At 40.6% G+C, this 61,066-nt stretch overlaps 2 protein-coding genes and 3 long non-coding RNA genes across 6 annotated transcripts; all 5 read right to left on the bottom strand.

Annotated features, from left to right (window-relative positions):
• Positions 1-1,964: 1,964 nt before the first annotated feature.
• Positions 1,965-15,450, bottom strand: LOC117483715. The gene is made up of 3 exons (XR_004556005.1): positions 15,404-15,450; positions 14,925-14,968; positions 1,965-2,021 (listed from the first exon to the last, which is right to left on the bottom strand). It is a non-coding gene; the product is annotated as an uncharacterized LOC117483715 (long non-coding RNA).
• A 13,809-nt stretch (positions 15,451-29,259) lies between these two features.
• LOC117483713 (proteasomal ubiquitin receptor ADRM1-like) lies at positions 29,260-35,498 on the bottom strand (the record flags this gene model as incomplete). The annotated part of the gene is made up of 6 exons (XM_034132072.1): positions 29,260-29,560; positions 31,055-31,157; positions 31,390-31,547; positions 33,371-33,603; positions 34,798-34,891; positions 35,399-35,498. Coding segments are annotated over 6 exons (792 nt in total), but the record flags the coding sequence as incomplete, so codon positions are not given.
• Positions 35,499-38,068: 2,570 nt separating this feature from the next.
• LOC117483714 lies at positions 38,069-40,566 on the bottom strand. Of its 2 annotated transcripts, none has more exons than XR_004556003.1 (3): positions 40,524-40,566; positions 39,474-39,517; positions 38,069-38,296 (listed from the first exon to the last, which is right to left on the bottom strand). It is a non-coding gene; the product is annotated as an uncharacterized LOC117483714 (long non-coding RNA). The 2 variants fall into 2 exon arrangements; XR_004556004.1 differs by lacking the exon at positions 40,524-40,566 and adding an exon at positions 39,953-39,990.
• Positions 40,567-42,411: 1,845 nt separating this feature from the next.
• On the bottom strand, positions 42,412-44,984 carry LOC117483726 (protein NLRC3-like; the record flags this gene model as incomplete). Its single annotated transcript, XM_034132074.1, has 2 exons — positions 42,412-42,559; positions 43,279-44,984. Coding segments are annotated over 2 exons (1,854 nt in total), but the record flags the coding sequence as incomplete, so codon positions are not given.
• Positions 44,985-46,192: 1,208 nt separating this feature from the next.
• On the bottom strand, positions 46,193-56,613 carry LOC117483718. The gene is made up of 3 exons (XR_004556008.1): positions 56,553-56,613; positions 46,636-46,698; positions 46,193-46,231 (listed from the first exon to the last, which is right to left on the bottom strand). It is a non-coding gene; the product is annotated as an uncharacterized LOC117483718 (long non-coding RNA).
• Positions 56,614-61,066: the final 4,453 nt, after the last annotated feature.

Here is a 61,066-nt window from a genome sequence, read left to right as displayed (position 1 = left end):
TTGTCTTCTATTGTAAGAGGGATCAGTAAGGTAAGGCTACCGTGACGGTTTGATTCAGAAGGAGTTTAATTGATAAGATCCCTGATGTTGAGGTAACCAGAATGTTTATTTCCACTGTGTACAGCATGTTATAAGGGACCCACAATCTATCTTTATGCAAGGGATAATGTGCAGCGAGGCGTCTCTATGGGGAAAAGAACACCTGCATCTAGATCCCTCTGCAGGTGGTACTTTAAGTATATTTTGATGCTAATACTTTTGTACTTTTACTTGTAACATTTTGAATGCAGGATCTTTTATTGTAACCGAGTATTCCTACACTCTGGTACTTTTACTCAAGTACAAGATCTGAACTTCTCCCACCTCTGGCAATAAATCCTGAGTGGTTACCAAAAAAAAACCCACTGCTGCTTCTTTTTTCGGTTTTCGCAAATTTCTTGACTTTTTCCGACGCGCTTGCATTTAAATCCGTCTCCCCGTCTCCCCGTCGCTCTGTATCTGGCCTGTACCACTACACCTGCTGTCTTTGGAGCGTCTGCCCCCCACCCTTCTTTCACATAATGGTATGATCCTAGTGTGTCCTCGCATATGATTGGCCGCATGGTGGCTCAGCAAAATAAAGTCCCGCCCCTGCCTGCATGGATTCTCAGCAAGAGTTGCAGCGGCTGAAGATTCTGCTCTCCTAACGGCAGCTCGCGATCGGCGTGTTGGAGACCCCTGAATTAAATTATCAAGTCACCTCAAGTCAGAAGGCTCAAGTCCAAGTCAAGTCCTGAGTCATTAGTGTTCAAGTCCAAGTCGAGTCGCAAGTGTTTTGTGATTTTGTCAAGTCGAGTCCAAAGTCATCAAATTGGTAACTCGAGTCTGACTCGAGTCCAAGTCATGTGACTCGAGTCCACACCTCTGCTGTGTGGAGATTTGGGGAAACACTTACAAAACCAACCTACAGCCGTTATGCACATTACAAAAAAGGGCTATAAGAATAATCAATAATGTTGGATATCTTGAACACACTCATTCATTATTCTTGAAGTCACACACACTGAAGTTTACTGATCTGGTTACATTTAAAACGGCACAAATCATGTACAGAGCAAGACATAATCTACTTCCTAGGAAATTACAAACATTGTTCATAGACAGAGAGGGCGGGTATAATTTGAGAGGAAATCTACATTTGAAACAACTCAAGGTCAGAACAACTGTGAGAAGTATGAGTAGAACAATCTGTGGGGTGATTTGATGGAACGGTTTGGAGCAGGAGTTCAAACAAAGCACAAATATAATTCACTTTAAAAGGATGTACAGAAACACTTTCTTGGAAAACTATGAGAATGATTTAAGGTGATCGAAGATGAGAAATTATTGTAAATGTATGTATAAATGTAAATATGTAAATAGGAATAACTTGCAGAAATGATTTAAAGGATAATCATTGATCAGCGGTAAGTAAGGGGTGGGAATTAATAAGCATTTGCTTCCTCCCGCTCCCTTTCGGACACATATGATTTATTATTATTATTAATATGAATATTGATAAATACTGTATTCTAACAATACGGTATTCTGCTTTCACAGTTGTTATTTTTTATTTGTTTTTTTAATCTGTTCGAAATAAAGATGGAAATGAAAAAGAAATGAAATGAAGTCGTTAATTCATGAGAAAAGCACTCAGATAGAAAGTCAGAAACATTTGAAATATTTGTTTAAAATAAATGTAAATAAAATGTCCGAAGAAAGTATTCAGAGTAATTCTTATTACAGTTTTATAATTGTTTTATATATTCCACAAATGATCTGCTTTGACTGCAGCTTGAGAAACTTCTGGATTCAGTCTGAAAGCATCCTTTTTTAACTTTAAACATGATCTTTAATAATGTTGTAGTTTAGTTTAACTCTGAGAGGGTGGACTGGCTGGGACTCCTCACTGGGACTCTGGTTCTGGACCAGCTTGGCAGGGTTCAAGGAGTTCTTGGAGAGAAGGAGCGCTTCCTGCCGCAGGACTCGGGGGATGGGAGTTCCTGAACATGGAGAAACAGCTTCAGTTATTATGCTCCAAATATCTGGAACAAAGTCACAGAAAGAATGTGTCTGCAGCTCAGAGAGTCCTGCTGGGAACCCACACATGTTGAGGAGCCCAAAGTGTGATGAGAGAAAATGTACAGTACGGGTCCCCAGCACATAGAAGCTGCCGATGCTAACCTCCATACAGATGAAGCGTCTTAATTTTGGACAGTTTAAAGTGCGAGGGTCGTGATCGTGTTCGTGCCACGTTCGTGATGGCCGGCCGGCCCCCAGTCTGACTTGATAACCGCAATACCCATGATAAATACATTTAATTATTGTGAAGCCAGCTGCAATGGATCATTGATCCACCAGGGGGTGCAGTGGGGGTTCCACACTGGAGTTCATGTGAAATCAACTTCTTTGTTGTTAAGATCCATACAGTGTATGTCACGGATAGGATCATAGTCTGTGCTAAATAAGACATGTAATCATTTAATAATGTTGTTTAGTCGTGAAAAACGAAAAAACGAAGGAGCCGGCTCTCCTCCCGATTTTTTAATCCTAATTTAATCATCATCATTGATGTTTATGTTCGCCGAATTGACATGAAATCACTGACAAATATGAATATTCTGTATTCAACTTCATTGAAACGATCAGGATGGGTGTTATTTTTCCCCACAAATGACCAAGTCGCTGCAAATGATCCCATGTATTACATGTACATGGCCACATTCTCAACAAAGTTACGTAACGAAACATTCTGTATTCCTTGCTTACTTTTTATTAATGCTTTATAACAGCTGAATAGGTTTCGTTTAGAACAGGCACCTCACTCGCAATCTGCTCCTCCGCAACGCCTACCACCTACCTCCGGCTGAAATTATGAATGTATAGTAATCATAGATACACGGCAGGGTCCGTTACAGTTTGTTTTCATCTGATTTCAAATATTTCAAATGTCTGAAGTTAATAAATACATTCTCAGTGTTCAAGTCAATAATAGTCATATAAGAAAAGTACTGATCTAATAACAGAGATTTTATAAGGACTTTTCAATGTTCGACATCGCTCATGTGAAATACAGTAAACTGGATGTTGTGGTGCCGAGAGGCGGGGTATCAAAAGTACAAGCTAAACTTTATTTAGCATCTGAACACACTTGTAAACAACGTGATGCCCGGGAAGCGAAGACCCGGCGGAAACAGCTGGTCTGGTTCACTAAAATGTCCGTGTACAGTATATCTGGTACTAATGTATAGCGGATCTTTGTTAAGATCCATATGTCACGGATAGGATCATAGTCTGTGCTAAATAAGACATGTAATAATTTACAAAACATCACCATGGTTGTTATGCGCATGTGCGAGATGTCACGTTGTAATAACAATAACTCATCTCTCTCGTGTTTTTTTTGTTTTCTTTGTGTGCTTTCCCAAAAGCCACTGTGTCAAGTGTCCTAGTTGGGTTGCCGTAACGAACAGCAGCCGGCTCTCGATTTTAATCCTAATTTAATCGTTTATGTTCACCGAATTGACATGAAATCACTGACAAATATGAATATACTGTATTCAACTTCATTCAAATGTTATTAACGTGCCTAAACTCAGTAATTCACTCAAAATTACTGATCCCTCCGCGTCGCGTCGCGGAGGGATCTTGATCCCTGGGTGTTATTTTTCCCCATAATGACCAAGTCGCTGCAAATTATCCCCGCTTATTACATGGCCACAAAGTAACGACATGACTCCCAATATTAATTTAAATGCTTTTATGGATTTAGAAAATATTTTATTGATTTAAAAAATAGTTGTATGTATTGATTTGAATTTACATGCATCCGCCTAAGAAAATAGTCCGTTGTTACCGTTTTTTAAACAGTCAGAATGAAACGGCAGCTCTCAGCTGTGTGTTCACACTCCTAATGGCCCATCACAGCTCTCTCCCCCCCTAATCTTTCTTTTCCAACAGTTAAGTTAACTGTAGGTTACTCTGAGTGACAAGCTTACAGTTAGTGAAGTAACACTTTTTTTTTGTGAGTCACGACCTCGCTGTTTCATTCTAACATAACGCTCCAAATATGACTGTTTCCACTCGGACTTCAATACAGCAACACCATTGTTTGGTTTCCATGGTAGCGTGTCTCTTTAGTAGCGTGCACTCCTTTCCTGTAAATTACAGGTCCAGCCAGGCAAAACAGTAATATGAAATATGAACGTTAGTTTTTAACTGAAATGATCAAATAAAGTTAAAATGTCACAGTGTTTACAAACATTGACCATACCGTTCACCAGCCCCCACACCCACTATGTTGAGTATAGCCTATACTCTTTGTTTAAAACGAATTGGCCATCGGAATGTGTGTGTCCCAACCCCCCCCCCCCCTGTGATATCTCTTCTCCAGCAGTCTGTAGTTTGTCCGTAAACTTTAGAATGAAATGTAATACCGGTTAGTTTTTTGTGTTCATACTGACAGAAGAAGAAATAATTAAGTATGAATGAGAATAAGACTTATGTAATGTATTGACCATTTGATCAGTAGCCTATAAATGTATTACTAACTTTATCCACTGTGGTACCGAAGCTTGGATCACCGCCAAAGACATGGCCGAGGGCAGGCTGGCAGCTTTCAATATTTTTCATGTGCGATTCTAACGCTTTCAGAAAGTGAAACATACAGCATCATTTGAGAAAATAAATCAAAATAAGCGTTATAAATGAACCCTGACTACTTGTGTTTAGGACTCACTGTATTTTGCTACTCTCTAGGTCTGTGGGGCCAAATCCAGATATGGGGGGGGGGGGGGGGGGGGTTTTCTGTTAGAAGGTGCGACGGGGGAGGGGGGAGAGCGTTAGACGCTCGTGGAATTGGGGGCCTCTCTGCACGGAGGAGCCGCAGAGAAGTGAATCACAGTGATCTCATAAACATATGACCAATGTGCGAGGGTGATGAAATCAGAGCATCGTCCTATGGGCTTAGCCCTGGACAGGTACAACAGGTATTCACTCAGAGGGGGGTAGTTAACCATTTACATGTCAAAAAGCAACAAACAGTGGGCGGGTGGGGGAAGTATACTGAGAAGTATATAATGAGAACTGCTACCAATGGTGGCCTATTTAGTTTATTAAGAAATACATATTTGTAGCTTTTTTTTAATCTGCAGTAGGAAATGCAGAGAGTAGCGACAGGGCTGGTCCAACCTGATCTGTAAAGTGATCTAACTAAGTGCTATTCATTTTCTTGACGGGGAAGTGCAGTGTAAATGGGGGGCTTATATGCATTTGAAAAGCAATATAAATCACACAGTTCGTATACAATAGGCATTAAAAGCACCGTCGATAACCATTGCCCTTCTCCTATTCAAACCAAAAGAGAAAATGCAGATATTACACTCTGAAAAGAAAGGGTAGACATATCTGTACTCTTAGTGCCAAGTAGCTAAATAAATTCTCCAAATCAAACCAAATCAAACCAAGATATCTTGGGTATTCACTCAGAGGGGGGTCGGTGAACCGGGCAGAGTTTTTCGCCGGTCAACGTGTGTGAAAGTTTAAAGTTTATCATCTAAATTTGCCGAAACAAGTTTAATATTCTGAAAGCCAAGACTTTGTTTATTTGAAATCAGATGAAAACAAACTGTAACGGACCCATTTTATTCATATTCCGAGTCATAAAGACTTTATTTAAAATAAAAATTTATAACTAGTTTAGGTTGTTTGAGAGGTACAGCTACCATTCTTTAATTAGATGTTTGATAAGTGCATGCAGATCACATAAAACACGTACACAGATACATTATTTTTATTAAATTTGACAATCTCAATTTCACTTTCCACTATGTCCACCGTTGTTTTTCACAACCAATGGCAGAACTTTATTGAGGCCTGTAATTAGTCAACTACAGGTCTCTTGAAGTCTTTTTCTTCCAAAAAGCTTGTGACAAGATGTTATTGCTCTTGGGGCATTAAAAACAAGATTTTAACTTTAGTTTTTTATATAATATCTGCATTGTCTCTTGTGAAAAACTAAGTCTTACTTTGGCCATAGTTATTTAATATATAGCGCCATCTCCTGGTTAAACCCTGAAATTGGAGAATAGTGGGAGGGCCTCAGGTCTTCAGGGACTGGTCAGCTTTCTGTCCCCAGAGTCAGAACTAAACATGGTAAAGCAGCATTCAGTTATTATGCTCCAATATCTGGAACAAACTCCCAGAAACCTGCAGGTCCGCTGCAACTCTTACTACTTTTAAATCCAGGCTGAAGACTTTTCTTTTTGCCGCTGCTTTTAATTGAACTATTCACATCTTAAACTGCACTGTAACTTTTAACTTTTATCCATGTATTTTTTCTTTTAATGTTTATTTTATTATCTTTCCTTTTTAATGACTGATTTTAAATGCCATTTTTAAAATGTCTTCCATTTTTGTAAAGCACTTTGAATTACCTTGTGTTGAAAGGTGCTATATAAATAAACTTGCCTTGCCTTGCCTTGCCTTGCCTTGCCTTGCCTAACATTCCTGAATACTGGTCTTTGGCAGGCAACTGGCTGGCAGTCGGCAGGAAGCTGTATGCTGGGGTCCAAAATAAGAGGCTCCATCTGTATGTTGGGAGAGCTTTACAGATCAGGAGAGGAACTAAGTACATTTACTCAAGGACTGTACTTAAGTACAATGTTGAGGTACTTGTACTTTACCTGAGTATTTCCATTTTATGCTACTTAGTAGTTCTACTCCTCTACAGTTCAGAGGTACATGGTGTACTTTTACTCCACTACATATATTTAATACCTGATATGATCAATAATTATAAAACTTATATTATTCTGAAATGGACCAATCTGCACAATAAGCGCGTTCACACCGGAGTACTTTTCACCGTACTTTTCGCATTTAGTTCCGTTAGTACCCCTTATGTCGCGTTCACACCAAAAAGAGTATTTACAGATGGAGCATCTTATTTCAGACTCCAGCATACAGCTTCCTGCCTACTACCAGCCAGTTACCTGCCTAAGACCTGCCAAAGACCAGTATCTGGGAATGTTAAGCCCTCCCACTATTTCCAAGAGGGCGTTGCCACATTTTCAATTTCAGGATTTAACCAGGAGATGGCGCTATATATTAAATAACTATGGCCAAACTAAGATTTAGTTTTTCACAAGAGAAAATGCAGATATTATATAAAAAACTAAAGTTAAAATCTTGTTTTTAATGCCCCAAGAGCAATAAAAACACTTGTTAAAAAAATCCTGACTGAGGCTTTCATAAATTGCATTTAGCTGACGCTTTTATCCAAAGCGACCTTACTATTTAATAAATGATAAATGATTATTCATAACAAATATGAGTGATGTGTGATTATTATTCATGCTATATACTGATATAGGGCTAAGTAAGCAATCAATCCTGCAAATTAACCCTTAGTTTTTCAATATAGTTATTCAGACAATGTGAGTAGAACTACAGAAATTCTGCTCCCACCTAAGGCCAACGTTGCAATATTACAACATTTCCCTAAAAACTTACCAAAACGTAAACATTTTTAAAACTCTTTCATTTCTGCTCCAGAGGCCAGGGGTTCAATTGGGATTTGATATGTGGGGGGGCTCTGTTAGAAGGTGCGACGGGGGAGGGGGGAGAGAGTTATGGCGCGTTTCCACTACACGGCCTCGCTCGGCCTCGCTCGGTATGGCTAGGCCTCGTTAGGACTGGCTCACTTTATGGCGCATTTCCATTACAGTTTAGGAACTGGGGTAGTATCTATAGTAACGCAGTGTAGGCGGAGCCGTGACATCATCTTCAATGAGAACCCCAGAAAAACAACACAGCCGTTAGCTGTTAGCACTCAGAGCTCACAGCTCCTCATATATGTTCAGAAACTAGACAAAAGTTAAACAAGTACAAACCACAGACTGCCTGTGTCATGGTGAATACAGTCGCTGCTTTATTTATGTCTGTATAGGCCGTTGTTGTGAGTGTGGACGGTCGGAGCATATACTGCGTTAGCTTAGCCAATCTCCATTTAGAAAACACGCATTTTAAAAGGTTTTTTCGCCTGCCGTCTGTCTGCAGACTTGACAAAACATTAATTCATGGTTTTTACTAACCGGTATCAGTATGTTGTTACTTCGGCATCATTTTGAAACGTGTATTACAATTAAATCACGGTCAAATATGTCCATCTTGTTGTAGTTGTAGCCCCCTTGCCAGCGATTCTCTCTCTAGTTTAGCATACTCAGCCCGACTCAGCCTCGTTGTCTCTGGCCCTAGACCCACGATTTTATGAGGCCAGAAAAACTGTGAATTAGGACCCGCCGGCCGGTATTAGGCCAAGTGGAAACGCAACCAAAAACGGGCCCGCTGACGTCACAGCCCTCTTAAACCGTGCTCCGCGCTGTAGTGGAAACGCGCCATTAGACGCTCGTGAATTGTCAACGGGGGGGGGTTGACATCAGAACATCGTCCTATGGGCTTAGCCCCGGACAGGTACAACAGGTATTCACTCAGAGGGGGGTAGGTACTAAATGCCATCCATTTACATGTAGGCAAACAAAATCAACATACAGTAGGGGGGTGGGGGATGGTGAACGGTATGGTCAATGTTTGTAAACACAATCCCCAGGATGTGTCCTTATCAAACCAAAATAGAAAATGCAGATATTACACTCAGACATTGGAAAAGTCTATGTTAAAAGCCTCAGTCATGTTCAGCTATGTTACTATTTATAATGTTATTGTTGTTACAACAGAAGAGGTTTTTCTTTATATTGAAGTTAAATGCATCAATCTGGTGCACTTTGAGGTCAAAATTAAGAGATTTATGGATACCGCTGGAAAAAGCTGCATATGCCGAGCCTGTACGTAGCGCTGTAACTTCCTCCACAAAAGCAGCCTTCTGTTTATTCAACGTGGTGGCGGCCGAGGGAACCGGGCAGAGTTTTTCGCCGGTCAACGTGTGTGAAAGTTTAAATCTTCCTTATTGAGCTTTAAAACAAATGAATAACGACTATATATAATAATAAAATAAACACCGGCTGTTGTTATGCCTGCTGTAACGTTAAATTACTCCGTTCTCCGCTTAAGTAATTATGCCGTTACAAGCTTCATAGTTGTATTTATCATCTAAATTTGCCGAAACTAGTTTAATATTCTGAAAGCCAAGACTTTGTTTATTTGAAATCAGATGAAAACAAACTGTAACGGACCCTGCCGTGTTATCTTGATATTTCCGGCACAGACCCTTTCATACCGGCAATGCACGATAGAAACAACAGGAACTGCGACAGCATAGATATGCGAACACAAACCTACAGACTGCTGGAGAAGAGATATCACAGGTTGGGACACACACATTCCGATGGCCAATTAGTTTTAAACAGAAAGTATAGCCTACTCAACATAGGGGGGTGGGGGCTGGTGAACGGTATGGTCAATGTTTGTAAACACTGTGACATTTTGACTTTATTTGTCATATTTGGAGCGTTATTAGAATGAAACAGCCAGGTCGTGACTCACAAAAAAAAGTGTTACTTCACTAACTGTAAGCTTGTCACTCAGAGTAACCTACAGTTAACTTAACTGTTGGAAAATACACACAGCTGAGAGCTGCCGTTTCATTCTGACTGTTAAAAACGGTAACAACGGACTATTTTTCTTAGCGGATGCATGTCAATTTAAATCAATACATACAACTATTTTTTCAATCAATAAAAACATTTTCTAAATCCATAAAAGCATTTCAATTAATATTGGGAGTCATGTCGTTACTTTGTTGAGAATGTGGCCATGTAATAAGCGGGATAATTTGCAGCGACTTGGTCATTATGGGGTAGAATAACACCCAGGGATCAAGATCCCTCCGCTACGCGGATCTTGATCTGCCTGACAAGTTTACTGAGTTACTGAGTTTAGGCACGTTAATAACATTTGAATGAAGTTGAATAGAGTATATTCATATTTGTCAGTGATTTCATGTCAATTCGGCGAACATAAACATAAATGATCGTGATTAAATTAGGATTACAAATCGAGAGCCGGCTGCATTTCCTCTCGTTCGTTTTTTTCGACTAAACAACATTATTTTGTTAAATAACAACATGGTGATGTTTTGTAAATGATTACATGTCTTATTTAGCACAGACTATGATACTATCCGTGACATATGGATCTTAAAGCTCCCATGTCATGCTTTTCCGGTTATTACCCGTCCCCTTATGTGTTATGAAGGTTTTTATGCATGTAAACGGTGTGCAGAGTCAAAACCCTCAAAGTACACCCTGTAGCGAGTAAAACTCTACAAACCTCCCCAAAACGCCTCGTTGGAGATACGTCACTGCCCATTTGATTCTTCCGGGTACCGCCTGATGTCATGCGGTACCCGGAACGAAATGGACCAATCCCGAAGAGCTATGGCCACACCAGCAGCGGCGTGTTCCTCCTCCAGAGGTTCGAAGAACCGGCATTTCACAGACGAAAGCTTCCAAAACATTGCCCAGTTTGAGGCCGGATATGCACAGCTTGTTTGGACCGTTTGGAGCAGGGGAAGATCTGGGTATACAACCTGTAAGTTTGCATTGTTATTTGTGTATTTATCAAACAAGACTGTTTAAATGTGTAAACTGTGTTGGACTGCTAAGCCATTGACACAGTGCTAACTGTGCTAACTAAGTTGCTAGAGTTTCCATATATCAACTCTAATATCAGCAGATGGCCTTGCATACATGTATCTCATAGCAGGAGAATGTCTGCATTCACACACAAAATACCTATTGACAGTATACTCCGGGTGATTTGCCGTGCGGTCAGTCGCGAAACGTAATTACATTATAGCTGGCGTAGCGTGTATGCAACCGATCTAACACACGGAGCTAGAGCTAGTTTTGGTCGGAAAAACATTTTTGTGATGCTACGTTGCTAGCGTTTAAATATATCAACTACAATGTCAGCAGATGGCCTTACATGTTTGTCATGGCAGGAGAATGTCTGCAGTCACACACACGGAATACTCATACAGTATACTCCGGGTGATTTACCGTACATTGTGACAGTACATATACTGCATGTAGCTAAAGAGGCTAGCTGTATGCTAGCGCAAAACAATGTATTCATGCAAGTTACATTGTATGGTAGCAGAATACCCGTATACGATTGCAATTATAAACACGTTATTGCTAGCCTAATATGAACCACTAGCTTTTGTTCATAGTAGTTTTATTACACTGCATTATAGTTGCCTTTCCTCCAAGCTAACGTTCATATCGTGTTAGCTACCAAGGTAAACAAAGCTAGGTTAGCATATTAGCAGGCAAGCTGTTCATTACACAACTACTACTAACGAATCTAAAACAACTAAGTTTCTCTAATATTTTGTGATTTGCATTTGATTTCGTCCAGCCAGATCCTGGCGGACAATCCATGACGGGGACGGGACTTCTACTACTACTGAGGCCTCTTGCTAAAAGGCACCGCACCGGCTGTGCGCAGGCAAGATGCGAGGAGGAATGGATGATATACCGTGTGTATATATGTATATTTATGTTCATTTTGTACATTTCTAAAAATAAAGTTTAATGGAAATACTTAGTAGGCCTATCCTTTCTTCCCTGAATTCATATATAGCAAACCATGATTTGATTTCTCATCAAACAGTAGTAGTTTATAACGGGTAAAAATAACTTACTCTTTGTTATGAGCGGCTCGTAGGCCACAACGGAAAGACAAGGAGACATACACGAGTTTACAAAACCACGGCACATTTATTGTGGTAAATGCAGAGATAGGTGGTTGAGAGGATCGCAGAGTTAGTCTTCCTGCAGCCGCTTTGGAGAGAGACAGGGGCCGTCGTGTGACTCCGGGCAGCTGGGCTTAATAGCACCTCGGCTCCGGAGGTGTCCGTGATCGTGCTGATTAGCCTCTTCAGCTCCACCCCATCGTAAGACAAAGGCCCTGGGGCCGTCACACTCTTCTATAACAACAGTTAAAAATATATATGTATATAAAATATACGGCTGTACCGACGCCATGATAAGACTGATGTTCCGCTGAGAGCAGCCGGGAAAAGCACTGTTAGACATGGGCGCAGCCTCTCTGGTGGTTGACTAATCAGAACAGAGTGGCCGAGCTGACCAATCGGAGCACACTAGGCTCACAGGGAGGGGGGGGCAAGAGCTCCAACGAGTCGTTTAGTGGAGAAAGTGAATACTGCTGAATACACATGCTTGACAGAGATGCTGTATGCGAAACCAATGTGAGTTTGGAAAATTGCACAGTATAAATCTATTTTAGTATACCTCAACAATGTAATTATGATCAGTGGAAATGGCCATGACATGGGCCCTTTAACAAAGATCCGCTATACATTAGTACCAGACATACTGTACATTGTGGTGATTGACATTATTCACCCACGGATCTATGGGTTGGGGTATTGTTCCGCACGGACATTTTAGTGAACCGGACCAGCTGTTTCCGCCGGTCTTCGCTTCCCGGGCATGAAGTTGTTTACATGTGTGTTCAGATGCTAAATAAAAGTTTAGCTTGTACTTTTGATACCCCGCCTCCGACTCCCGTCTCTCGGCACCACAACATCCAGTTTACTGTATCGAAGTTGATTTCACATGAGCTCCAGTGTGGAACCCCACTGCACCCCCTGGTGGATCAATGATCCATTGCAGCTGGCTTCACAATAATTACATTTATTTATCACGGGGGCGGTATCAAGTCAGACTGGGGGCCGGCTCTTCATCACGAACCGATCACGGGCCGATCACGGACCAATCACGGACCAATCACGGACCAATTACGACCCTCGCGTTTCAAACTGTCTGAAATAAGATGCTCCTTCTGTAATTTCGGGAACTTTTACCCCCATTTTTAGTACCTGCTGAGAGATGGTACTTTCCTGGGGTAAAAAAGTGCCCCAGTTCTGATTGGCTGGGCGAATTGCAAACCACGCCCCGTACAACTCTGAAATGTTTTGTAGAGCCGCCATTTTATTATCCTTGCATGAGCATTATTAGCATTAGCATTATTAGCATTAATAATGTGTAACTTGCTGCAGTTAAATACCATCATACTATGTGCAATATATACATCATATACATAGGCATTAATAACTGTGTAATATATACCTGGCTGCTAAATCCTAAGAACTGTTACAGGATTTGTATTTTGGAAAGTATTTTTCTTTTACTTTTATTTTTTTTATATTATATTTTTTATTATATCGTAACTTAGTACTTTGTTTTTCTTAACACAGGTAACATTAAGCTGTCTGTGGCTCTTTCCTGCTGTAACGATGCAAATGTCCCCTCCGTGGGACTAATAAAGGTATTCTGATTCTGATTCTGATTAGCATTTTTTATTTATTTTTTTTAGCCTTTATTTAACCAGGTTAAAAAATCCCATTGAGATCAACGATCTCTTTTTCAAGGGAGACCTGCGGTACATTGGTTACACATAAAAACAACAGAAAACAAAAGGACATCACAACATAAATTACAGGGGTATACATTAGCAACCTATTTACAGTGACAGGTATCCATTAACATTTCATCCAGCCGTGCTTTAAAATGATGCAAGGGAATCAAAATGCTCAGTTTCAATGTTTTTTGCATAGTGTTCCAAGCTAGAGGAGCAGCGCACATAAAAGCTTTAGTACCTAAAACAGTCCTAGCACTTGGCACATGTAATAAGAACACATCCTGGGATCTCAGGCAATAGCTACTTGCCACTCTCTGTGAGATCAAAGAGCAGATATAAGTCGGTAGTTTACCCAGCATGGCTTTATATATGAATATGTACCAATGACTGAGCCTCCGACCAGTAAGTGAAGACAGACCTGCCTTGGCATACAGGGTACAGTGATGAGTAAGTACTTTACAGTTAGTAACAAATCTCAGAGCACTGTGATAGGCGGCATCTAACCTTTCCAGGCAATGGGCAGGTGCATTCATATAGATCAAATCACCATAGTCTAGCACAGGTAAAAAGGTCACAGTGACTAGCCTTTTTTTGGCTTCAAAAGAGAAACAGGACTTGTTTCTGAAAAAGAAACCTAGTCTAACCCTCAGCTTTTTAAGCAGATTAGTGACCTGAAGTTTAAAAGTAAGACAATCATCAAGCCAGATACCAAGGTATTTATAACAGCTAACCACTTGGAGTACTTGTCCTTGTATAGTCACAATATCCATTATTAGCATTAGCATTAGCCCAGCGCACAAACACAGAGAGACTAACTTATGGCAACACAAAATAAAACATGGGAGCGGTGGAGATGAGGAGGTGTTGGCGTTCTGGCGATTTACTCGGAAAGCTTCAGTAGAAGCTGCTGGGACTCCCAGCAGCTTCTACTGAAGCCAGTCCCCAACTCCGGGGACTTCCGGCCGGGGACTCCGGGTGGCAGTATACGCCGTGAAGTTGTTTGCGGCCTGCCAGTAAACCCAAAGCAGAAGAAGACGAAGTGACGTCAGCAGCGTAATCTTCCCTCAGGGAATTTATTCCGGTGTGAACGCGATCTGTACTAAATGCCCTGGGGTAATAAGTGCCGGCACTGAGTACGGCAAAGTACTTGGTGTGAATGCGGCTATTGACTACTTTTGGTACTTTAACTATATTTTGATGCTAATACTTTTCTACTTGTATTGAGTAACATTTGAATGCGGGCCTTTTACTGTAACAGAGTATTCCTACACTCTTGTACTTCTACTTTTACTGAAGTACCAGATCTGAGTACTTCTACTTTTACTGAAGTACCAGATCTAAGTACTTCTACTCATGCGTCACTGTTTTGATAGACAGTTGTTGTGAAGAGAAACAGCCAAAATGATGAAGAGAGAAAAACAAGAGTGTTGTTTTCCTCTGAGGACATGCTCCATGAAAGAGTTTCATATCTTGATGAATGGAGGATATTCAGTACTCACAGTTCTTCTGGATCTTGGCTCTGATCGTCTCATCATATCTGATCCTGTAGGGATGAACACAATCCAACAGTTATGGATCCAGTTTAAAATAAGTGTTTGTTCTTTGAGTCAGCTTCAGAGTCCTGACTGATCTCATGCTTTACATCCCATCATATCTTCTCTGCAAACACTACGACTGACTGCCACAGCTCTCAGCTGCATTACAGGAAGTAACAGTCATTAGTCAAGGAGCTAAAAAAATCCCATCAAAAACAGACTACCTTTTCCACTCTTCTGTCAAATCCCATATGTCTGGTGGAAAGTTGATTACTTACTAAATGTGGCTTTGCATTTTCAGCTGGCCTTCTATAGTTGATGGAAGAATGAAAGAGCCTGCAGTCAGTGGGTAACATCACTGATCTGTTGTGATTCCCCAGTGAGAGAAACACCTCCCTGTGTTTCATACAATACTGCTGAACCAGCAGAGACCCCTTACTGACCTGAGGGTCTCCAGTCTGCAGTCTGGACTCTCCAGAAGATCTCTCAGCAGCTTCTCTCCTGAATCCTGCAGAGTGTTCCCACTCAGGTCCAGATCTCTCAGATGGATGTTGGACTTCAGAGCTGAGGCCAGAGCAGAACAGCTGATCTCTGACAAACTGCAGGCCCTCAGTCTGAATAAAGAAAACATGATGAGGATACAAATCAGTTTATAATCCAATCAGATGTTACTCAACATTTAAATGAATCTGAACAGAAAATTATGTCTACTTCAGAAAGTGAACTTTATCATGTAAAACTAAAATGACTTCAGATGACCTTTATTCAGACGTTATCGTTTACTAAATATTAAATACATAGATTTACTTTTTACAACTAACATCTATTACAGTTACTTTAAGAAACAGTCAACATGTATGTCTGCAGTTCTTACTTCTTACTCTTAAAAATGAAATATGAATATAAGGACATTTACAACTTTATGGATGTAAGTTATTAATGAATATAAATGAGGTTCAATTCCAAAGTGAACATGTGAGATCTCCAGCAGTAACAGAGAGTCAGTGAACTGACCTGAGAGTCTCCAGTCTGCAGTCTGGACCCTCCAGAAGATCTCTCAGCAGCTCCACTCCTGAATCCTGCAGAGCGTTGCCACTCAGGTCCAGATGTCTCAGATGGATGTTGGACTTCAGAGCTGAGGCCAGAGCAGAACAGCTGATCTCTGACAAACTGCAGTACTCCAGTCTGAATAAAGAAAACATGATGTAACTTTAGAAAACAATGTTCCTGTTTGAAATAACTCCAGGTTTAATAATCTGTTCAGAGTGAAACAGGGTTTTAATGTCAGAGATGATGCAGAAACAATCCACTGATAATCTGGAACTTTAACTTTGATCAGATGTTGAACAACTCCTTCATCTCCCTCACAGCTCATCAGTACTGACAGCATCTCCACTGACTCCTGGAGCACAGAGTGAGTCTGTGGAAGCTCAAACTCTCTCCCTCACACATTCACCTTCTCTTTGTTACTCTGATCAATATTCAGACATTAGCAAAAATGGAAAAAATGAAAATAACATTGTATTTGTTCAAATTCAGAAAATCATAAACACAAACAGATCAATATGAACTGCAGTCAGTGAACTGACCTGAGAGCCTCCAGTCTGCAGTTTGGACTCTTTAGTCCAGAACTCAGCAGCTCCACTTCTGAATCCTGCAGCTCGTTCTCACTCAGGTCCAGATCTCTCAGATGAGAGGGGTCAGACTTCAGAGCTGAGACCACGACTTCACAGTGAGGCTTTGAGAGTCCCCAGCCAGCAAGTCTATAATAAAACATATATTACAACATGTGTTAAAAAAGAGGAAACATTATATTAACATCAAGCATTTGATGAAAAAAGATTTGACATGTTCTGATAGACATTTGCTGTTAGTCCATTTAATATAATATATAATAATATATGATAATAGAGTGTAATGAGTTGTCAGTGTGATCTGATCACATGTCTGTGATCCTGCTGTCACTGACTGTTACCAAAAGAAACAGAAATTAAATGAATCACTTGACAATATTAGAGATGTACATATTTAAATGTTAGTTAATATGTGGATGTGAATGATGGATGAAGGATGTTTTGGCTTCTCTGAGCATCTGAACATTTATTGCGCACACAAACACAATTAACAAACCAATAAAGTTTCAATATGTTCAACTTGATAGCATCAGATGTTCCCAGTATATCAGCATTAAGACATAACTCTGTTATTGGTGGGAAATGTTATAGATCTGATTTTAAACTCTAACACATTGTGATAAAAACGTGTTTAATGATAAAGAAACTACTAGAAAGTAATAATAACATGTTTCTGTGATAACTGTAAGTCCTGCTGTGTGGTGTGATCACATGCTGAGAAACCTCTAAAGTCCTTCATGTGTTTGACATGTCGCCTCCATCACTCAATATGAAGAGAGGAACGCTTCAGTTTAACTATTATTATAAATAAATAGAAGAACAGTGTTGGTTTTATTTTCTCAGTATTTAAACAGCAGAAATGTTATAGTGTTTATTTGAATAATTAAACTCCTGATCCACATTAGTTTATAAAGTTAATCACATCTGGACTTACTTGAACTTCCTGCAGTTCCTCACAGCTGGAATCAGTCTCCGTCGTCCCTCCTGTGATGTGTTGTACTTCATCAGGTCCAACTCATCCAGAACCTCCTCTGACATCTGCAGCATGTAGGCCAGAGCAGAGCAGTGGATCACAGAGAGTTTCTCCTCTGATCTGTTCTCTGACTTCAGGAACTCTGTGATCTCCTGATGTACTGAGTGGTCCTTCATCTCTGTCAGACAGTGGAAGATGTTGATCATCCTGTCAGGAGTGGAATAACTGATCATCCCCTTCAGGTTGCTGATGGCTCTCTGGATGGTTTCTGGTCTGTTGTCTGTGCGACCCAGCAGGCCTCCTAACAGTCTCTGGTTGGACTCCAGAGAGAGGCCGTGGAGAAAGCGGACAAACAGGTCCAGGTGGCCATTTTCACTTCTGAGGGATTTCTCCATGACTCCCTTCAGGAAGTCATCCAGGGATGGGTAATCATCATCACTGCTGTTGCTATAGTCTCTCTTCAGGAAGTCCTTCAGTACCTCTGTGTCTCTGTTGGTGTAACAGTGCAACATGTAGACTGCAGCCAGAAACTCCTGAATGCTCAGATGAACAAAGCAGTAGACTGTTTTCTTGAAGATCACTCTCTCTCTTTTGAAGATCTGTGTACAAACTCCTGAGTGCACCAAGGCCTCGTTGACGTCAAGACCACAGCGCTGCAGGTCTTCTTGGTAGAACATGATGTCTCCTTTCTCCAGATGTTCAAACGCCAGCCTCCCCAGCTTCAGAAGAAGCTCCCTGTCAGCCTCCGTCAGCTGCTGTGGACTCGTCTCATGTCCCTCTTCATACTTCTGCTTCTTCCTCTTGGTCTGGACCAGCAGGAAGTGTGAGTACATGTCAGTGAGGGTCTGGGGCAGCTCTCCTCTCTGGTCTGTAGTCAACATGTGGTCCAGAACTGCAGCAGTGATCCAGCAGAAGACTGGGATCAGACACATGATGTGGAGGCTCCTGGAGCTCTTGATGTGAGAGATGATTCTGCTGGACAGGTCTTCATCACTCCATCTCTTCCTGAAGTACTCCTCCTTCTGGGCGTCAGTGAAGCCTCGTACTTCTGTTACCCTGTCCACACACTCAGCAGGGATCTGATTGGCCGCTGCAGGTCTGGAAGTTATCCAGACGAGAGCCGAGGGAAGCAGCTTCCCCCTGATGAGGTTTGTCAGCAGCACGTTGACTGAGGACTGCTGTGAGACATCAGACACAACCTCATTGTTTCTGAAGTCCAGAGAAAGTCTGCTTTCATCCAGGCCGTCAAAGATGAGCAGCACTTTGCAGACAGCCAGCTGCTCTGCTGTGACCTTCTGTAAGGTTGGATGGAAAACATGGAGCAGCCTGAGAAGACTGTACTGCTCACCTTTGATCAGGTTCAGCTGCCTGAAGGAGAGCGGGATCACCAGACTGACATCTTGGTTTTCCAAACCCTCGGCCCAGTCCAGAGTGAACTTCTGCACTGAGAAGGTTTTTCCAACTCCAGCGACTCCGTTGGTCAGGACCGCTCTGATGTGAGTCTGTTGGTCAGGTAAGGCTTTGAAGATGTCCTGGCACTTGATTGGAGTGTCATGGAGGGGCTTCTTCTTGGAAGCTGTCTCCAGCTGCCTCACCTCATGTTGGGTATTAACCTCTTCACTCTGGCCTTGTGTGATGTAGAGCTCAGTGAAGATCCTGTTGAGGAGGGTTTCACTTTGATCAGTTCCTTCAGTCACACGTTCACATCTCCTCCTCAGACTGAGCCTATGTTCATCTAAAACCTCCTGCAGACCACTATCTGCTGAAAGAGAAGGAAACGTGAGAGAATGAGGGAAATGCTCTGAGAATCTAATTATAACATAAAACAAAAAAACCAGACTGAGTTTAAATGTTTTATAAACAGCTTACTGTCTATGCTCTACAACAGTATACCTGTTCAAAAACAAATGAACCAGGAAGAGGAATAAGACGCTGCATGTGTTCGGCCTCTTACCTCGTACAGAGCTGGTCTGACTGGCTGTCTGCAGTCCAGCTCTGGTTCTGGATCTTTCTCCACACTGGGGACAGGAGGGGTCTCCTGATGGAGGTCTCTGCTCCCAGTATGAGGTGATGCACTGTCTGCAGAACCAGTGTCCACAGCTGGTAGAGACTGGATCCTTCAGGACGTCCTGACACAGAGCACAGCTGGACAGCTGCTCCTCCACAGGAACACCACTCTTCCTCTTTCCTCTGTGGAGATGAACACATCCTTTACAGCACGTCACATTAGTGGAGCTGATTCTCACCAATGGGCAGAGCGTCACAAACTTCACTCTCAAGATGAAATGTGTCACGCTGCACGAATACGCAGGTGACATGAATTTCACCTCTTCACTTTCTTGGTGTCTCCAGGCACGGATCTGGGTCTTTGCATTGACTCTACATGTAATCACACAAAGCTCTGTTATATCTGCTAATGCTAAACACAACCAGCTCACCAGGTTATCACTATCATTAATAAACATCTTTAAAATACATATCATAAACATGCCCAAGTAGTAAATAATGTTCTGGATGATATATTTAGTTTTTAGTGAGTATTTATCAATATCTTTGCCATTTAACCTCTTAAGCCCTGAGCCTGTTTTTCAGGTCTCAGGCTCGAAAATGACATTCCCAGAACAAATGACCATATCTTCCCTTCTAAAAGGGTTAAATTAATAATCTCTATTCTCAAAGTAATGATAAACCTGTGAGTTGGATGTAGAAAAGTCAGAATCAATATAGATGTTTTTTATTTTAAAGAAAATTCAGATTTTACATAGTAAAAAACTGTAAATTATAGTGTCCGTCCAAAAATTATTTTTTACTTATAGTGAAAACTACCCTTGGATGATGGTGAGGTAGACTAAAAGCTTTAGGAATCCAAAGTACAATATATGATAAGTACCCTGTATCAAGATTGATGCAAAACAAGTGAAATTTGACCTTTTTAGAGAGATTTAGCCAAAAAACCCCACTTCTGGGGTCATTTGGGTGGATTTGACCTATCTCTGGCCCCCTTGCTCAATTTTGATGAATGAAATCTCTTTATAACCGCTAGAGCCAATGGAATCGAGGGAAAGTTATATACACACCAACACCTTAACAAATAAGGAGTGAGAGTGACGCGTTACCAAAACCGGAAGCTGCATACACTCTGGTGGCTACCATTAGCAGCTAACTTTTCCGCTCCGATTTTTACATAAAAATGGAATTATGGATTATAAATAATTTCTTCAAAGGCACAGGTACATTATCAACCTATGGATCAACAGTTGTAGTATATATTTTTTTCGTTTTAATGCCATTGAACACGTCTTTTGACATAATTGACAGCTACGGTGAGACGATCTGCCGTAAAAGCTCCGTAAAGGTACGTGTTGTGATGTCTGTGTTTGCTTCTCCTGTCGCAAGTTCGGATCGCTCAGTGATGATACTATACCTAAATAATCAGTGGAGACTTGAGACTTGTGTTTTGTTTTGGTAAAAATGGTTCATATCTTCAGTTAGCTGAGATTCTTCCCGTTAATCTGGTGCTACACATTAATAGTTTCATAAATGTTAAGAAGCCCTGAGACATTATCTCGAAAAAAAAAACGGTGGGAGGGGTCCAATGGGGGACCGCCGTGCTTAAGAGGTTAAAACCTTTGTATGCCACTGATACAATGATGCAATAAATGCATATTGAAATATCCTCAAATAATGTTAGCTTGCTGAACTCTGCTGCCTTTGTTCTGTACTATACTGCACACATGATATTATTAAAGAACAGTTTAATATATTAGATTATATAAGAACTGGATCCTCTTCAGGTCAGGTTACAGCAGAAACTCTTACTTTGTGTCTGAGGGTCCAGGTTCATTACTGAATAGTGGAGGATGATCTTTAGACCAGTCACTCTTCAGAGACAGACAGCTGGGGACTGGAGACTCTGCTCTCTGTCTGTGGAAACAACACATGTTTTAAACATCATTAGTTCATTCAGAGAGCACATTTTGACTTCTGTCTGTATGTAGATTATTTACTATCGCTGATGACGCCAGGGATCAAGAGTTTAAACTTTGTTACTGTACTGTTACTAAGTTTCTTTACTGCGATCATTAAAGAACAGGTTAGATTATCAGATAACATAAAAACTGGATCCTCTGCAGGTCAGGTTACAGCAGAAACTCTTACTTTGTGTCTGAAGGTCCAGGTTCATTACTGAAGTGTGGAGGAAAGTCTTTAGACCGGTCACTCTTCAGAGACAGACAGCTGGAGACTGAAGATGTGTCCTCTTCCTCATCTTTAAAACCACTCATCTTCTCCAGTCTGAGAGAAAAACCAGTAACACTGAAGACGAACACACACACACACACACACACACACACACACACACACACACACACACACACACACACACACACACACACACACACACACACACAACACACACACACACACACACACACACACACACACACACACACACACACACACACACACACACACACACACACACACACACACACACACACACACACACACACACACGTTTCAATCATAACCATCATTATTATAAACTTGTGTTATGATATTAGGGTCATGCAGAGTCAGGCAGCTGTCCCTTTAAGAGAGAGAGAGAGAGAGAGAGAGAGAGAGAGGGGGGGGGGGTGGCGCGTGCATGTGTGTGCGCATGGTAGAGCGAGAGAGAGTGAGTGAGCGGTGGTGTGTGTTTTTGAAGTGAACGAAACAGCAGCAAAGGTCTGTCGTGTGTCTTCAAAGTTAGACCTGTAACAAAGACCTTAATAAATGCAACGGCCTCCCAAAGAAGAGCTCGCCTTATTGAAAAGTGGGTTATTGAACCCGAGGTTTGTTGCTTCTGCTTCGGCCCTGGAAGACTGCAGAGTCACCCCTGTTCCCTCCACTACGGTCTGGGAGCCGACAGGAAAGTTTAACACTTGGTTAAAATACATCAAATCAGTCAGACTTCAGACAGGCCGCTCCCCATTTTGACTGCGCTGCATGGGCTGTCACATGTTATGTTGCTTTGATGAGTCCGAAAACAGGAAATAAAAAGAGTTTACACCACTTGCAGAAGTCTCTTTGGACTCTAAGACGCTGATGTTCTGACATCCAGTAAAACAGAGTAAATAATGTGTTAGAAAGCAGAGCCTGATGTTAACACTCACCCTGTTGTCCTCCTGCTCCGTCGAGCTGTAAAATGGCTTCTGGCACTCTGACAAGTCTGACTTCATACTTTCACTTTCAACTTCCCTCCCTCCCTGTCTGCAGGCCCCCCCCCCCCCCTCTCTCTGTTTCATAACCAGCCTTATCAGCTGAACCAGTTCACATACAGGGACTATGTTCAGTGAGATACAAATAAAGCTAAAAACAAGCTCAACAAAGTTATTGAAAGAAATATATTAAAACCACAGTGTGAAAATAACCCAGTGAACATCCTGCAAAACGTCACTTAATTTAAAGTGTGTAGGTATTTAAGTAGGCTACTCTAGTGTTAACGGTGCATAAGATTGTTCCCTATTATATATATATATATTTGTTTCTGGATTAATAACCCTGCTGCATTGATTGCATATATTACTGTATGTTCGCAGAATACAGAATGTGTGCCTCTGCATGTTGAGGTTACAACCACATTAACATTTACTCTTCACAATTAACTTAAGACGAACACAACTGTGTTTAAATTATAGTTAGATCAAGAGGTTAATAGACCTTTTTTAAATTGATTTCTAATGATTTCAACCCACCATTGAGCGCTGTTAAAAAGCAACAAATTAAACATCAGATAAAAAGAGAACCATTGATGCCTGAGCTGGACTGATCCACAAAAAAACAAAAAAAGGATTAATTTAATCAAATGTTTTGATGTCTAAATGTCCTCCAATTCTGGAATGATCCAAATAAAAAGTGAGTCAAGCTCCAGCAAGAGGACAATATTTAAATGTTATCAGGCCTTCAACAACATTTTGGTACCACTTTACACAGGGACTATGTTCAGTGAGATAGAAATTAAGTTAAAAACAAGCTCAACAAAGTTATTGAAATAAACATATTATACCACAGTGTGAAAATCACCAAGTAAACATCCTGCATTCAAAACCTTACTTAAGTTAAAGTGTGTAGGTATTTAAATACTCTAGTGTTAATGGTGGATTAAATTGTTCCCTATATATATATTTGTTTCTGAATTAATAACCCTGCTGCATTTATTGCATATTACTGTATTTACCCATAATATGAATGCAGTGGCGGAGGTGGGGGGTGAATCCTGGCCACCCTATTGGCCACCCCAAACACCCTCACCACACCACATCACAGCCGTCCGTAGCGTCACTAGTTTTCCACGTGCGGAACCATTCCTGTAATATACCAGAGCACTGCCGGAACACTTTTGCTGCGTCATATCCGACCTGCGCAGTGTGCGCACCTTACTGCTCCACGACCACGAGTGCCGTTCTCGAGGCGCGCATGCCATTTTCGGCTGGCAAGTTAACCACAGGTAAGCTATAATATTAATATCAGAGGCGAGATTGCTTTCCGACTGGTTTTGTAACATTGATTATCCCACCCTTAAATTTACATATTAAGCAAAGTATGAGCTAACGTTTTTATGCATTGTACAAATTCTTATGTGACGTTATGTAAAGGACTCTCTGAGTGATTAGATTGTAAACTTTAGTCTAAGTTATCTCACTGGGTCTCAAACGGTTTGGTCATCTATGTAAACAAATATTAATAGAAATCATTCCAATGTGTACTATTGGTCAGTAAAAAAAAACACACAGTAAGGGGAGTGATTAGTAAAATATGCATAAATAAAAAGAAAGAATGCAGACTAGGTAAGATAAAGATAGGAGAGAGGAGTTTATCAAATATGTGTTATTGGTTGTGAGCATATTCTAATGGTTTTTTGATTATTGAAATATATACAGTTCTGTTTCATATCAGTGTTGAAAACTGTATCCATAAATCTCTTAAAGGTGGGGTAGGTAAGTTTGAGAAACCGGCTCGAGATACACTTTCTGTTATATTCCATGGAATGCTCTTAACATCCCGATAGCAATGAATATCTGAAGTGCTTTGACAAAAAATCCATAATAAATGTCATCTGTGGAAGCCGTAGTACTGTAAAAAGCACGACCAATCATCTGAGCCGGCCCGGCTAAAATAACTGGATGGCCTACCTGCCTGTCAGCCTTCCATCTGTGCACAGACTTATCTCGTGCCCTCATTGGTCATGTGTGCGTTCGTGTGTGTTGGAGGAGGGGCTCTGTAAGGAAGTGGCAGATTTTTTCCGGCTGTGTATTTTCAAATTTTAGCGCACTCTCCAAAATTACCTACCCTACCTTTAATGTTGCCCTCAAAGTGCACCAGATTGATGCATTTAGCTTCACTTTAAAGAAAATAATCTTCATGGGGGTGCATGCCCCCGGACCCCCCAGAGGATGTGAGGTAATCACAAATAAAACAGGTTCACATGGATAGGATACTAGATAAGTGTGCACACTCATTATATGTACTGCACATTTTTCTTGGATTTGTTAACACCATAGTCCCTGATATATTTGTAGAAATGCAGGAAATGGAATTTAATCGAGAAAATGTTTCATTACGGAGGACCCCCTGTTTTGTGTCCCCCCCCCCCACTTCACCCTTTTTATGTTCATATGATAGTGATTTCAATGCCACCCCAAAATGATCACTGGTTCCATCCTGTGGCCACCCCACTGAAAATGTCCTGGCTCCGCCACTGTATGAATGGTCTTTGTTGTTATTGGCACCAGACACAACTGTTTTTAAATTATAGTTAGATCAATTGAATGATAAAGTGGTAACAGACCTTTTTTTAATTGATTTCTAATTATTTCAACCCACCATTGAGCGCTGTTAAAAGCAACAAATGAAACATCAGATAAAAAGTGAACCATTGATGCCTGAGCTGGACTGATCCATTTTCTGATAATATTTCTCAAATATACTGAATACACAGAAAGCAAAAAAAAGGGCTAATTTAATCCAATGTTTTGTCTAAATGTCCTCAAATTCTGGAATGATCCAAATAAAAAGTGAGTCAAGCTCCAGCAAGAGGACAATATTTAAATGTTATCAGGCCTTCAACAACATTTTTGATTGCAGATTCACCAGCTAGCTAGCAGTTAGCATTAATTAGCATTGCTAGTGTAACCCTTTATGTAGCCTTACCCTGTGGTAGGCAATCTGTAATGATAATGATGGCTTCAGTATCTATAGTGTCTAAATCTAGATCTCTAAGGCAGTGGTTCTCAAATGGCGGTACGCGCACCCCTAGGGGTACGTTGGAGTACTGCAGGGGGTACGTGAGATTTATTTTATGTTTATGAAAGAAAAAAAACATAAGTAATGCATTTAAACAAACTACTAATAGTAGATGAACTACTTTATTCAAAAGTTTACAATAATTCTGGATAATAAAATGGGAAAAATAAACGGGGTGCTCTCTTTTCCTCTCTCCTGACAGCCCTCGTCAGTCTCGTGCAGCTCGCTGAACCTGTAATGTTTGTTTGTTTGTTTGTAGCCTTTATTTATCCAGGTTAAAAAAATCCCATTGAGATCAACGATCTCTTTTACGAGGGAGACCTGCGGCACATTTAGTTACACATATAAAAACAAACAGAAAACAAAAGGACATCACAACATAATTACAGGGGTATACATTAGCAACCTATTCACAGTGACAGGTACCCATTAACATTTCATCCAGCCGTGCTTTAAAACGATGCAAGGGAATCAAAATGCTCAGTTTCAATGTTTTTTGCATAGTGTTCCAAGCTAGAGGAGCAGCGCACATAAAAGCTTTAGCACCTAAAACAGTCCTAGCACTTGGCACATGTAATAAGAACACATCCTGGGATCTCAGGCAATAGCTACTTGCCACTGTCCGTGAGATCAAAGAGCAGATATAAGAAGGTAGTTTACCCAGCATGGCTTTGTAGATGAACATGTACCAATGACTGAGCCTCCGACCAGTAAGTGAAGGCAGACCTGCCTTGGCATACAGGGTACAGTGATGAGTAAGTACTTTACAGTTAGTAACAAATCTCAGAGCACTGTGATAGGCGGCATCTAACCTTTCCAGGCAATGGGCAGGTGCATTCATATAGATCAAATCACCATAGTCTAGCACAGGTAAAAAGGTCACAGTGACTAGCCTTTTCCTGGCTTCAAAAGAGAAACAGGACTTGTTTCTGAAAAAGAAACCTAGTCTAACCCTCAGCTTTTTAAGCAGATTAGTGACCTGAAGTTTAAAAGTAAGACAATCATCAAGCCAGATACCAAGGTATTTATAATAGCTAACCACTTGGAGTACTTGTCCTTGCATAGTCACAATATCCAAAGCAGTCTCTGGAGTCTTTTTAGCTTTAGAAAAGAGCATTACTTTGGTTTTCTCAACATTTAAAAGAAGCTTTAGTTCAGAGAGCTGAGTCTGAATAATGTTAAAAACAGCCTGTAATTTAACAACCGCCTCCTTAATGGAGGGACCTGCACAGTACATCACGGTGTCATCCGCATAAAAATGCAAAGTAGCTTCATCCACATTTTCACCTAAACTATTGATGTAGATGGAGAATAAAAGTGGACCTAAAACAGAACCTTGAGGAACACCATTAGCAATGTTCAACCACTCAGAAGACAGCCCATCAAAGTGAACACATTGGGACCTTTCAGAGAGGTAGTTCACAAACCACCCCACTGCATGGCTGGATATGCCAATACTGAGTAGCCTCTGCTTCAAGATGTGATGATCGACTGTGTCAAACGCTTTGGAAAGGTCAATAAATAGAGCTGCACAACTCTGCTTTTTATAATAAGTGACCCGACAGTAAAGAATACATATATTCATAATTAGCTAGTTCCAGAGTAGATAAACTAGTGTGTTAGGTCTAACTGTGTATTTTGCTCCACTCAACGGTCCGTCACAGCGGCTGAGCTGTGATCCGGAAGAGCTGCGCGTTCTCCGTCTGATCTGATCTCTGATCTCTCTCTCGTGTCCGGTTATACTTCAGTTGCGTTTATGTCCAAAATCTATCAGATCTAGCTAGTTCTAGTTAATTATATGACTGCCTGCTTATCAAAGGACCTAAACAATAAGCGTTGCTTGGCAAAATAAATAAATATACCAATTTTAGGAGTAGTGAGGGGTTTTTTTTAGAGTTAGGCTACACATATTTCAAAACGTGAAGTGTAATAACGGCAGGTTGCCTCCCTGTCAGAATGACAAAGATCCTCAGTGAAGCACAAGCCCATGTTTCTCACTAAATTGTAAGTACAACTTATTAAAAAGATCAGTTCATTGCAACCAATGTTATTGCATGATGTTAAAATTGGTTTGCCATGAATTTAGTGATGGATTGTAAACATTTGAAATGTAGCATTTAAGTGTTTCTCAGTTACAATGTTGTTGTTTGAATAAATCAGACACTGATGGTGCAGTGCTGTACTGTATCTCTTTATATAGGCTAGGCATTTTTTCCCTAACAAATTGTTTTTGCGCTGATCAGGGGGTACTTGGCTGAATTTTTTTTTCAAAGGTGGTACATTATTGAAAAAAGTTTGAGAACCACTGATCTAAGGTATCCCAAACCCAAAATACACAACAAAGGTTTACTCTAATTCTAGGTTGGATTAGGATATTGGTTTAGAAAACGCTATAAATATTCAACATACTATACTATTTAGTTTTTTGCCTATTTTCTAAATACTATACTATGTCGTTTATATGAAATATTCAGCATACTATACTCAGTTGTTTTTTAAAAATATTTGACGTACTATAATCTGTAGTTTATGAAACATCAACAAGGACAGATATGAAGACATGATTTAGATTCCTTGACATTTAAAAAAAAATGATGAAAATTCCAAGAAAAAAACACATAGTATGTCTGAAACATACATCTAAAGTCAATCATCTTCCGTGACTTTTTTTTCCAACATACTATACTATGACTTTTTTCCCCGAAATGTCAAGGAATCTAAATAATATCATGTCTTCATATCTGTCCTTGTTGATGTTGCAAATGGAGCTGCTGTGATGTAAAATGCCAGACTTGATCTGACCATTACATTATTATCGTATCGTATATCGTACAAAATACTGTGTTAAATTACAAAATACATGGTTCTGTCAATAAAACCTAGATTGATGTTTGCTTTGGAGGAAGATTTATTATTATTATTTAGATTCCTTGACATGGTGGATATTCATCATCATCATATTGTAAAATGAATCTTCAGAAACACCACAGTCGTCCTGAGTTTTGTGTTTGTTTTTAAGGTAAACATCTCAGGCCCCGTTTACACGAGGACGAAACGGGTTGTATCCGCATAGTTTCTCTCGCGTATAGCCCGTTCGTTCACACGAGGCCGTAACGGAACAGCGGAAACGGACCCCGCAAACGATATCGGGTCCCAAGGTGGATAGATCTGCAAACAGAACGCTCTGGGGGGGCAAACGGCTCCGTGTGTACGTCCTATAAGATCATTTCCCGATAGATGAAGCCATAGCCCCGCCTCGTTAAATGAATCGAATGCGTGTGAACGGAATATTTTTTTGAAAACGCATACGGCGCGTAAACGCAAACGTTCCCGTGTAAATGGGGTCTAATAGTGAATAGAGTTCATGAAGCTGTTGAGTCTACAATAAAGTAATCCTTCACAAAACCAATAAACACACAGCAGAGAGTTTATTTCTCAGGATGTACAGTTGTCATGCAGGTTTAATAACTGTTCAGTTTATATTAATCGGCGGGGGGAGGGAGGGTCTTAGCGACAGTTTCTATATTCATCTTAGATCTTCATCCTTAATGTGTAATAGTTACAAAACAGCTGTAGCAGCTAAATAAATACGTTAATATTAAGCTCTCAGTCCAGACTCATGTCCTCGTCGTCGTCCTTCTTGTCCTTGGAGTCTCCGTCCTGGTCCGACTTTGTCTCCGTCTCCATGGCTTTGGCAAAGGCTTCGACGTCTGCAGAGAGAGAGAGAAGTGATCATGAATTACTGCTGCGAGAACTGATGGTTTTATTATTAACACAGTAAAGAAATACCAGTCAATGAAGTGGGTCAGAGTATAGTATCTACTAAAAAAGGTCACGGTAAAATGACATAGTGTCAGTGGCGACTGGTCATTAGGGGCAGGTGGGGCACAGCCCCACCTAGTGTCAGCAGAAAGTATTACAAATAATTATTACAAAAAATGCAAAAAATTAATTAAAAAAAATATAAAATATATTTTAAGATCATGTTTAATCATCTGATTCGTCTGTACATTGCTGTTTTAGTCTGTGTTCTTCTAATTAGTGTCTACAGTGTGTGCCTATTGAGCTTTATATATACAGTCTATGCTATTGAGCTGTTTAGAGCCAAGTGGGACAAAACCTGATCATGCCCCTTCCTCTCACTGTCTGAGTGAACGGTGACTGTAAAAACTACACTGCGCATGCTCAGAGTATTTTCCGATTTAATGTGTGTGGCAAAAAAATAATGACCATAGGGGCACTGAGCTGCCATCCCCACCATACGTCATCTCACATAATTCAGAGCTGATTGGCTGTAAGTACGTGTGCCGCGAAAAGTGTGGTGTGTGAAGAGGAGACGAGAGAGCTGCAGTGACGCGTCCTAAAACCCGGAGGTAAGCTGCGCATGGCTTCCCTCGACAAAAAAGCAATGAGATTTCTCCATAGGATTTTAGAAAATAGCTCGAAATAAGATCTGTGGGAAACGTACCTGTTAGATAAATGCACGTTTTGTTCAGCCGGATAACATCCACATGTCTACCCTACTTTTATAATTTTTGAATCATAAATCTATCGATTAGATTTATGATAGACTTTTGAAACTACAAGAAGATAAGGAGGACTTTTACAAAAAAGTAATAGAAATGTTTGTCCAGAAGGATAGGCAAATGGACTTCATCTTCAAGTCAAGGTAAGACCGCCATTTTATTGAAAATGGGATCTTACTAAGAGAGAACAATTCAATATTTAAATGATAAAATTACATTTTTTGGGTATCCTTTTGTTGAACTGTCTGTTTAAAATTAATCGAAGCATCAGACAAAAAAAGCTTTTGAAAATAATATTATATTTTGGTTTAGGTCAAAATATAATATTTGTAAACCTGAAGAGTCAGTGCCAGTGCCTCACCAGCCATGAACCTCACTGCACGTCACTGCAGAAGCTTATATATAGACATCTACGTTTTTTGTGCCCCACCACTTTTGTACATATAAAAACGCCACTGCGTAGTGTGTTGTGAAAAATCCCAGAAAATGTGTAGAAATTAGAAAAAGTCATATAATCGTAGTGTGTTATAACGCTTTGTGCAGAATGCTTTGGTAATACTGTGTAGTATAGAGTAAAACGATCCTAAATCCTAAGAATCGTAGAATAAGTCACAGTATAAATGTCCAAAAAGAACCTAAACCATGAAGGTGATTTTCCTCAGTAGATGTGAAACTCACCTCCTTTGTTGGCGGCGTCCACGGCTTCTGCAGGGAGACCAAACTGATTCATCAGAGGACCTAACTGACCTGAGGCCAGCGCACTGCTGAACATACTCATCGCCTGCACACACACACACACACACACACACACACACACACACACACACACACACACACACACACACACACACACACACACACACACACACACACACACACACACACACACACAGTAGAAGTATTTTATATACAAACGTCCGTATCTCTCATAAACATGGCGGTGTTAAATGAACATGAGGAAGCAACATGTTGGCACTGAACTCAATCAGACGTATTGAGGATGATATTGATACCTGCTGGAACTGAGGCGAGCTGAGAGTGTTGTTCAGCTCCTCGCTGCTCTGAGGGAGAGACTCTCCGGAGGGGAGGAAGGGAGAGAGACGCTGCTGCACCTCGGGGTGAGACAGGATGGGAGCCATGACCTCCGGGGTGAGCACGCTGGACAGATCCACTGCAGAAACCACATCTGTGCTTTAGCAAAGGTACAAGAACTCACATCTGTGCTTTAGTAAAGGTACAAGTACTCACATCTGTGCTTTAGTAAAGGTACAAGTACTCACATCTGTGCTTTAGTAAAGGTACAAGTACTCAGATCTGTGCTTTAGCAAAGGTACAAGTACTCAGATCTGTGCTTTAGTAAAGGTACAAGTACTCAGATCTGTGCTTTAGTAAAGGTACAAGTACTCAGATCTGTGCTTTAGTAAAGGTACAAGTACTCAGATGTGTGCTTTAGCAAAGGTACAAGTACTCAGATCTGTGCTTTAGTAAAGGTACAAGTACTCACATCTGTGCTTTAGCAAAGGTACAAGTACTCACATCTGTGCTTTAGTAAAGGTACAAGTACTCACATCTGTGCTTTAGTAAAGGTACAAGTACTCACATCTGTGCTTTAGTAAAGGTACAAGCACTCACATCTTGTACTCGAGTAAAGTCGAAGTACTCACATCTGTGCTTTAGTAAAGGTACAAGTACTCACATCTGTGCTTTAGTAAAGGTACAAGCACTCACATCTTGTACTCGAGTAAAAGTAGAAGTACTCACATTCATTAGCTAACAATGACATTATTGTTCTATTAATATAAAGGGAGGTCAGGTACTCTTTAAAACAGCTGCTAGTTATGGGTACTTTTTACTGAAGTACATTTCAAAGCCTCTTTACTTTTACTTGAGTAAAGAAGTTTAGTCAGTACTTCTACTTTTACCAGAATATTTTTAAACACGAGTATCTGTACTTCTACTTGAGTAAAGGATGTGTGTACTTTTGCCACCTCTGGTTACTTCCTCTCAGTACTTCTGGTGTACTCTCTCACCCCCCTGCATCAACATGTACTTAGTTACTTCCTCTCAGTACTTCTGGTGTACTCTCTCATCCCCCTGCATCAAAATGTACTTAGTTACTTCCTCTCAGTACTTCTGGTGTACTCTCTCATCCCCCTGCATCAAAATGTACTTAGTTACTTCCTCTCAGTACTTCTGGTGTACTCTCTCATCCCCCTGCATCAAAATGTACTTAGTTACTTCCTCTCAGTACTTCTGGTGTACTCTCTCACCTCCCTGCATCAAAATGTACTTAGTTACTTCCTCTCAGTACTTCTGGTGTACTCTCTCATCCCCCTGCATCAAAATGTACTTAGTTACTTCCTCTCAGTACTTCTGGTGTACTCTCTCACCTCCCTGCATCAACATGTACTTAGTTACTTCCTCTCAGTACTTCTGGTGTACTCTCTCATCCCCCTGCATCAACATGTACTTAGTTACTTCCTCTCAGTACTTCTGGTGTACTCTCTCCCCCCCCCCCCTGCATCAAAATGTACTTAGTTACTTCCTCTCAGTACTTCTGGTGTACTCTCTCACCCCCCTGCATCAACATGTACTTAGTTACTTCCTCTCAGTACTTCTGGTGTACTCTCTCACCTCCCTGCATCAACATGTACTTAGTTACTTCCTCTCAGTACTTCTGGTGTACTCTCTCACCCCCCTGCATCAACATGTACTTAGTTATTTCCTCTCAGTACTTCTGGTGTACTCTCTCACCTCCCTGCATCAAAATGTACTTAGTTACTTCCTCTCAGTACTTCTGGTGTACTCTCTCACCTCCCTGCATCAACATGTACTTAGTTACTTCCTCTCAGTACTTCTGGTGTACTCTCTCACCCCCCTGCATCAACATGTACTTAGTTACTTCCTCTCAGTACTTCTGGTGTACTCTCTCACCTCCCTGCATCAACATGTACTTAGTTACTTCCTCTCAGTACTTCTGGTGTACTCTCTCACCTCCCTGCCCCCCCGAGGGGACGTTCATGGTGGCCAGGATGCTCTGCAGGTCCCTCAGCTGGATGGGCTGCGAGGCGTTGGGGGTCCCGGCGGCGGTAGCGGGGGAGGAGGCGGTGGGGGAGGTGACGGAGGTGTTGGTGGGGGTGACGGGAGTGATGGGGCTGGTGGGAACCTGGGCGGAGCCGAGGCGGCTGGAGGCTGAGGAGGAGGTGGGGGTGACGGCTGTGGACGGGCTGAGAGGAGAGAGAGGAACATCAGTGGGTCATTTTATATATATATATTATTTATTTATTTACCCATGTAATCTTGTATTTCTACTATATTTATTACATATAATAGTTTTTTTACATGTATTTACTTTTTTTATTCACCAATGTATTATTTTTGTATTTGTACTAATTATTATAATTTTGTTCCATCATTATTATTTCTATTATTGTAATTTGTATGGCTTCATCTGATGTTTGTCAGGATTCTTGCAACTGTTTTTACTTGAACATCACTGGTAAAAAAATTATATTTTTTAAATGTATTTACTTTTATTATTCTCCTATGTATTATCTGCATCAAATACTGCCATGACATTATAAATAAATATATAATATTTTACATTACACTTCATTTAGCTGACGCTTTTATCCAAAGCAACTTACAATGACCAATTACAGGGACATTCTCCCTGGAGTAACTAAGGGCTAAGTGCCTTACTCAAGGGCACACTAGTGGTGATGTTCCTGGTGGGATTTGAACTCACAACCTTCCGATCTTCAGCCCACCTCACTATCCATTAGACCACCACGATCACTATCACTATAATATCCACTGAATAAAATGTTTAACAAACATCTGTTAGGATTTTTAACTTCCACACACTTCAACTAAATAAAATAACTCAAATTATAAAAATGTTCTGTATTTTCTGAACACTTTTCTTAATTTTATTTGGCATTTAATTATTTTGTGCAGGAAACCATAGCATGTATTTTGGGAAAATGTCTCCCTCTGGTGGAGAATAGTCGCAAGTTCATTTCTAAAGCCAGGGCCCTGAAGTACTTTATAGATCCCAATTTGGGACATGTTTGTGTTGCAGCAGCATAAAAAGACATGGCATTGTACAATACAAATTAAAATACAAGAAAGTAGAAAAAATACATGTTGAATTTACAAATGAACAATAACAAGATATAAAGCAAGTCTATTATACAGGGATGGATTTTATAAAAATGGGTCTCGAATGGAACATATTTTATTCGGCTAAACGCTTATTATGGACTTTTGATAGGAGCTGAGGTCACACTTTCATAATTAAATCAAAACCGTGTACGTTAAAAAAAAATAAAAAATATGCCACCAAGTAGTCCACACACACCGTCAGCAGCTGTTTGGAGTAAATGTAGTGTTATAAAAAGATGTGTATTTAAAGTGACCTGGTGGAGGAGTTGCTGGCTGCAGGGACGCTGCTGGAGCTGCTGCTGCCCAGCAGGTTAGCCAATCCTGGGCCAGCGAGGGCCCCGAGGCCCCCTGAGGGCGAAACATCACGTTATCATCTGAGAGAAACTAAACATAAATAACATTCATGACATATTGTTAGAGCCAGTATTTCGTTTTTATAAGAAAGGCCACCTAATCGTGACGTCTGTAGTCAACCAGAGTATAAAAGACTACAATTCCCACGTCGCCTCCTCTAAAGTGACAGAGATGGGAAACCTGTCAGAAGGACGGCGTCGAGGAACAGTTTCTAACCGTTCAACTTTTAAGTTATGAAGTTATATAAGCCTCATCAAGACAGAAAGAATACCTAAGTTGTTTGTTATTTTATTTGCCTCTTTGTTTTGACTATTGTAAAGCCCTCTTTTCTTTCTTGCATGTGTAAAAGTTTGTTATTTTATTTTGAGCAAACACATCTCTCGTCTCTTCAACTGTAAGTAATGTAAGTTATAAAATGTCTGTTTAAAGCGTCTAGTGGCTTGATAGATAAACAAGGAAGGAAGCCACGACAGATACACTCTGTGAGTTTCTCCTCCGTACCGATCCCGCCCAGTCCAGTCGGTCCGATGAGCTGCATCAGCTGGTTGTGGCTCATATTACCCAGAAGGCTTTGCAGGCCGCCCTCACCTGCACGGGAGAACAAGAAAATCCAGCATGACAATTAAGAAAATGTATAAAGAAAGCGTAACTAGACAGTATGAAGTGGACTTGTGATGGTTTTATGTTTCAGTATTTGTAACTGTGACATAATAATGCTTTTATTTTACTTTTTTATGGTTATTTCATTTTTTCTTTTTTAAGAAGGGGCAGGTAAAATGAGATGTACTTCTCCCTGCTCCTTTCCACCATGCGCTATAAAAACTAAACTGAAAAAACAACCAGTATACGTGTACATGTTGAGTTTATTTAATCAGAATCAGAATCCCTTTATTAGTCCCACAGAGGATACATGTACATTGTTACAGCAGAAAGAGCCAGAGACAGCTTCATGTTACCTAAAGCATGCATACAGCAAAGTATTACAGATTTAAAAAAGAAATGATAATAGGTGTTATAGTCTGTGTTGTTGTGTGGGGGGTCTACTAGGGGTCGTGGTGGTTATATAGTCTGACCGCTGCAGGAAGGAAGGACCTGCGGTATCTCTCTCATGTGTAGGTGGTCCAATACTTTTGTCTACATTGTGTATAATTGAGTATCATCCGCATAACAATGAAAATGTCCCGAGTGATTCCTTATTGCCTAAAGGAAGCGTATATAATGTGAACACAATAGGTCCAAGCTCTGAGCCCTTATGCTTTGCTGTGGCAGAACTGGCTGGATCAAATCAAACAGAACTCTAAACACATTTTCAGCTCTGCACACAATCTGCAATTCAACTCTGCACTTTCTAAAACACTGCACACGGTTCTCTGAGTAACACACAGAGATCTGACATATTCACCTGTCAGCCATTTTCAACACACTGCCATTAAACATGCTACACATATGAGCCAATGAACAGATACACATGCCAGCTGACCGTTAACGCCTGGCTGCTTTACTGCTGACTCATCAAGCAGGATATAAGTACAAGAAGTGGGATATTTATTTTTAAAATGTGTTTTTTTATCACAGAGCTGAGAAAATAATATTTATTATAAAAAAATCAAATATCCTGTTTATGAAATACACAAGAAAAAAAAAAAGATTTAAGAACAAATTAACATTAAATTTAAGCAAAACAAATATTATGCTATTTGGAAAACATAAAACAAATCCTCAGGTGCAATTAATACTAGATAACATAAACATAGAAAGAGTATATGAAATGAAGTTCCTTGGTGTGGTTTGAGACCACAAGATCAGCTGGAAACCTCATATCAATCATGTAAAAGCAAAACTGGCTAAGACTATCGCAATATTGGTCCGGCAGTGGCTCAGTCAGTAGGGGCTTGGACTGTGAGCCGTAGGGTCGCTGGTTCAAGTCCCCGACCAGACCTAAATATGGAGTGTGGACTTCTACTTGGAGAGGTCCCAGTTCACCTCCTGCCCTGCCGTGGTGCCCTTGAGCAAGGCACCGGACACCCCCCTTCCCCCCCCACTCCCATTGCTCCCCGGGCGCTGTACAATAGCTGCCCACTGCTCCTAGTACTAGACTCCTTGTACTAGGATGGGTTAAAAGCAGAGGCCAAATTTCACTGTGTGTGCTGTGTGCTCTGCATGTGTGACCATTGGAGAGGGTTTCATCCCTCCATATTCTATTCTATATTGGGGAAAGCAAGACACATTCTGGACTACAACTCATTATGCTCTGTATAATACACTCATATTGCCATGTCTGAGTTACTGTGTGGAGATTTGGGGAAACACTTACAAAACCAACCTACAGCCGTTATGCACATTACAAAAAAGGGCTATAAGAATAATCAATAATGTTGGATATCTTGAACACACTCATTCATTATTCTTGAAGTCACACACACTGAAGTTTACTGATCTGGTTACATTTAAAACGGCACAAATCATGTACAGAGCAAGACATCATCTACTTCCTAGGAAATTACAAACATTGTTCATAGACAGAGAGGGCGGGTATAATTTGAGAGGAAATCTACATTTGAAACAACTCAAGGTCAGAACAACTGTGAGAAGTATGAGTAGAACAATCTGTGGGGTGATTTGATGGAACGGTTTGGAGCAGGAGTTCAAACAAAGCACAAATATAATTCACTTTAAAAGGATGTACAGAAACACTTTCTTGGAAAACTATGAGAATGATTTAAGGTGATTGAAGATGAGAAATGATTGTAAATGTATGTATAAATGTAAATATGTAAGTAGGAATAACTTGCAGAAATGATTTAAAGGATAATCATTGATCAGCGGTAAGTAAGGGGTGGGAATTAATAAGCATTTGCTTCCTCCTGCTCCCTTTCGGACACATATGATTTATTATTATTATTAATATGAATATTGATAAATACTGTATTCTAACAATACGGTATTCTGTTTTTCACATTTGTTATTTTTTATTTGTTTTTTTAATCTGTTCGAAATAAAGATGGAAATGAAAAAAAAATGAAATTAAGTCGTTAATTCATGAGAAAAGCACTCGGATAGAAAGTCAGAAACATTTGAAATATTTGTTTAAAATGTCGTTTAAATAAAATGTCCGAAGAAAGTATTCAGAGTAATTCTTATTACAGTTTTATAATTGTTTTATATATTCCTCAAATGACCTGCTTTGACTGCAGCTTGAGAAACTTCTGGATTCAGTCTGAAAGCATCCTTTTTTAACTTTAAACATGATCTTTAATAATGTTGTAGTTTAGTTTAACTCTGAGAGGTGGACTGGCTGGACTCCTCACTGGGACTCTGGTTCTGGACCAGCTTGCAGGGTCCAGGAGTTCTTGGAGAGAAGGAGCGCTTCCTGCCGCAGGACTCGGGGGATGGGAGTTCCTGAACATGGAGAAACAGCTTCAGTTATTATGCTCCAAATATCTGGAACAAAGTCACAGAAAGAATGTGTCTGCAGCTCAGAGAGTCCTGCTGGGAACCCACACATGTTGAGGAGCCCAACGTGTGATGAGAGAAATGTACAGTACGGGTCCCCAGCACATAGAAGCTGCCGGATGCTAACCTGCATATGTTGGGAGAGCTTTACAGATCAGGAGAGGAACTAAGTACATTTACTCAAGGACTGTACTTTTACTTTACATGTCACTTGTTAGACACTTTTATCCAAAGCGACTAACATACTCAATACTGTGGGCAATCCCCACAGGAGCCATTTGGGGTGAAGTGTCTCAGGGACACAACGACATGCTGACTGCAGTGGGGTTTGAACCTGTGCTCCCTTGATCCGAACATCAACGCTCTATCTACTGCGCCACACGCCTCCACACTTAAGTACAATGTTGAGGTACTTGTACCTTTCCTGAGTATTTCCATTTTATGCTACTTTGTACTTCTACTCCACTACAGTTCAGAGGTACATGGTGTACTTTTACTCCACTACATGTATTTAATACCTGATATGATCAATAATTATAAAACTTATCTTAAACTTATATTATTCTGAAATGGACCAATCTGCACAATGACTACTTTTGGTACTTTAACTATATTTTGATGCTAATACTTTTCTACTTGTATTAAGTAACATTTGAATGCAGGCCTTTTACTGTAACAGAGTATTCCTACACTCTGGTACTTCTACTTTTACTCAAGTACCAGATCTGAGTACTTCTACTTTTACTCAAGTACAAGATCTGAGTACTTCTACTTCTCTCAAGTACAAGATCTGAGTACTTCTACTTTTACTCAAGTACCAGATCTGAGTACTTCTACTTTTACTCAAGTACAAGATCTGAGTACTTCTACTTTGACTCAAGTATATTTTGATGGTAATACTGTAACTGGTTATAATGTTGATGTTTTCATGTGTTTTATTCTTCAGAGTTTATTTACATTTTACAGAGTGTCAGTGAACGCGTCACTGTTTTGATAGACAGTTGTTGTGAAGAGAAACAGCCAAAATGATGAAGAGAGAAAAACAAGAGTGTTGTTTTCCTCTGAGGACATGCTCCATGAAAGAGTTTCATATCTTGATGAATGGAGGATATTCAGTACTCACAGTTCTTCTGGATCTTGGCTCTGATCGTCTCATCCTCTCTGATCCTGTAGGGATGAACACAATCCAACAGTTATGGATCCAGTTTAAAATAAGTGTTTGTTCTTTGAGTCAGCTTCAGAGTCCTGACTGATCTCATGCTTTACATCCCATCATATCTTCTCTGCAAACACTACGACTGACTGCCACAGCTCTCAGCTGCATTACAGGAAGTAACAGTCATTAGTCAAGGAGCTAAAAACATCCCATCAAAAACAGACTACCTTTTCCACTCTTCTGTCAAATCCCATATGTCTGGTGGAAAGTTGATTACTTACTAAATGTGGCTTTGCATTTCCAGCTGGCCTTCTATAGTTGATGGAAGAATGAAAGAGCCTGCAGTCAGTGGATAACATCACTGATCTGTTGTGATTCCCCAGTGAGAGAAACACCTCCCTGTGTTTCATACAATACTGCTGAACCAGCAGAGACCCCTTACTGACCTGAGGGTCTCCAGTCTGCAGTCTGGACTCTCCAGAAGATCTCTCAGCAGCTTCTCTCCTGAATCCTGCAGAGGGTTCTGACTCAGGTCCAGATCTCTCAGATGGATGTTGGACTTCAGAGCTGAGGCCAGAGCAGAACAGCTGATCTCTGACAACCTGCAGTTCCACAGTCTGAATAAAGAAAACATGATGAGGATACAAATCTGTTTATAATCCAATCAGATGTTACTCAACATTTAAATGAATCTGAACAGAAACATCTGTCTACTTCAGAAAGTGAACTTTATCATGTAAAACTGAAATGACTTCAGATGACCTTTATTCAGACGTTATCATTTACTAAATATTAAATACATACATTTACTTTTTACAACTAACATCTATTACAGTTCCTTTAAGAAACACTCAACATGTATGTCTGCAGTTCTTACTTCTTAATCTTTAAAATGAAATATGAATATAAGGACATTTACAACTTTATGGATGTAAGTTATTAATGAATATAAATGAGGTTCAATGACAAAGTGAACATGTGAGATCTCCAGCAGTAACAGAGAGTCAGTGAACTGACCTGAGAGTCTCCAGTCTGCAGTCTGGACTCTCCAGAAGATCTCTCAGCAGCTCCACTCCTGAATTCTGCAGAGCGTTGTCACTCAGGTCCAGATCTCTCAGATGGATGTTGGACTTCAGAGCTGAGGCCAGATCAGAACAGCTGATCTCTGTCAAACTGCAGCCCTCCAGTCTGAATAAAGAAAACATGATGTAAGTTTAGAAAACAATGTTCCTGTTTGAAATAACTCCAGGTTTAATAATCTGTTCAGAGTGAAACAGGGTTTTAATGTCAGAGATGATGCAGAAACAATCCACTGATAATCTGGAACTTTAACTTTGATCAGATGTTTAACAACTCCTTCATCTCCCTCACAGCTCATCAGTACTGACAGCATCTCCACTGACTCATGGAGCACAGAGTGAGTCTGTGGAAGCTCAAACACTCTCCCTCACACATTCACCTTCTCTTTGTTACTCTGATCAATATCCAGTCATTAGCAAAAACAGAACAAATAAAAATAACATTGTATTTGTTAAAATTCAGAAAATCATAAACACAAACAGATCAATATGAACTGCAGTCAGTGAACTGACCTGAGAGCCTCCAGTCTGCAGTTTGGACTCTTTAGTCCAGAACTCAGCAGCTCCACATCTGAATCATCCAGAGGGTTGAGACTCAGGTCCAGATCTCTCAGATGAGAGGGGTCAGACTTCAGAGCTGAGGCCACGACTTCACATTCAGTCTTTGAGAGTCCCCAGGCAGTAAGTCTATAATAAAACATATATTACAACATGTGTTAAAAAGAGGAAACATTATATTAACATCAAGCATTTGATGAAAAAAGATTTGACATGTTCTGATAGACCTTTGCTGTTAGTCCATTTAATATAATATATAATAATATATGATAATAGAGTGTAATGAGTTGTCAGTGTGATCTGATCACATGTCTGTGCTCCTGCTGTCACTGACTGTTACCAAAAGAAACAGAAATTAAATTAATCACTTGACAAATTAGAGATGTATATTTAAATGTTAATTAATATGTGGATGTGAATGATGGATGAAGGATGCTTTGGCTTCTCTGAGCATCTGAACATTTATTGCGCACACAAACACAATTAACAAACCAATAAAGTTTCAATATGTTCAACTTGATAGCATCAGATGTTCCCAGTATATCAGCATTAAGACATAACTCTGTTATTGGTGGGAAATGATATAGATCTGATTTTAAACTCTAACACATTGTGATCAAAACGTGTTTAATGATAAAGAAACTACTAGAAAGTAATCATTAAAAAAAGGGTTGTTGCTTCACTTAAGGTTTGGAGGGAAGTCTGTCGTAATCTAAAACGATATGGAGATGTAATCTTCTTGAAAGAAATGAACTGATCAAGACTTCCCTCCTCACAAACTGAACAAAGACCACCACATGTTGAAACTATGGGCTTCTAAGGGCTTGAGGACATTTGGACAAATGTTCGGTGATAAAGACGTGAAGTCCTTTGAACAGCTTTCGTTACAATATGATTTACTCAAATACCATTTATTCACATTCTTCCAAGTGAGGAGTTATCTTTCCGGCATTTAAAAAGAGATCTTTTCAAGACATCAAGCCATTAATAAAATACATGCTTACAGTTTATGACCCTGGAGTGGAAACAACATTTCTAACTCAGATGGTTCAAATATTACATTAAGAAATCAAGATGAACACAGTATTATTAATGTAACAAATACATGGGGAAATGAATGATCCTGCAATATGCCAGAAGCAGATTGGGAACAAATGTGCAGAAACATTCAGAACACAACCAACTCAAACTACTGGAAAGAAAACACATGAAGCTTTTAACTCCATCCTTTAAGACACCCCAGATTCAAAGTGAACACAAACAAACCCTCACTTCAAAATGCTGGAGAGAATGCGCTGAGCAGAAACCAGACACATATATTCTGGGCCTGTGATGTGTTGGGAGACTTCTGGGAAACAGTTTGAAGAGAAATGTCCAATATCTTGTTCTCTCAACAAAAACCCATTGTCCCTATCACTGGGGAAACACCAGAGGAGATACAGAAAGATTCCTATCTATTTCTGGTCATTAGAAAAGCCATCATCAAACTAATGATGAGGAATTGTCTAAAAGATAATAACTCAGTAAACTCACAATGGAATAACTTAGTAAATGAAATCTATGTAACGGAGAAAACAACTAGATTAGAAACCAAATGCATATCTTTGAGGAAAGGTGGGAGGAATGGGTCAGTATAGAACAATACAGTGAATATAATTAATGTGTACCTGAGTATTCATAATGTATTCATAATGTATCCATTCTTTCATTTGTAATATTATTAATACTATTATCTTATTATGTCTTCTCTGATTTCTCATCTGTTATGTAGTTCATCTTGTACTTAGATGTGTTTATTTGGTTATGTATGCTTTGTGAATATTTTCTTAAAAAGCAAAGAAAAAAGCAAAGAAAGTAATAATAACATGTTTCTGTGATAACTGTAAGTCCTGCTGTGTGGTGTGATCACATGCTGAGAAAGCTCTCAAGTCCTTCATGTGTTTGACATGTCGCCTCCATCACTCAATATGAAGAGAGGAACGCTTCAGTTTAACTATTATTATAAATAAATAGAAGAACAGTGTTGGTTTGATTTTGCTCTCAGTATTTAAACAGCAGAAATGTTATAGTGTTTATTTGAATAATTAAACTCCTGATCCACATTAGTTTATAAAGTTAATCACATCTGGACTTACTTGAACTTCCTGCAGTTCCTCACAGCTGGAATCAGTCTCAGTCGTCCCTCCACTGATGTGTTGTACTTCTCCAGGTCCAACTCATCCAGAACCTCCTCTGACATCTGCAGCATGTAGGCCAGAGCAGAGCAGTGGATCTCAGAGAGTTTCTTCTCTGATCTGTTCTCTGACTTCAGGAACTCTGTGATCTCCTGATGTACTGAGAGGTCCTTCATCTCTGTCAGACAGTGGAAGATGTTGATCATCCTGTCAGGAGAGATATAATAACCTCTCATCTCCTTCAGGTTGCTGATGGCTCTCTGGATGGTTTCTGGTCTGTTGTCTGTGCGACCCAGCAGGCCTCCTAACAGTCTCTGGTTGGACTCCAGAGAGAGGCCGTGGAGAAAGCGGACAAACAGGTCCAGGTGGCCATTTTTACTTTGGAGGGATTTCTCCATGGCTCCCTTCAGGAAGTCATCTAGGGATGGGTAATCCTGATCACTGCTGTTGTTAAAGTCTCTCTGCAGGAAGTCCTTCAGTACCTCTGTGTCTCTGTTGGTGTAACAGTGCAACATGTAGACTGCAGCCAGAAACTCCTGAATGCTCAGATGAACAAAGCAGTAGACTGTTTTCTCAAAGATCACTCTCTCTCTTTTGAAGATCTGTGTACAAACTCCTGAGTGCACCAAGGCCTCGGTGACACCAAGACCACAGCGCTGCAGGTCTTCTTGGTAGAACATGATGTCTCCTTTCTCCAGATGTTCAAACGCCAGCCTCCCCAGCTTCAGAAGAAGCTCCCTGTCAGCCTCCGTCAGCTGCTGTGGACTCGTCTCATGTCCCTCTTCATACTTCTGCTTCTTCCTCTTGGTCTGGACCAGCAGGAAGTGTGAGTACATGTCAGTGAGGGTCTGGGGCAGCTCTCCTCTCTGGTCTGTAGTCAACATGTGGTCCAGAACTGCAGCAGTGATCCAGCAGAAGACTGGGATCAGACACATGATGTGGAGGCTCCTGGAGCTCTTGATGTGAGAGATGATTCTGCTGGACAGGTCTTCATCACTCCATCTCCTCCTGAAGTACTCCTCCTTCTGGGCGTCAGTGAAGCCTCGTACTTCTGTTACCCTGTCCACACACTCAGGAGGGATCTGATTGGCCGCTGCAGGTCTGGAAGTTATCCAGACGAGAGCCGAGGGAAGCAGCTTCCCCCTGATGAGGTTTGTCAGCAGCACGTTGACTGAGGACTGCTGAGAGACATCAGACACAACCTCATTGTTTCTGAAGTCCAGAGAAAGTCTGCTTTCATCCAGGCCGTCAAAGATGAAGAGCACTTTGCAGACAGCCAGCTGCTCTGCTGTGACCTTCTGTAAGGTTGGATGGAAAACATGGAGCAGCCTGAGAAGACTGTACTGCTCACCTTTGATCAGGTTCAGCTCCCTGAAGGAGAGCGGGATCACCAGACTGACATCTTGGTTTCCCAAACCCTCGGCCCAGTCCAGAGTGAACTTCTGCACTGAGAAGGTTTTTCCAACTCCAGCGACTCCGTTGGTCAGGACCGCTCTGATGAGAGTCTGTTGGTCAGGTAAGGCTTTAAAGATGTCCTGGCACTTGATTGGAGTGTCATGGAGGGGCTTCTTCTTGGAAGCTGCCTCCAGCTGCCTCACCTCATGTTGGGTATTAACCTCTTCACTCTGGCCTTGTGTGATGTAGAGCTCAGTGAAGATCCTGTTGAGGAGGGTTTCACTTTGATCAGTTCCTTCAGTCACACGTTCACATCTCCTCCTCAGACTGAGCCTATGTTCATCTAAAACCTCCTGCAGACCACTATCTGCTGGAAGAGAAGGAAACACGAGAGAATGAGGGAAATGCTCTGAGAATCTAATTATAACAATAAAACAACAAAAAACAGACTGAGTTTAAATGTTTTATAAACAGCTTACTGTCTATGCTCTACAACAGTATACCTGTTCAAACACACATGAACCAGGAAGAGGAATAAGACGCTGCATGTGTTCGGCCTCTTACCTCGTACAGAGCTGGTCTGACTGGCTGTCTGCAGTCCAGCTCTGGTTCTGGATCTTTCTCCACACTGGGGACAGGAGGGGTCTCCTGATGGAGGTCTCTGCTCCCAGTATGAGGTGATGCACTGTCTGCAGAACCAGTGTCCACAGCTGGTAGAGACTGGATCCTTCAGGACGTCCTGACACAGAGCACAGCTGGACAGCTGCTCCTCCACAGGAACACCACTCTTCCTCTTCCCTCTGTGGAGATGAACACATCCTTTACAGCACGTCACATTAGTGGAGCTGATTCTCACCAATGGGCAGAGCGTCACAAACGTCTCTCTCAAGATGAAATGTGTCACGCTGCACGAATACGCAGGTGACATGAATTTCACCTCTTCACTTTCTTGGTGTCTCCAGGCACGGATCTGGGTCTTTGCATTGACTCTACATGTAATCACACAAAGCTCTGTTATATCTGCTAATGCTAAACACAACCAGCTCACCAGGTTATCACTATCATTAATAAACATCTTTAAAATACATATCATAAACATGCACAAGTAGTAAATAATGTTTTGGATGATATATTTAGTTTTTAGTGAGTATTTATCAATATCTTTTAAAGCCTTTTGATGCCACTGATACAATGATGCTATAAATGCATATTGAAATATCCTCAAATAATGTTAGCTTGCTGAACTCTGCTGCCTTTGTTCTGTACTATACTGCACACATGATATTATTAAAGAACAGTTTCATATATTAGATGATATAAGAACTGGATCCTCTTCAGGTCAGGTTACAGCAGAAACTCTTACTTTGTGTCTGAGGGTCCAGGTTCATTACTGAATAGTGGAGGAAAGTCTTTAGACTGGTCACTCTTCAGAGACAGACAGCTGGAGACTGGAGATGTGTCCTCTTCCTCATCTTTAAAACCACTCATCTTCTCCAGTCTGAGAGATAAACCAGTAACACTGAAGACGAACACACACACACACACACACACACACACACACACAAATCTTTGTATTACTGAAATTAAGAGCTTCATATATTTTATATACATATTTTAATGAGGCCAATTGAGCAGATAGTATTACACTGGAAAACTAGAACAAACATTTTTAGTGAAACAATAATGAAGATTGTTTAGAAAATTCAGCAGTTTTATTTAAAAAGCATGAGTAGGACACACCTTTTTGTGCTGATTTTATATGAATATTTGAATGACATTTTAGCTGAAGCCACTCTCACAAAATCACAAGTGCAAAAACAACACACTTGTTTACTCCTGTTAGCCACAGATCAACACACACACATGCTGTGTATCATAATAATATTTAATGTAATGTAATTTAATGTAATGTCGGCCTGTTACCTGCTGGTATGTTATGGTCAGATCTCTGATCACCACGTGTTCATTAGGAGGTGTCTCCCCCTGCTGGAAACACACAGGAACAACACGTGGTAAATACACACAATATGTTCTCAGTTAATGAACATTTCTCTAAAGCTTCACTTCATTAAATGCTTTAATATTACCAGTGGCCGACTGTAACTAAGTATATTTCCTCAAGTACTGTACGTTGTTTTTGTTTAATCCAATACATCTCAGAGGGAAAAATTGCACTTATTACTGACTACATTTATCGAACCCACATGGTTTCATCTAAATAACAAATGATCATTATTTCATTACAAATACAATGTTGGAGACATGTCTAGAAAGGGAGAACAGATTTATGTTTTAGAAAACATTTGCTTCTTTCCACCCGAGATTTACCTGGTGACCTTTGGAGGGGGCCGACCCTTAGGTTGAGAACCTCTGGACTAAACTATCAAACTTTATATTAAGGAGTAAAAAAGCTGCTCTAAGATTAAAGCGTTTGTATTAATAATGTCAGTAATTATATCTCACACACACACACACACACACACACACACACACACACACACACACACACACACACACACACACACCAGGGGTGTCAAACTCAATTTCATCGCGGGCCACATTAGAATGATGGTTGCACTCAAAGGGTGGTAACTTAAAGACTATATAAATATACATAGATAAATATATATAATATATATAAAATAATGTATTATTTTACAATATTTCCTCTGCATTAGATCAGGGTTGCCAACTTTGGGTACCTGGCTGGAGTGAGATTTTGATATCATGGGTTTAATTCGGTTTAATTACACATATGCGCACGAAATGACTGCTATCGTGTCAGCAGCGGGATCTTAGCATATATATATAGGATATATATACAATATATACAAATACACAATAATGGATAATAATAAAATAATGGAAAATGTATCCAACTAAATTAATTATCGTGAGAGGCCTATGAAACACACACACAAACAAATCTACAGACTTACTCCAAACTGCCAAATATATTAATTAACACACTCTCACTCTCATATACTCTTTGACTCTATTTTGGCCTAGTAGAACAATAAGCAGCAGACTTTTACTTTTTTATCATTTCTACTGGATCTTAGATCTGCGCATGCGCAATACGTGTCGGCAGTTGCTGCTCCAGAGTATTTTTGTTGCGTAATCTATGGTAGGGCTAACCCATACAGTGGTGGGGCTCAAGTCAGTATATATGTAATTACATACACGCTCCCCCCCGACAGTGAAACGCCACGCGTGAGGTTTAGATTATTTCCCTGTCTCAATCCAAATTGAACTGTATGAAATAAAAGGCACATTTGTCTTGAAGTAAATAAAAAGGGCGACCTGGAGCCAATCCTGCAATTTCCCCACAAGTGAAAGAGTTGACATGCTGAAAACCCAACCCCTGCAGGGGGGGTCTGGGGGGATTCTCCCCCAGGAGATTTTTTTAAATACTAATATAAAATACACATTCTAGTACTCTCTTGAGAAGAAAAATAAATAAATCTATTACTACACGACATATTTAAAAAATGAATGGCATTTTAGTTTTGTGTTACTTTTGTTCTGGAAAGCTGAAGCTGCTGCTCCTCACAGAGAGAAGAGGGAAGAGGCTGTGTGAATTACTTTACATTGTGGATAAGGGTGGATAGCCCCCATTGTTCTGTGTGTCAAAATGAAAGACACACACCTATCAATCATCAAACCGTGGGGTCTTATTTCATTACGTGTTGATTTCTATCAACACGTAATGTTGTATCGATGTATAGAGATGTACTACCGCAAAAGTATTCTCCGTCGGGACTTCCTGCAACAACACCACGCCGTTATCGTGATTCTGATTGGCCAGAAGACATTATCAAAGATGTTCTATTGAGAAGACGATCACTACGTGACAAAAGTTTTCAAAACCGTTTCTAGTCTTCGGTATTCTTGTTTTTGGCGTGAAAATAGTTTGGGAGATTGAGAGTGAAAGCGTGTGTCACACGCCAGATGCGTGAGAGTTGGCAACCCTGTTAGATTATTATCAGATAGGGTAATAACTTCATAATTAACTACGTCTGAAAGCAGAAGTCTAGGGCACATAATTACAAGTAATTGCAAGTCTCTTCAGTGCGCATCTCACAAAATGAGATGCATTGTAGGACATGTAGTTTATGGGCAACGCGCTCCTGTAAAGCAGCACGTAACCTTATACAGGGTGCGTACGGGTGCTGGAAATCCTTGAAAATGCTTGAAATTGTACGAGGTGTTTTCAAGGTTTGAAAAGTGCTTAGATTTTGGGAATGGTGCTTGAATTTGGGATAAAGTGCTTGAAATTGTAAATGCTTTACTTCGCTTTTTAGATTAAAAGAAAATAAAGAAGTCTGAGCGCGCTTAATTGCTTCGCTTTTACATAAAACAGCTCCGCTCCGGCCTTCCCGCGCTATGCGCGTGACCGGCAAGTGTTTTTGTTACGTGTGTGACCTGGGCATTCTGATGAGAGTGATAGATGACAGTATGCCAGGAGGTTGCCGTTTCAACGAGCGTTGGCTAGCAGAAGACAAATACAAGCCATGGCTAAGACGAGGGTCAAGCGAAGCCCAAGAGTAGCCTCCTGCAAAGTGTGCAACAATAACGATGCGAGAGTCTGCGCTGACGAGCGACACACCACACGAAAGGTACGCCATAGTAGAGCATTTTAGATTAGGCTATCGTTGCATGTAAAATACATGACACTTTTCTCTGTACAAGCTCGCCAAAATGGCTTCACTAGTCTGGCAGTATTTTAAGTGTCCGAAAATGACAATAAAATAGCGGTATGCAACGTGTGTGTGAAGCAGAAATCCTGCAGCTCCACCCGCTGTGACGGACCGGTGAGCGGAGCAGAACACACATTAAGAGTTAGACCTAACACACTTAGCTATTTGATCTACCTCTGGAACAAGCTAAACTAGTTATACATATATTTATTCTTCACTGTCGGGTCGCTCATTACTGGATCAGTGGGCTGCAGGAGATACTGACGGGCTGTCAGGAGAGAGAGAGGGGGGGGAGAGAGGGAGAGAGAGAGAGGGGGAGAGAGGAAAAGAGAGCGATATCGGTATCGGCCGATACTGATTCCGGCGATCGGCTCCACAATTGGCGATCGGAGCATCACTAATAATTGTATATGATATGTTTTATAATGATTGATCATGAAAGTGTTATCAAAGCTGGTAAAGTTGCAGCTAGTTTGAATGACTTTGTATACTACAGAGTAGCTTGTGAATTTACTCCAGGTGGAACTAAAGTCTGATTTAACACTTGATTATATTTCACATCATTCATCCACATCTGTAAAGTAACTAAAGGTATTAAATACATGTAGTGGAGTAGAAGTACACCATTTACCTCTGACTTCCCTGCTGAAAAAACCAGCTTAGACCAACAAGGCTGGTCTGGCTGGTCAGGCTGGTAAACCAGCCTGACCAGCCAGTCAATATTAGGCTGGATTAGTTTGCTGGTTGAGAGGGGTTTTGGACACTTTAGCTGGTCAGGATAGCTGGTTTGGTCACAGTGGTCTAGCTGGTCACCATTAGCTGGTCGGGATAGCTGGTTTAGCTGGTAAAAGCTGGTGGTCACAGTGGTCTAGCTGGTCAGGATAGCTGGTTTGGTCACAGTGGTCTAGCTGGTCACCATTAGCTGGTCGGGATAGCTGGTTTAGCTGGTAAAAGCTGGTGGTCACAGTGGTCTAGTAGCTGGTCACCATTAGCTGGTCGGGATAGCTGGTTTAGCTGGTAAAAGCTGGTGGTCACAGTGGTCTAGCTGGTCACCATTAGCTGGTCAGGATAGCTGGTAAAAGCTGGTGGTCACAGTGGTCTAGCTGGTCACCATTAGCTGGTCCGACTGGTATGATCTTGAGTAGAACTTTAACTGGGATTACTTGATGGTTAAGCTGGTCATATATGATGATGAAACACTCTCACCCAATTGCAGTAGCTCAATGAACATCTATCGTTTCAGATCAGAGCACCTACCTTACCAGAAAGGTACCAGAATGTATAGAATGTCTGTAAATAAATACTCATACATCAAATGATTAGAAGCAGGAAAATAATTTATAACACACAATGAACATTAACACACATTTGAAAACATTTTCAAAACACCCATTACTTCATATTTTTAAGCAATTTCCTTCAACTGTTTCTTTCCGTTTTTCACAAGGTCCTGTATTTTTTGTGAAATGTAGTAACCGGCCAACTTCTCCTTCTCGGTCTTCTCCACGTTTTGTGAATTCAGCCATCCTTTGAAGCACTCTTGAAAAGAGAAAGGAAAAACAGATTACATTTTAGCTTTGTGTTATGATTACTTAAATATGTGCACTGTGAGATGAAAAAGAAAAATGTATCAAGTTTAGTTTTGAACATTCACTGTGATTGGGTCTATTGTCCACGCAATACACCGTATTTAATTTTTTATTTAATATTCTGTTCTTGTAAATATCATATTCTATTATATTACATGTATATAAACTTTTTGCACTACTTTTTATTTTGTATTTTTGTATTTTATTGTATATGTTGCATTGTTGGAGGAGCTCAGGTCAGAAGAATTGCATTGACATTTCTACACTGTAGCTGCTGAGCATATGAGAATAAAAGCTTTGAATCTTGAATCCAACACTTTTTTCAGTGGAAAATCCTGAATTGTAGGATACTTTGGCCATAATAATGCTTTATGATTACATTTCTAGTGAGAAGTGTATATTTTACTTTCAGAATCTTCCTCCAGTGGATGTGCACCTGCGTAACACATGGTGCCTCTTGTCTGAACAATTTTTTAAGCGATTTGTAATCTATTCTTGTCGACTTGCAGCCTAAATACAAAGATAACTCCACTCTCCTACCACTGCTTACCTCTAATGAGCCTTGGTAGAACTAGTGTCCGAGTCATGGGGTCCAGAACGGACTGAAGACATGTGGAACAGAGTCATGGGGTCCAGAACGGACTGAAGACATGTGGAACAGAGTCATAGGGTCCAGAACGGACTGAAGACATGTGGAACAGAGTCATAGGGTCCAGAACTGACTGAAGACATGTGGAACAGAGTCATAGGGTCCAGAACGGACTGAAGACATGTGGAACAGAGTCATAGGGTCCAGAACGGACTGAAGACATGTGGAACAGAGTCATAGGGTCCAGAACGGACTGAAGACATGTGGAACAGAGTCATAGGGTCCAGGACTGACTGAAGACATGTGGAACAGAGTCATAGGGTCCAGAACTGACTGAAGACATGTGGAACAGAGTCATAGGGTCCAGAACTGACTGAAGACATGTGGAACAGAGTCATAGGGTCCAGAACTGACTGAAGACATGTGGAACAGAGTCATAGGGTCCAGAACGGACTGAAGACATGTGGAACAGAGTCATAGGGTCCAGAACGGACTGAAGACATGTGGAACAGAGTCATAGGGTCCAGAACGGACTGAAGACATGTGGAACAGAGTCATAGGGTCCAGGACTGACTGAAGACATGTGGAACAGAGTCATAGGGTCCAGGACTGACTGAAGACATGTGGAACAGAGTCATAGGGTCCAGAACGGACTGAAGACATGTGGAACAGAGTCATAGGGTCCAGAACTGACTGAAGACATGTGGAACAGAGTCATGGGGTCCAGAACTGACTGAAGACATGTGGAACAGAGTCATGGGGTCCAGGACTGACTGAAGACATGTGGAACAGAGTCATAGGGTCCAGGACTGACTGAAGACATGTGGAACAGAGTCATAGGGTCCAGAACTGACTGAAGACATGTGGAACAGAGTCATAGGGTCCAGAACGGACTGAAGACATGTGGAACAGAGTCATAGGGTCCAGAACGGACTGAAGACATGTGGAACAGAGTCATAGGGTCCAGAACGGACTGAAGACATGTGGAACAGAGTCATAGGGTCCAGAACTGACTGAAGACATGTGGAACAGAGTCATAGGGTCCAGAACTGACTGAAGACATGTGGAACAGAGTCATAGGGTCCAGAACTGACTGAAGACATGTGGAACAGAGTCATAGGGTCCAGAACTGACTGAAGACATGTGGAACAGAGGACAGGCATGGTTCCATGTACAGGGAACTTTTTGAACCTTTCTGCAGCGATAAATAAAGAAAACAAAGAAGACATTTTTAATAATAGTAATGATGGTAACAACAATTATATTAGTATAACTATAGCACTTACACAATTGCAAAGTGATTCTCACAACAAAAATAAAGAACAAAACAATATCAACAATAAAAAAACAAATGATTATAGGAATGTTAAGAGACAAAGAAATGATAAACATTCTGAGAGGCCGACTACAAAAGCTAGACTCAATGGCTCTTGATGACATCAATGAGCAGTCCCAATAGATGCTGTGGTATAAAAAGAAATAGAATAGGTCCAGATTTCTTCTATTTTGTGTTGGATGATTTGTTTTATTGATTGCTGATGGATTTATATATATAGGGTTTATTCAACAGCAGTAAAGCATTAAGTTGCTAAATTAACGTACACTGAACTGTAAAACAACTTACCACTATTTAGGAAAGGCTCTGATCAGGAGGGTTGACTAGTAGGACAGCAAAGAGGTGGTGTCATGTACAACCATTGGTAGATGTTACACCTGAAAGAAAGATAAGGAAATAAGAGAAGACAGGAGGACAAACATCCTCTTAAGTAAAAGACCAAATCAAGTCAAGCTTTAACCTGAGCCTGTTTTTTCAGTCTTTACAATGCACTGTTGGAAAATACCTTCCAAAGGCTAAATTCAAACTCAATACCATAAATAACTGGGTACCAAAGTGCTTTACCTGATAGAACACGTTCCACACGGAGCAGCAACCATCCGGCTCGGCCTTTTGCTGCATATCATCTCCTCCCTCTCCACTGTTTCCATTAGATCTCTACTGTCCAATAAAACTGAAATTCCCCAAAAAATCATATTAAAAAAAAGTTAAAAACAATAACTTGCTTTTGGCATTGAAATAGATTAGATTAGATTAGATTAGAATCTCACCTTTTTCCTGGATGTCAGGAAGGCGTTCCCTTCAAGTCCGCAACCAGTCATAGGGGTTCAAATGCAAAGCCTGAACGATGACAAGAGCGAGATTTACATTTTACAATTATATTTTTAATTCATACCAGAGCAGTGTGTACATAGGCCCTGTACGACATGCAGAGAACAGATCAAATCCCCTGACAGAATCACACACTTTGGTGATATCCTCTTCTGATAATGTTTCATCTTTTAGCAGCAAAGTAACATTACTCAAAGTATATGTATGTTTTGCATCTCCTCAACAATGGTCTGTATCATTGAGTAGAAAAAAACTGTCCCCACAATTTCAGGTAGATTAACACACATTTGTAAGAAAAGTTTACAATGAAGCACAAAAACCCTCTTTGTATTAAGCTAGCTGCCACAGAAAGTACAGTTTAACATGCTAACCTTTGGTGGAGAGCTACAGTTAGCTAACTTCATGTTCAACACAACACCTCTAATGGCATTACATTGACGATTTTAAATAAAACGTAACCCTCTCAACTTGTAAGATAACGTTAAGTTAACTTACAACTTATAGCTGCATCACCTTTTTCAGGGGAAACACAAACTGCAGAAAACGTTAGCTGCTAACTATTGTTAGCTAAGACAGCTAGCCTCCTAGCAAACGTAAGGTTAAGTTAACATTAACGTAACGTTGAAAGAAAGCAAAACGAACCTTGGATAAAGCTTTTACTCTCAGACTTGGTGAAATTGTGTAGTGTTGCTTACCTCCAGAAGGACTTTTAGCGCGTTTCCCAGTAGACAGAGCTGTCAGAGCGGTGCCTCTCAGAAGAGCAGCCGCTGGGCGGGGTCACAGAAACGTTCAACTGATCTTCAATCCTCGACCGTTACGGACCGTCTCCACAGCAGCGTTAAAAAAATCTTGGAGGTGGGCGTATCTGAAGCTTGGGGATTTTTTGCGAACAACCAATCTCATGAATCTCCCGCCCGTGACATACGAAGCAAAAAAGCCCATAGTAAACTGGATATAAACTCCCCAAAACAGGCGAAAACATACCACTGTCTCTGCCACCTCCCTCCATGCCTGGCTCCTCCGGTTTATATCCCGGTAGGTCTGGTCATAAAGCACCGGGTGATTGATTCGCTACCGCTAATTTCTCCTCCATTTTTTGGAATATGAGGAAATGACCTGCAGTTACGGGCCGTCTCCACAGCAGCGTTAAAAAATCTTGAAACGCTTCTGCCCATTCACTTTGAATGCGGTGACGTCACTTTCCCTCACTTTTCGCCGAAATGCATTGTGGGCAGGCGAGCGGAGATTTTCAGGATTTTGAGGATTCAAAGTTGAACAATGTTCAACTTTTGAAGCTGAGGTGGAAGCGGCAGCCAATCAAATCCCGTGTACGCAAATCTGACCGTTCAAGCTCTAGCCAATCAAACGGCGTGTATGCTGGGAGAGACATACCGCAGGTCATTTCCTCATATTCCAAAAAAATGGAGGAGAAATTAGCGGTAGCGAATCAATCACCCGGTGCTTTATGACCAGACCTACCGGGATATAAACCGGAGGAGCCAGGCATGGAGGGAGGTGGCAGAGACAGTGGTATGTTTTCGCCTGTTTTGGGGAGTTTATATCCAGTTTACTTCGGGCTTTTTTGCCTCGTATGTCGCGGGCGGGAGATTCATGTGATTGGTTGTTCGCAAAAAATCCCCAAGCTTCAGATACGCCCACCTCCAAGATTTTTTTAACGCTGCTGTGGAGACGACCCGTTAGTGCCAGTCAAAACATACCGCTTTGTTTCAACTACTGCCGTGTCGCCGTTCCCCCGTGTCCCGCCCTCTCTGTCTGTCTGTGTCTATTTCAGTTTCGCTAGCAAGACTGCTGATAGACCAGCTTCACCAGCATAGACCAGCTAAAACCAGCATAGACCAGCATGACATCCATGCTGGGCTATGCTGGTTTAGCTGACCAGGCTGGTCTTGAACCAGCAAGAACAGCCTGGCCAGCTTGTCCAGCCTGGTAAACCAACTAAACCAGCCTAACACCAGCCTAACACCAGCTAAAACCAGCTAAAACCAGCTAAAACCAGCAACCATCTTAAGCTGGTCTATGCTGGTTTTTTCAGCAGGGTTATGTTTACTGCCAACCTAAAAGTACCTCAAAAATAGTAATCAATAATATATTGAAAAGTTATTTGGCTGATTGTTTTATATTGGCTCAGCCAGGTTATATGGGATGCCCAGTCTACGTACAGATGGGTCACTCATTTTGAAATATTAAACTTAGTTTCTTTTCTAACATTTTAATTTTTCATCCTCATGTAGAATGCTATTATGAAACACACATTTGGGTTGTTTATAGCATAAAGAACATCTGATTTAATGTGAGGTAGGGAAATAATCATTTGAGTATAAGTATGTGTATATAAATATGTAATTTACAACAGCTGTAAGATGCTTGAAAAGCTTGAAAATGCACCTTGAAAATGCTTGAAAAGTGCTTGAATTGACTTGGAAAAGGTGTAAGAACCCTGCTTATAATAAACGTATTATATTATTTGCAAGCTCTTGTGGGCCACATAAAATGAAGTGGCGGGCTGTGAGTTTGACACCCCTGATCTAAACCATCATAATAATAAACTTGGTTAAAATACATAAAATCAGTCAGACTTCAGACAGGCCGCTCTCCATTTTGACTGCGCTGGGCTGTCACATATTATGTTGCTTTGATGAATCAGAAAACAGGCAATAAAACAAGTTTACACCACTTGTAGAAGTCTCATTGGACTCTAGGACGCTGATGTTCTGACATCCAGTAAAACAGAGTAAATAATGTGTTAGAAAGCAGATCCTGGTGTTAACACTCACCCTGTTGTCCTCCTGCTCCGTCGAGCTGTAAAACGGCGTTTGGCACTCTGACAAGTCTGACTTCATACTTTCACTTTCAACTTCCCTCCCTCCCTGTCTGCAGCCCCCCCCCCCCCCTTCTCTGTTTCATAACCAGCCTTATCAGCTGAACAAGTTCACATATGTTCAGTGAGATACAAATAAAGCTAAAAACAATCTCAACAAAGTTATTGAAATAAATATATTAAAACAGTGTGAAAATAAACCAGTACAAGTAAACATGCTGTCTTCAAAACCTCACTTAAGTTAAAGTGTGTATGTATTTAAGTACTCTAGTGTTAACGTCACATTAAATTGTTCCCTATTATATATATATATATATATTTGTTTCTGCATTAATAACCCTGCTGCATGCATTGCATATATTACTGTATTTTTCTCAGAATATGAATGGCGTTTTTTGTTACTGGCACCAGGGAGCCATTGCATGTTCAAATTCAGACTGTTTGCAGTCAGTATAGAAACCTTGTCCGATCTAGACAGATTAAAAGATACATTATATTTAAATGTTTTTGAGTTGCAGTACTTGAGTAAATGTACTTGTAATCACCTTGACCACTAGAGGTCGGTGTTAAATCAGTTTCTGCATTTAATCACAAACATCCATATGTGCCTTTTCTGTCCTGAAGAGGAATACACAGGAGCGAGAAGTACAGATTGAGTAAAAGTAGAAATTCTCAGATCTTGTACTTGAGTAAAAGTAGAAGTACTCAGATATTGTAGTAAAAATAGAAGAACTCAGATCTTGTACTTGAGTAAAAGTAGAAGTACCAGAGTGTAGGAATAGCCTACTCTGTTATAAAAGAAAGCATGAAACATTAATGGCAACACATTCCCCACAATAATCCCCATTTCCCACAGTCCTTGAAGGCGTCTTCCTTGCTGTGGAAACAGGGTCAGTGTATGTTTTGGTCATTGGATTTTCTTTTCACAAATGGAAATTCAAAAACAAAAAACGACTGGATATTTGATTTTCGTTTTCAAATTGAAAAACCAAAATTGAAATACAAGGCGTTTTTCTTTATCACGGTCAAAAAGGGATTTACTAAACTTAAAAAACGGGATGATTTTCATTTTCTACTTCTCAAAACAAAAAATAAAATCACTAGAAAACAGAAACAAAAAAAACCCCCCGTTTTTTCATATTCTGCTACCGGAAGTTGTCTTTCAAAATAAGAGCGCAGATGAGGACGGTCAATCCGTGTATCTACGGTCCATTTGTTTTCACAACGAAAACAGCCAAGACACATATTGAGCCCAGAAAATTAATGTTATTAAGGGCTGTAAATATAATAGGCCTATGTCTAAAATGGACAACATTGTTAGGAGATTTAAACTATACAGCGATTCTGCACTGCGGTCAACTCTTTTTTCTGCCATTAGTTCTTCGTGAGATCAATCCTGTTGGACTCAGTAGGCTAGTAGTGAAACTACTCCCACAAGTACTATGAAGTACTTACTGTGTACTTTTTGAGTAATCCTCTGTCAATGTCCCCTCTTGAGAACAAGAATGCATGTTTCTCTGCTATTTTGAATCATCGTTAAAACACCTTTCTTCATGAGACTGATATTGTTGGACAGAGTATTTTAAGAGGATATGGTAGACATGATATCAGCAATGAAGAAACACACTCCTCAATGTCAGTTTCAGTGTTTTAATGACAAAGATGACGACACCCTGAAACAGAGTAATACAGCGAGGTAAGCTGACAAAGTATTACATACATGCATGTCATCATTAACACAACACAAATATATGCTACGACACCACGTATATACTGTATACACCAACAATAGTGGGAACAGTCTTACATGTGTGAGTGGATGAACGTCTCGACACGAGGCGGAGTGAATGAACAATGTTTGAACTAAAATGGCCGCTCAGTACTACCGGGTCAGAGCGCGAGAAGGGTCTAGCTGCGGCCGCGGCCAGTACACGACACTACACGACACGCACCTGACACGACACTACGGTGGCTGAGAGACATTACCGTACATGGCAGATTAAAAGCGAATTGACGACACGGACGCTGACGCAAGGATATTTAAGGAGACATGAGGTTTACAGAGAACAGACAAACAATATGGCGCACCGAGTACAGGTAATTAACGTATTGTGGTTTTAGATATAATTACATACTATTTAGGTTCTCGTTTGTTTGTCGATGTGGCTGTTTAGCGCAGTGTAATTGTGTTTATTTTGCTAATTTGTATTTTAAATATTAAATGTAAAGGAATGGAATACATATATATATATATATATATATATATATTAGCTCTTAGCTTGACATGCTCAACGTTCAGTTAGCATATATGCTAACTGAACATGCTCGTTCAGTTAGCATGTCAAGCTAAGAGCTAAGATATATGTATATATTTTAGCTTGACAGATGGAACAATGCATGTACTCGCATTTTTACAAGAATCTGATTTTGTGTAAGTTTTAAATATTCATTGAAGGTGTCTTTCACATTTGAATGTTTAAAAAAAAAAAACATGTATTACAGTAGCTGCTATACTGACATGCACATATGTATAATTATATTATTATTTTAAGTGTGGTTTAAAGTTAAATGATAGAGGTTGACATCTAGAGGTTGTTTTGTGCATAACATGTCAACCAGAAGGGTAGAGCTGGCTGAATCAGATGGAGTTAAACTTTTTTTTTTTCAACAAGATATCAAGACACAAAATGTGCTCTACCAAATGGTGGCGCTGGCAGTTAAAGGGTTACCTTCTGAAAGTGAGGAAGTATGACCAGCTTTCTCCCATAGGATTATACAGGCCAGTCCATTGCTGCTTGTTTAAGGAGTTAACTATTTCCAATATTAAAGTCACTGAAATTGTATTCTATTTTATTCACCTATAGACAAACAACACAACACTCCGTGATGGAGCACGCCCAGAGCTCAACAAATTGGACTCGGACACCTTCCGTCCGGACACAGACGGAGAGAAGGTTCACAGATGAGGTGGCATTCGTCATGGATGTGCTTCTGCCAGAGGTTAGATTTCACTGACTTTTTATTTGTCGACTACACATTATATAAAATGACATATGTTGCACTTAAACTCATGGTCAATGTCCAGTAGAATGTTGATGCCAATTGGTCTGGCATAATTGTCACCTGCAGAATGGCACAACCTTTATTGGATGTCTACATTTTACTCTAACTGTTAAACGTGTGGCTTTAATCCCTTCATGACACAGGCGACAGCAGTGGCGTCGCCTGGCCTGGGCATCCGGGGCTTTAGCCCCGAATGTTTTTTCTGTAGCCCGGACAATTCTCCCTCAATAATATAATACATTAACCGTGCTTTACGTGAACCTCATCATGACACAAGAGAGGACGGCAGCACTGTAATTTCCCGTGTTCGGTGAATGCAACAGAGGCATGACACCAGACCAATCAGAGAGTTGCATGGAAATAAACGTGTGCTTGTGTCATTCAAGCTCGGCTCTGTGTGTGTGTGTGGCAATAGCGCATTTAGTGTGATAGAGAGAGAGGGAGAGAGAGAGGGAGAGAGGGGGAGGGAGGGACCGGTGCCAGCATGGACGTGTTGTTAGCATCTGGTTAGCTAGCTGCACTAACGGACATAAGGAGCTGTTTGTTCCACAAGAAGCTGGAGGAGAGTCCTCTCCTCTCAGACTGAGAGACTCAGGTGAGCTAAAGGACTCTCTGAGTGTTTAGATACATAACTTTAGTCTAAGTTATCTCAGTGGGTCTCTAACGGTTTGGTCACAAATTATTCAAAAGATTATTTCCGCGGCACACCTTCATATGATCATTATAGTTATAAAAAAAATAAGAGAATAAAGGAAAAACAGTTATGAAATACTATATGGCAGTAAAACAAGAATAGAGTTTAAATGGGAGTGATTAGTAAAATATCCATAAAGAAAAAGTACATCTGTTTACAGTTCTGCTTCATATGGGTGTTGAGAGAGGTATCCATAGATCTCTTCATGTTGCTCTCAAAGTGCACCAGACTGATGCTTTTAACTTAAATATTTTAAAAAAAATCTACCCGGGGGATCATCCCCCCGGACCCCCCTAGAGGAGGTGAGGTACCCACTGATAAAAAATACCACTTTACCCCTGCCTATATGCCGTGAGCTGATTATCGAGCATTCATTGTAACAGTCGCGGGTGTACTGTGTGTGTGTGTGTGGGGAGTGCAGTAAAAATGCCACTGTCGTGCCGCCGCCACTGTGGGCTAAGCCCCGAATGTTTTCAGGTCCAGGCGACGCCCCTGGGCGACAGTCCACGCCCTTGCAGCTGTACTCTCGGTTTCCCTTGAAAGAGCCAAGGAAACGTATAAATGTGGACCCGAGTATGACTGGAGGTAAGCTGGAAACATGAGGAGAATGCTAATACAATTTCCATTTAAAGTGTACAACCCCTGATGCATGTGAATTTATAATATTACATATATGACTTCTTTATACCATCTTGTCTTATCAGTGAGATGGA

This window comes from Trematomus bernacchii, unplaced genomic scaffold (assembly GCF_902827165.1).
Source record: "Trematomus bernacchii unplaced genomic scaffold, fTreBer1.1, whole genome shotgun sequence".
NCBI lineage: Eukaryota > Metazoa > Chordata > Actinopteri > Perciformes > Nototheniidae > Trematomus > Trematomus bernacchii.
Note: the sequence above shows the minus strand (reverse complement) of the source record. Positions and strands in the feature narration are given on the sequence as shown.